At 39.2% G+C, this 72,089-nt stretch overlaps 2 protein-coding genes across 3 annotated transcripts; both read right to left on the bottom strand.

Moving 5' to 3' along the window:
- Nucleotides 1-39,178: 39,178 nt before the first annotated feature.
- On the bottom strand, nt 39,179-47,203 carry LOC147505486 (uncharacterized). Its single transcript, XM_086605564.1, has 5 exons — nt 46,993-47,203; nt 46,122-46,545; nt 42,116-42,180; nt 40,574-40,725; nt 39,179-39,968 (listed from the first exon to the last, which is right to left on the bottom strand). Exons 1-5 carry the CDS (start codon nt 47,201-47,203, stop codon nt 39,312-39,314), a joined length of 1,509 nt encoding a protein of 502 aa, XP_086461690.1. The 3' UTR covers nt 39,179-39,311.
- LOC147505485 (uncharacterized) lies at nt 46,740-65,081 on the bottom strand. Of its 2 annotated transcripts, XM_086604143.1 has the most exons (4): nt 64,378-65,081; nt 63,836-63,995; nt 46,993-47,112; nt 46,740-46,791 (listed from the first exon to the last, which is right to left on the bottom strand). In XM_086604143.1, the coding sequence occupies exons 1-2, from the start codon at nt 64,871-64,873 to the stop codon at nt 63,958-63,960; spliced, it is 534 nt and encodes a 177-aa protein (XP_086460269.1). In that variant the 5' UTR covers nt 64,874-65,081; the 3' UTR covers nt 46,740-46,791; nt 46,993-47,112; nt 63,836-63,957. The 2 variants fall into 2 exon arrangements, with proteins under 2 accessions (XP_086460269.1, XP_086460270.1); XM_086604144.1 differs by lacking the exons at nt 46,740-46,791; nt 46,993-47,112 and adding an exon at nt 58,104-58,474.
- Nucleotides 65,082-72,089: the final 7,008 nt, after the last annotated feature.

Raw genomic sequence — 72,089 nt, 5'->3', positions numbered from 1 at the left:
ACTCGAAATTCTTGCCGTGAAAACGTAAGAATCGAGATACGACAATCTATACTAGGTTATTAAGTTGGATTCGAGGTGGATTCAATTCCCCTCTAATCCTTTATCTAGATTCAAACAATCGTATTTCCGTAGCTTCGTAGATTAACTTTAGTTTATATTTTATCTTGTTACTTATTATATCTCGTTAGTTAAATTAACGCGTCTTGTTAGCATAACATTTCGTAAAGCTCTCATTGACTTAAGACTGATTTCTTAGACTTAGAAGACAATCCATGCTAGGGAACTAGGAGTGGAACGAACTTCTTACTCCACTTAGTGCAATTCGCATCGAGAGTAGAAGCTTTGATAATTGAGATAGTAAAAGATTAGTTTTAGTTTACTTACGGATTGAATTCGTTCATTTCGTAGGTAAACTATTCATTTTACTATCAAATGGCGCCGCTGCCATCTTAGTTACACTTTAGCATTGTTTTCCTTGTAGAAGTAGTCATTTTTAAGTCCCATTAAACCCACCCACCCTTGTTTGTTTCATACTGTGGTTGCCCATTTCAGCGTGACAAATTCGAGAAAATACGGAGGCCACCAGCATCAAGGAGAGCGCGACCGCTAAGTTCTTGGAATTTCGTTTACAACCGAAGCGCCAGCGCCCAAAAGCGACCAGCCAAACACAAACACCGAACTTCGACTTCCTACATTGAAGCGACCCGCCCCATTTGGAGCATGACCAGCCCTAAAAACACTATAATCTGAAAATTACTCGAAGCGAAGCGCTTCTATCTGGCCGCGGCCCAAAGTTAAAATTTCCGGATTTCCACAGGTTTGATTCAACTTTGATCTTTCATATTTTTCAGTGTTCTAACCTGCTATATACACTGAACAAGCGTAAACAAGACGCTATTCATAAGCGAAGCAAGGACGCAATCAGGTATTCCTTTCTTCCATACCTCGCATTTCCAGTTAGAGGTTTTCTACTAGTATATTAGAATTGTTTGGAGTGTTGCATGTTTAGTTAAGCTCAACTTAGTCTTGCATGAGATTAAGGTCCGGTCGAACAAAACAACAAAAACGTAATTACACGGCAACAAACAAGTCTATCTAGTATACCACACACCACACACCTCTAACTACTATCACACACACCATATACGACATAATGGTGAAGAAAGAGAGACTCCTCTCGGACTTCTACAAAGCCTTGAGCGATAGCCCCAAATCTTGCATCGTTCTAGCGGACCCGGTGGGATTTCAGAATACCTCCAAATATTTTTAATTTGTTACCCGTTTTTCATGGTTTAGACCATGAAAACCTTATCGGACACGCGTAGGATTGAACAAGTCCTAACAACATTCCACCATCCTACGGTTGGTACGAACAAATTAAATTAAGGGTATTCCCTTTCACCTTAGCCGATAAAGGCGTCTTGGTTAACTGCCCCCAAGCGCTAATTACGTGGACTCGTGGGCTAAACTTGTTCAAATTTGTTTATGGAACATTTTTACCCACCCCTAAAGATGGATGAGAAGCTTTCCAAGATTTATTTCTTTCGACAAAATCCTCATGAATCATTTTCAGAGGCTTGGAATCGTTTCACCGATCTGCTTATAGAGTGTCCACACCATAACTTAGCGAAAGACACGTTAGTTCGTGCCGTTTTCAAAGGACTTCTACACCACCATAAAGAAGTCCTTGACATAATGAATGGGGGTAGTTTCTTAAGCAAAGGAGCCTCGGAGGCTTATAAATTTTTAGAGGACCAAACTAAGCGAAATAATAATTGGGGGGGTAGTGACGATTACTCCCTCCCGCTAGTTCTTCTTCAACTTAAGGCACGGTATGTTTGAAATTAAACACGATTCGAGCTTAAAACTCTAATCGAAACACTCACTAAAAAAGGTAGAGGCCATTTCTGTACAACAAAAGCCTATCCCCGTCATGAATGTAAATTCAAACCCATGTAGTTTCATGGAGTCCCGAAAGCATCCCGACTCCCATCGTCCTATAGCCTATGAACAAAGCTTGTTCCATTAATAGTGAACCTAACGCCTTGGAGACAAAATCCCAACTCCGGTTGGAGAAATAACCAACAAGTCACACCTCAAGGGTACAATAATCAATATGTTAGGCCAACGAACGGCTTTAACCAAGCTCCACTCGACAAGGGCGAGTCGGGTAATTTTTAATAATTATAACAACCAAAGTGCAACCTCGACAAGGTCAAGCACAAGGTCAAGGTAATTATAATAATTATAATGCTAATAGAGGTATCGTTCCTACAATAATAATTATCAAAATCCACCCATAAATAATTCACGTGAAATAGTTCCAAATACACCACCCGTGACTACTACACCCACACAACCGGATCGCTGACACCTTCATACAAGTGAGCCAAAAACTTTTCCAAACCATGGCTCAATCTAACCAACAGCTTCTACAATCCGTTAATAATTTAACCCAACAGTTGGCTCAAGATAAAGCCCAAACCAAAGGTGTGTTGCCAGGTCACGCAATACCTAATCCTAAAACAACAAACACAGCCTTTGAGGTAACCGATAATACTAGTAATGAATATGCAAATGTAGGTGAGATAAATGCCATCACCACTCTCGCTCGGCAGAGTGGTTGATAACAAGGTAACTATGCCTATAGTTACCCCCACCAATAGTCCCCTACACCTACTATTTTACTAGATACCGCAATAGAAACTCAAGAGCCTACCACTTAGAGGTACCCGCCATAACACAACCTACCTAAGAAACGTAAAGCCACGGTTAAAACATCCGGGTGATACCATTGCTAAATATAGACGAAAACCACCGCTTCCACAAAAATTAGCCATGTTAACTAGGGATACAAATTACGAGGAGATTAGGGACGTTTTAAAGAATCTAACTATAAACCTTCCCTTCCTCGAAGCTATTAAAAAGCTACCACATCATGCTAAGTTTCTTAAGGAATTGTGTACTACTAGGCGCAAGACAAATATACCAAAAGACGCCTTTTTAACAGAACAATTCCCAACCTTATCTGCACATAATGGAATTGTTAAGTACAAGGACCCTGGTCGCCCCATCAGATAATGCACCTTAGGAGAGATTCTATATACGACGACCGCGTTATTAGACCTGGGGGCTAGTGTTAACTTACTCCCATTTTATTTGTATAGACAAATAGGTCTAGACAAGATGCAACCCACTAAAATGACGTTGCAATTAGCTGATCGGTCTATTAAGTATCCTAAGGGTGTAGTCGAAAATGTGCCGGGTAAAAGTTCGATTTCTACTATCCGGCTGATTTTGTAGTCCTCGATACGTAAGTCGCTAACGACTCGTCCGATCATTTTAGGGCGTCCTTTCCTCGCAACCGCCAATGCGCTCATTAATTGCTTTGTGATAGTTCAATGTCCATGTCTTTTGGCCATCTTGTCATTGAAGTCAATATTTTTAAAACAAGGACACGCGCATTCCGATTAGCCTATGGATGGAGAGGTAAGCATGATCGAGAGCTTCGCTCAAGATTATTTCAACAACACGTTCCCTGATAGTCATATGCCCAAAATTCTTTCCTTTGGAAAGTCAGACTCCAACATTTTCATCCCTACAGTAGTCGATACACATATTATTGATGAGGACGGGATAGATGACTTTCTCAAAGATGTAGAGGACTACCATAGTAATGTGGATATGACCAATCTAAATGAGGAATTCGATGAGTTTTTTCGAGTAGGTGACAATTCACCCTATCAAGAACTAACTTGCACAACTGCCACCTCGATTCCCCTCCTTCCACCCTTTCAAAGGAGTCTCGAGTTTGCACTCGATCCTTTTGTTTCTCCTGTGCTTCATAATTTTTTAAATCCTCCTAGAAAATAGATACTTCAGAAGGACAAACTATTTGACACCTTCATTTTCAGAATTGAGACAGTCCCTACACACACAATGAATGAGTTCGTTGCTAAAACCACATCCTCATTGGTACAGTGCTGTCTTTCTACAACTTATCCATATCCACCATATTCTCCACAACCATTCACTTTTCCACACTTATTTACTAAAACACCCACTCATTCAAAAATTAAAAAGAAGGTGCATGATAGGTTACACAATAGGGTTATCCGACTTCGTTTTCATTCCACTAGGCTGCGTCATAGGAAATCTTGGTGCTTGATTGTGTTTGGATATGTTTTCTGTGATATTTATTTATGGAATGATCCACAACTATTTCGGTTGTTGATATATGATCAACTGCATGTTCATACATATATTTTAGATAAAGTCTCGAGTATCTGACTATAAACGACTCAAATTCTGTGTTTGGTGCACTTCCTTTCACTTTAATATATTGGTGAGTGCACCATTAAGGTAACCGGGCCCTCCCTATGGAGTGTGTGGCTGTAAGTACCGGATCCTAAGTCCACGGTTCACATAGTTCACGTTTTCCACTCTTGCATGTTTTTCTCGGATTTTTGAGTCATGTTTTTCTATGGTGTGAATTATGTCTTTATTGCTTATTGTTTTTCCTTCTTAAAAAAAAATAAATAAATAAATAAATAAAAAATAAAAATAAACATAGTAATCTAGAAAGTCTCGGGAATCTGACTGTAAAAGACCCACTGCTAAAAACAAAATTTCTAAGCTTCGTTGTAAAAAATTTGTTTGGGGGTGGGGTGTTCGTGTTTCCGTACTAAAATGTTTTATATCCCATTAGAGTTGCTTAGGCCGTTTAATTGTATTACGATTCGGATTGACATAATCTATTAATTTAGAGTTCATTCGTTTGCATAACTTACGTCATGCACGCACTTCGAGGCGTTTTCCACTATCTCGTATGTCACCTGAAGTCGGAATAGAGTGTTTTATGGATCATTGGATAGGAAATTCTCTCCTGATCATTTCCATATCTCATTCGCAAAAATCGGACCGGTAACGAAGCGGGAATTTTGAATTGAAGTTCGCGAAAAAAATCGAAAAAAAAAAATAAAATAAAAAATTTCGATTTTGGGCTTGGGCCCAACCCGCGCCCACGACCAGCGCGCTCGCGCCCTTACCTTCTCACGAACAGTTCATCGTTTTTCCTCCATTCCGCCATTAACAAAGCTCCAAACCTAAACAAAATAAAAATTAAAAAGAAAATACAATAAACCCACGCCCAAAATCAAATCCTAACCCCAAATCTTCTCTAAAACCAAACCACCACAACCCCCAGCGATTTAAATCACTAAAAACCACCGAAATTTACAAATTTTGGTGCTGCGCCGCCACCACTCCACCACCACCACTGCTCTTTCAGTCGGTCAATTTAAACCACCACCACCACATCATATTTAAACCCTCACCCATTCCAAACACTAGATGGCTCAACAACGCCCGATTATACCGAGCAAGTTTTCACTTTGCCGACCACTTCGCCATTTTACGGTGACGAAATGGCTAGTAGAGACTGGGGTAGTTTGGTACTTTCGACCAAGCCTTCTACCATGAAGACTTGGTCCGACGGTTCTACAACACCGGGGAGTTGGAGGGGAGTAGGATTTTGTGATGGTAAGGAAGAAGAGGAGGGAGTTGACTCATTCGTTGGTGAGATTCTAGGCATTCCGCCTAGAATCCATCTGAATGCCACTCTACAGAGCCCCAGTTTGACGGGTAGAGCCTCGATGGGCGGATCGTCATCAATGGGAGCTACAATACAAACTCCCATTGTGTTCGCCAGCATCCCTCGGACCAACCACCGGCTACTGACCCGGTGGATTGGTCGGAATGTCCTAGGGAAGGACAAGGTCACGACATCGGTCCGACCTGCCTCCACGCCTTATGGGTACTCCAGGGAGCGTAAGTACGATTTCTGTATCTTGGACTTTTTGCTGAGCATGATTAGGGGGTCGGAAAGTCTTTGGCACCTCTTCCCCGTGTTAATCACCAAGATCATGTCAAGATGAAAGCGACTCCGGCGTCCCGATAGGATTTACATTACCCCCGCACCGTAACACGCGTATCTATAGGGAGTGTGTCCAAAACAAGTTTGGAGGAGGGCTGAGGATAGAGAAGAAGAAGAAGAGGATGGTGGAGCTGAGAATGAAGAGGAGGTCGGGACATCGGGATGCCTCCGGGGATGAGGAAGACTTGACTGCTTTGATCTGAGATGCCTTCCGAGGTGTTGATTCGATGCGAGCACGCATGGCTATGCTTCATAGGGGCATCGCTCACTAAACACTATCTGTGCAGACCTCCGGACTCGGCGAGGCGATTCATCACAACTTCGATCCGCACCCGCAGAGAGGATGAGAGATGGGAACGTGGCGGGGTGAGATGGAAGCCCAGCCCGGTTTAGCGGGATATGCTTGACGCGTTTCCACCTCATACGGACTCGCCTCGAGGACACAGCCATTTAGGGCATGAGCGCCTTCGACGAAGGACGACTCTTCTTTGACCTTCGAGCCCGGGGAGCCACCACTAGAGAGTGTGCCCTCCGCCACCGATGGCAAGGTGTTTAGAGAGTCCGAGGTTTTGATAGTGGTTGTTGTTTTATTTATTTTTGTTGTTTTTATTGTAATGTAACTTTTATTTTCGTAATTTGAATTTTGTAGTGAAAGGTACTCAGAATGAAAATTTTAATATAAGGGGTTATTTTCAGTATGTGTGGTTGTTTCATATTGATCCCACCTTCCCAACTTGTTTGGGGGTGGTTTTATTAATTCAAGCTTTATTTTTATATATAACCCTAGTGTTAGAATTTATTATGAGTAAGGTGAAAATATGGCCGTTTAGGCATATCTATGAGTGAGAATCATTGTAGGATGAAATCTAGATTAAATAGGTACATTCAATCATATAATCAACCTAAAAGATACTGGGTTTGAATTAGAATCAAGAAAATGAGTTGTTTCCGTTTTGGCAACTTTCCGACCCATTTTAGCAACTTAAAACCTATATAAACTTGATACAATCTATCCTCACAACTCACACTACACCTAAACTCCATCACTCACCTTTCACACCCGCGATTCCCACGCTTTAGTCTCCCATTTTTGCAAATCGCAGCTTCGGGCCTTCCTGCGAGGGAGCGCTTCTACACTTCACTTCCGACAAAAAATTTTACTCGAAGCGCCACCGCGCTTAAGGCAGCCGACTTCGGCTAAAACACCGGAATTCCAAAATACAAAGAGCGACTTCAAGCCTAGTTAGTTGGCCTTTCATCGCCCGACTTCCGTGGACCAAATTTTCCAGTTTTTCGCCAGTAGTACCGGTTGTTTTTTGCAGCTGTTCCAGAGCGTAGTTTTGAGATGACATCTCCTATAATAATACCGAATAGTCTTTCAAAGATTTGTTCCAAAGCACTACTTACGGTGCTTGGTTTCATGAGGTGATCACATACGTTGGCCGGAACCTCTTATGGTAAGACCGGTGAACTTTATTCTCCAAAGACTTGCATCTTATTTTTATAATAACTGCATTTTCTTTGAGAGACCGGACGGAGAACAAGTGTTCTCCATCAACATTGACGATGAACCAATGGAAATTACCGTGTTCTTGCTAGCATTTGTTCTTGGACTTGCTATGCCCACCGAGATACAAGACCCATGGTGCTATTGGGTCGATAATATGCATGTCTACACTTATGAGTCTTTGCACGAGGCTTATGGGGCAGGCCTTTTCCGTATTGAGGACCAAGGGACTATAACGTTGCCTTTGGTAGCCCGTCCATGAACATAGGAACTGTTATGTTTTGGATTATGCTAAACATTTTAGGGAATGGCGTTTTTCTTACGTGAATGACGCCACTTGCGCCGCTTTCCTTGCTTTAGCCACGGGATGCCGGTTCTATGACCTTCCCGAACTTTGATGTCTAGTTTAGCACGAGCCCATACCATGAGGCATAAGTACCTTCTTATGCCTCGCTCTAATTTCAATGATTATGCTATGTTTCTTTCCCCGTTTTTGTACACGCTTTTACGGATTGGATTAGGGTAGACACGGTGTGACCCACCAATAGTATTATTCGATCTTTCCGCAATGACTTGGCAAGGGTGGCGGATACAACCTCACCAGTTGCACCCTACACCCCATCGGACCAAGTGGCACTTAATAGGTTAGCAACCATAGATGATAAATGGCGTGAAGCCCGCAAATTATCATAGCATGGCAGATCGCGAAGGAGCCTCACTTCTTTATAGAAGTAGAGGATGACGAAGATGACGAATAATAACAGCGGGGAGTGGAGGTAAGTTTTAGTTTATGTTTGTGTCCGCTATGTCCTAAGCAATTTAATTCTTTAACCCCATAATGGGTAGAACTCTTATAGAGTTAAGTCGGTTTTATTTCCTATATTAGTACGTTCTACCCTTGTTTTGCAGATGTTTCTGAATTTCACGCGCTTCAATGGTATTTTTCCTACCCTCTTTATTTAAATGCTTTGAGGACAAAGCATGCTTCTTATTAGGGGGGCATAGAAACACGGTAATTAAGACATCCGCTAGGATATAAATATGTATAATATGCATTTGTTTTCTAGTTAAAATTTCAAAAATTCAAAAATATAAATAAATAAGTTATGCTATACACTTAGGAATATTGATATTGTTTCTTTCTCCATGCTCTTAACAATCTAGAAGTCTCACGTAGTACATTTAGGTCGAGAATAATTGTTAGAAACTTAGGTTAATATATAGGTAATAATCTTTACATCTATCTATAAATATATTACATGAGTATCTATGATTGTTAGCAATAAGTTTCAAATCTAGGCTAGAGTACTTATTCTACAAATCCTGTGAGAATATAGCCTAAAGTCTTATATGAGCTAAAACATTTGAGAAATGACACAAGGGAGAAGTAAAATCCGATAGAGAAATCACACGTCCACTTGCTTGATCACTAAACCATATCCTAAGCGAAATTTAGGCCCTCTTTGGATCGATATAGCCGAAATTCAAACCTATGAATTATTTTCCGCTAGTCGCCTAATCGAGCCTTTCATTAGCCCTTCCATAAACCACAATTCCTTTACCCTTTACCCTTTAAACAAAAAAAAAAAAAAAAAAAAAAAAAAAAAAAAAACCTACCCAATTTAGAATAAGTCCGAGAATAGAATGATGAAGAAAAGAAGAAGAAAAACCCGTGTAAACAAAAATTAGTTAGTGCTTGTAAAATAAAGAAAATAAGTTTCCATCCAAAGAAAAGAAAAATAAAAATAGAAATAAAATAAAAACTCCAAAAATAGAATAAAAGGGAGTCAAAAGCCAAAGAAAAAAAAAAAAAATATGGCTAAGGATGGAAACAAAGTGTAGAAGCAAAAAAGTAAATAACAAGGTTTTTTCTAGTTACATAATATGAAGACTCTATTATCTCAGACTTGTCCTTTTGAATATCCATTTCCTTCCTTCTTAAACCATCTCCTAATCCCCCGTAACACCTAATAAAGACCTCTAGCTCAATTAGGAATAATAGGTTAGTGTGATAGTAAGTGGCAGATGTGTTTGATCGACCTCGCTTCCCTGTGTGTCATTGAGATTGTAAGGTAAAGTGTGCCCACTTGTATTAATCGGAGTAGCTAAACTTGAGTGGAAAAATCAGAGTGTTGTTCTTGACTATTATTGTGAGAACCTACTTAAGGACGCTTATTCGAAGTTCTCGAAAACAAACCTCGCTAAACATTTTATAGTACTACTCATTGGTATATGTTTTATTGTAGATGATAGATTATTATGCATATATTAGCTTAGGTTTCTGACTTGGTTATTCTTATTCAATTGCTAGAGAGATGTATAGATAGTTGAGCATGAATAAGGAAACAATAGTTTTATTTTCTTAGTCGTTGTAGTATAGATGAAGTTTGTGAGTACCTTCACTGGAAAACTCTCACGAGGCTATAACTCGTCCACTAGGGAATTCCTAGTGGTTTAAGGCCTTGTTGCATATGGTCAATGCAATCGCACTCAACGAAAATGAGAGTAGTTAGAACTCAATTTTTGGTCACTTATTCTAATTTCTCATCTTTGCTTGAGGACAAGCAAAATGCTGTTTGGGGGTGGTTTGATAAGAGCCCAAAACTGTAGTTTTAACCCCTTAATAATCATACTGTTAGACCAATTATGTGAATAATAAGTAAGAGTTAATACTGATTACGTGTTTTATGCATTTCAGGGCTTCAAAGTCCATTATGTGCGAAATGTGCCACTTTTAGCGAGATAAAGGAGCAAAAGTCGTGAAACTTCGAATGCCATATCTTTGGACTCAGACCTCGGATTGAGGCCTACCTTATGTCAAAACGACGGGATCGGAAAGAGCTTTGCAATGGTCCAAGCCTTGACCCAATCAGAGGAGCACAAGTGGACGAAAAATCTGTGGAAGCCAACTGCAGCTGGAGAGGCCTTTTTGGACTGAAAGAATTGGGTTTTGGGCCTGATTCTCTGGCCCAAAACATGGCTCCAAGCCCATGCACGATTTTTGGATCTGGATGTATAAAAACAAAAGCTTCACTCTTTATTAATGGTAGCTAGTTAGACCTAAATTAATATATAGAATTCTAGATCTGTTTTAATTAATTAATTAAGTTTTAGTTCCATTACAATTCTTGTTTTAGATTAAATTCTTGAATGATTGTTCTTGATTGATTAGATAAATAAAATAGTTATTATTCAATTTCGTTCTTGTCATTTCCATTCTAGATCTAATTTAAATTCTTGTTCTTATTCCATTCCAGCCATTAAATTAGATTCATTATTGTTTAATTAAGTAAATCTCAATTTCTTACATTATGTTTAGTTTAGATTCAATGGAAAATGTTAGTTTGATGACTCAAGGCTAAACCTCCATTAGAGGGGTTGATGAAGCCTTGATGAAAACTTAGTGGTTAGTATAGAATTGGTTGTAGAATCTATTCAACTCTAGAAGGTCGTGTTTCACCATGAGAATGGGTGGACGACCTCACATGCTAGTTAGTATCCGGTAGGAATGCCATGAACACTAGGGATTAGACTCGAAATTCTTGCCGTGAAAACGTAAGAATCGAGATATGACAATCTATACTAGGTTATTAAGTTGGATTCGAGGTGGATTTAATTCCCCTCTATTTCTTTATATAGAGTCAAACAATCGTATTCCCGTAGCTTTCATAGATTAACTTTAGTTTATATTATATCTTGTTATTTAAATTAACGCCTTCTTGTTAGCATAACATTTCTCGTAAAGCTCTCATTGACTTAAGACTGATTTCTTAGACTTAGAAGACAATCCATGCTAGGGAACTAGGAGTGGAACGAACTTCCTACTCCACTTAGTGCAATTCTCGCGACGAGTAGAAGCTTTGATAATTGAGATAGTAAAAGGCTAGTTTTAGTTTACTTACGGATTGAATTCATCGTTCATTTCGTAGGTAAACTATTCATTTTACAGTTATCAAATGGCGCCGCTGCCGGGGATATCCCTCTTAATCTCCAAGTTTGACAAGATATCTTCCTGACCCCTTTCGAGCATTTCAACTCTCGTCTGAAAGTTCGTTTGCTTATTTCGAATTACAATTTGTCTATGTCGGATATCTTCACAGATACGATCGCAAACCAGTTTGCAGCATTATCATTCGTTCTAAATTAGAAGTTTGACTATCGAAATTATCCTCAACCAACCATGTCATGTCTTCCCCTTTATTATCCGAATCAACTTCATCCTCTACGCATAACGGCCAAGTCTTTTTGATGCATTCCTTATAAATACTTGCATTAGAATGCAATTTGATCTTAATAGGAGCAGATTTAGCGACAAACTCTAAATGAGAGCATAATCTTAGTGATCAATACGGAAGAGGCCATGCTCTTTCCCACTCCTCTAATCACATTCAAAATTACATCGAGGATGCGAAATTACACTCATTCGTTTGCAAAATCCGAGAACGTCACGCATTAATCGAAGTCCGATGTCGCCGACTTTGTCTTTGCCGAGGGGCGTTCCTACCAATCCACCGAGCTACCGGTTGATTGATTGGTTCGTGGTCGCCCGCTTGACGAATGAGATATCGTATTGTATTCACCCTCTATGACCGTATCTTTCATCAAAGCAGAACCGCAGATATCTTGATTTCTGAATGGTCGTTATCTAGGTTGGTTACAGCGTGATTCCTAATAGCTCGACCAACAACCGCCTCTTAGTTATTTCCTCCTCGTTCTCGCTATCCTAATGAAAATCCTATTTCCTCCAATTCTCGTTTCTTATAAAACTGTTCTACCAAATCATAGTGATAGAACTCCTTTGTCGAATACCACCACCTGTTCAATCCCTCTTAATCATATTGGCGTCAGAAAATGGTGCGAAATGGTTGGTCCTCAAAACGCCGCCAAGGCCTTTCCAAAAACCCAATCGCGAGTTCATCTTCTCCAACCGCTTGTCACAAATTTAAATTCAAACCCTAGCAACCAAAATAAAAAAATATTAATTTTATTTTATTTTATTTTATTTTATTTTATTTTATTTTTAAGCAAAAACATTAAGCAAATAAAGACATAATTCACACCATAGAGAAACATGACTCAAAAATCCGAGAAAACATGCAAGAGTGGAAAACGTGAAATATGTGAATTGTGGACTTAGGATCCGGTACTTACAGCCACACACTCCATAGGGAGGGCCCGGTTACCTTAATGGTGTACTTACCATTAAATGGAAGTGAAAGGAAGTAACACCCAAGGACAAGCCACCTGACACTTTTTCATTTTTTCCTTCTAACACTTATCCACATTCCAAGTATTTTCCAAAACCATTCATTTACTCACGATCATTCACTTGGACTCCTTCTTATTCAACGAAGTATAGTCGTAGAAAGTTTTGGAGCTTGATTCTGTTTGGTGGTGCATTCCATGTTAACTATTTATAGAAAGATCCACAATTGTTTAGATTATTGATATATGGGAAACTGCATGTAAATACATATATATCACTTTAAGTCTAGGGAATCGACTTTAAAAAGACCCGTTTTTAAAACAAATTTTTACAAACCTGTTTTCAAAAATTTGTTTGGGGGGGTGTTTGTTTTTTTCCATTCTTGATCACTCAAATTCCTATTCTTACCCCCACCTCACCGCCTTGAAGAGTAGCTAGATTTCTTCTTGTTTGTTGTTTTGATGTTGTTTTTATTATTTTTAGTAGATAGGATGTTACGTTGTTAAATTTCGTAGTTAACTTTGAATTTGGTAGTTAAATGTTGTTTGAATTTCAATTTTAATATAATGTTGTTCTTTTCAAATTGTGCATGGTTTTTATTGTTAATCCCACTTTCCCGAATTGTTTGGGGGTGGTATTATTTATTCTATCATGATTTGTAGAAGATCCTCCATTTTAGAGTTTGTTTTGGAGTGAAGGTTGAGAATATTGTCATAATTGGCATACCTATGATTAGATGTGGTGGTATGATGAAATCTAAGAGAGTTTAGAAGTTACTAGTCTAAATCTAGTATAAAGATATTAGGGTTGTTATAGAATCAAGAATATGAGTTGTTTCGTTTTGGTTCGAAATTTTATTGTTTCCGAAATTGCCTTAAAAGCTTTTGGCAACTTACCGATTCGTTTTAACAATTCAAAACCTATAAAAACTTCATTCATTCTACACTCACAACCCACACTACACCTAACTTCCATTTCTCACCTTTCACTCCCACGCTTCCCCGCGCTTTAATTAGCATTTTTCACGAATCAACACCTCGGAGCCGCTTCATACACTTTTGTCGAAATTTTGATCGAGCGCCAGCGCGCCAAGGTCAGCGACTTCGTGCTCAAACACTGGAATTCCAAATACACAGAGCGCGACTTGCGCCCTAGTTGAGCGCGCTCGCGCCCTGACTTCCGTCGACTAGAAAAATTCCAGTTTTCCGCGGGTTGTTCCCGATTCATTCGCAAAATGTTCAGGCGTGGTTCGAGATGACATCTCCTATAATAATACTGGAACAATCTTTCAAAGATTTGTTTCAAAGCACTACTTATGGTGCTTGGTTTTGCGAAGTGATCACACACGTAGGCTGGGAACCGCTTATGGTTCTTGCTAGCATTTGTTCTTAGACTTGCTATGCCCACTGAAATACAAGACCCATGGTGCTATTGGGTAGATAATATGTATGTCTACACTTATGAGTCTTTGCATGAGTCGTATGGGGCAGGCATTTTCCGTATCGTCGACCAAGAGGAATATAACGTCGCCCTTGGTAGCCTGTCCATGAACATGGGAACTGTTATGTTTTGGATCATGCTAAACATTTTAGGGGAATGGCATTTTTCTTCTGTGAATGATGCCACTTGCAGCGTCTTCCTTGCTTTAGCCACGGGACGTATGTGCCATGACCTTCCCAGAACTTTGATGTCTAGTTTAGCTCGAGCCCATAGCATGGGCATAAGACCCTTCTTATGCCTGTTCTAATTTCCCGTATTATGCTATGTTTCTTTCCTATTTTTTGTGCCCGTTTCACGGATTGGGTTGGGGTCGACATTGTGAGACCCACCAATTATATTATCAGATCTTTCCGTGCAATGACTTGGCAAGGGTGGAGGATACAACCTCATCAGGTTGCACCTTACACCCCATCCGACCAAGTGGCGCTTAATAGGTTAGCAATCATAGATGATAAATGGCGTGAAGCATGGCAAATTATCATGGCATGGCAGGACGCGAAGGAACCTCACTTCTTTATAGAAAAGGAGGATGACGAGTTAAACGCTGAAGTAGAGGTATGTTTTTAGTTTCAGTTAGTGTCTGCTTATGTCCCAAGCAATTTATTTCTTGTTAACCCCATAATGGATGGAACTCTTATAGAGTTGCGTTAGTTTTTTTTATTACTATATTTGTATGTTTTAACCTTGTTTTGCAGATGTTCCTGAATTTCATGCGCTTCAATGGTATTTTTCCTACCCTCTTTATTTAAATGCTTTGAGGACAAAGCATGCTTCTTGTTTGGGGGCATAGAAACACGTGTAATTAAGGCATCTGTTAGGATATAGATATGTATAATATGCATATTGCTTTCAAGTTAAAAATTTCAAAAATATAAATAAATAAGTTTATGCTATACACTTAGGAATATTGGTATTGTTTTCTTTCTCTATGCTCTTAACAATCTAGAAGTCTCAATGTAGCTTTTGCATCGTAATAATTGGTAGAAACTTAGGTTAATATGTAGGTAATAATCTTTGCATCTATCTATAAATATATTACTTGAGTATCTATGATTGCTAGCGATAAAGTTTAAAAATCTAGGCTAGAGTACTTATTCTACAAATCGTGAGAATATAGCCTAAAACCTTATATGAGCGAAACATTTGAGAAATGACACAAGGGAGAAGTAAAATCCGGATAGAGAAATCACACGCCCACTTGCTTGATCACTATGCCGGATCCTAAGCGAGAATTTAGGCCCTCTTTTCGATCGATATAGCCGAAATTCAAACCTATGAATTATTTTCCGCTAGTCGCCCCTCTCGAGCCTTCCTTTAGCCTTCCATAAACCACAATTCCTTTTACCCCTTACAAACAAAACAAAACAAAATAAAAAAAAAAAAAAAAAGAGAATAAATCAACCTACCCATTTTAGAATAAGTCTGAGAATAGAATGAGGAAGAAAGAAAAAGAGAAAAACCTGTGTAAACAAAAATTAGTTAGTTGCTTCAGGAAATAAAGAAAAGAAGTTTCCATCCAAAGAAAAAGAAAAAAAAATAGAAATAAATCAAAACTCCAAAAATAGAATAAAGGGAGTCAAAAGCCAAAGAAAAGAAAAAGAAAAATATGGCTAAGGATGGAAACAAAGTGTAGAAGCAAAAGTAAATAACAAGGTTTCTCTAGTTACATAATATGAAGACTCTATTATCTCAGACTTGTCCTTTTGTATATCCATTTCCTTCCTTCTTAAACCATCTCCTAATCCCCGCAACACCTAATAAAGACCTCTAGCTCAATTAGGAATAGGTTAGTGTGATCGTAAGTGGCAGATGTGTTTGATCGACTCCGGCTTCCTTGTTGTCATTGAGATTGTAAGGTAAAGTGTGCCCACTACACACTGGAGCAGCGAAACTTGAGTGGAAAAATTAGAGTGGTTTTTGTCTTGACATTTATGTGAGGACCTACTTAAGGACGCTTATTCCGAAGCTTTTTAAAAATGGACTCGCTATTACATTTCATAGTATTACTCATTGTTATATGTTTATTTTAGATGATTGATTATTATGCATATATTAGCTTAGGGTTCCTCATTTGGTTATTCTTATGTATTTGCTAGTGAGATGTATAGATAGTTGAGACATGAAGGAGAAAACAATAGTTTTATTTCTTAGTCGTTGTTGTAGTATAGATGAAGTTTGTGAGTACCTTCACTTGAAAAACTCTCACGAGGTTATAACTCGGCCCACTAGGGAATTCCTAGTGGTTTAAGGCCTTGTTGCATACGGTCAATGCAATCGCACTCGATGAAACGAGAGTAGTTAGAACTCCATTTTTGTCACTTATTCTAATTTCTCATCTTTGCTTGAGGACAAGCAAAATCTTTGTTTTGGGGTGGTTTGATAAGAGCCCAAAACTGTAGTTTTAACCCCTTAATAATCATCCTGTTAGACCAATTATGTGAATAATAAGTAAGAGTTAATACTGATTACGTGTTTTATGCATTTCGGGCTTCAAAGTCCATTATGTGCGAAAATGTGCCACTTTAGCGAGATAAAGGAGCAAAAGTCGCCAGAACTTCCTAATGCCATATCTTTGGACTCGGACCTCGAATTGGGCCTACCTTATGTCAAAACGACCGCTCGAAAGAGATTTCCAATGGTCCAAGCCTTGACCCAATCAGAGGAGGACAAGTGGGACGAAAAATCTGTGGAAGCCAACTGCAGCTGGAGAGGCCTTTTGGATCGAAGAATTGGGTTTTGGGCCCGATTCTCGGCCCAAAACATGGCTCCAAGCCCATGCACGATTTTTGGATCCGGATGTATAAAACAAAAGCTTCACTCTTTATTAATGGTAGCTAGTTAGACCTAAATTAATATATAGAATTCTAGATCTGTTTTTAATTAATTAATTAAGTTTTAGTTCCATTACAATTCTTGTTTTAGATTAAATTCTTGAATGATTGTTCTTGATTGATTAGATAAATAAAATAGTTATTATTCAATTTCGTTCTTGTCATTTCCATTCTAGATCTAATTTAAATTCTTGTTCTTATTCCATTCCACCATTAAATTAGATTCATTATTGTTTAATTAAGTAAATCTCAATTTCTTACATTATGTTTAGTTTAGATTCAATGGAAAATGTTAGTTTGATGACTCAAGGCTAAACCTCCATTAGAGGGGTTGATGAAGCCTTGATGAAAACTTAGTGGTTAGTATAGAATTGGTTGTAGAATCTATTCCACTCTAGAAGGTCGTGTTTAAGCCATGAGAATGGGTGGGCGACCTCACATGCTAGTTAGTATCCGGTAGGAATGCCATGAACACTAGGGATTAGACTCGAAATTCTTGCCGGGAAAACGAAGAATCGAGATACGACAATCTATACTAGGTTATTAAGTTGGATTCGAGGTGGATTTAATTCCCCTCTATTTCTTTATCTAGAGTCAAACAATCGTATTCCCGTAGCTTTCATAGATTAACTTTAGTTTATATTATATCTTGTTATTTAAATTAACGCGTCTTGTTAGCATAACATTTCGTAAAGCTCTCATTGACTTAAGACTGATTTCTTAGACTTAGAAGACAATCCATGCTAGGGAACTAGGAGTGGAACGAACTTCCTACTCCACTTAGTGCAATTCGCATCGAGAGTAGAAGTTTTGATAATTGAGATAGTAAAAGGCTAGTTTTAGTTTACTTACGGATTGAATTCATCGTTCATTTCGTAGGTACAGAAATGAAACTGTAAAATGAATCATACTGTATGAACTGTAGTTTTAACCCCAATCGGGCTTGGAGCCATGTTTTGGGCCAGAGAATCAGGCCCAAAACCCAATTCTTTCGGTCCAAAAAGGCCTCTTCAGCTGCAGTTCGCTTCAACAGACTTTTCGTCCACTTCTGCTCCTCTGATTGGGTCAAGGCTTGGACCATTGGAAAGCTCTTTCCGAGCCGGTCGTTTTGACATAAGGTAGGCCCAATTCTGAGGTCTGAGTCTAATGATATGGTCTTCGGAAGTTCTGTTGACTTTGTGCACTGTTTCTGCCTGCGTGGACTTTGACTTTTCATCTTTTGACCAGGCTTTACAAAGGCTTCGTTTTCTTGAATCTTGGCCTTTAATCACCGAACTCCTTAGTAACCAACCATTGCTCCTTTATCTCATCAAAGTGGCACATTCCTGCACATAATTGACCTTGAAGCCTGAAATACATAAAAACACGTAATCAGTATTAACTCTTATTTATTACTCACATAATTGGTCTAAAAGTATGATTATTAAGGGGTTAAAACTACAGTTTTGGGCTCTTATCAAGCGCCTAATTCTGTGGACTCGTGGGCCAAACTTGTTCAGCTGTTTATGGAACATTTTTACCCACCCCTAAAGACGGATGAAATGCTTTCCAAGATTCACTTCTTTCGACAGAATCCTCATGAATCATTTTCAGAGGCTTGGAATCGTTTCACTGATCTCCTTATAGAGTGTCCACACCATCACCTAGCAAAAGACACGTTAGTTCATGCCTTTTTCAAAGGACTTCTACACCACCATAAAGAAGTCCTAGACATAATGAATGGGGGTAGTTTCCTAAGTAAAGGAGCCTCAGAGGCATATAAATTTTTGGAAGATCAGACTAAGCGTAATAATAATTTTTTGGGGTAGTGGCGATTACTCCCGGCTCGCTAGTTCTTCTTCAACAGTTAAGGCTACCAGTATGTTTGAGGTTAAATCAGATCCTGAGCTTAAAACTTTAATTGAATCCCTCACAAAAAAGGTAGATATCATTTCTGTACAACAAAAGCCTATCCCCGTCATGAATGTAAATTCAAATCCATGTAGTTTCTGTTGGAGTCCTGAGCATCCCGACTCCCACTGTCCTATAGCCTATGAACATTCTTGTTCCATTAATAGTGAACCTAATGCCCCTTGGAGACAAAATCCCAACTTCGGTTGGAGAAATAACCAACAAGTCACACCTACAGGGTACAATAATCAATATGTTAGGCCAACGACGCTTATAACCAAGCTCCACCACAACAAGGGATCGATCGGGTAATTATAATAATTATAACAACCAAGTGCAACCTCGACAAAGTCAAGCACAAGGTCAATGTAGTTATAATAATTATAATGCTAATAGAGGTATCGTTCTGGTAAATAATAACTATCATAATCCGCCCATAAATAATCAACGCGAGATAGTTCCAGTCACACCACCCGTGACTACTACACCCACACAACCAGATCGTCTTGACACCTTCATACAAGTGAGCCAACAACTTTTCCAAACCATAGCTCAATCTAACCAACACATTCTACAATCCGTTAATAATTTAAACCAACAGTTAGCCCAAGAGAAAGCCCAACCAAAAGGCGTGTTTCCAGGCCAAGCGATACCCAACCCTAGAACAGCAAACACAGCCTTTGAGGTAGACGGTAATACTAGTACGGAAACTACAATCGTAGGTGAGCTAAATGCCATCACCACTCTCCGTTCTGGAAGAGTGGTTGATAACAAAGTAACTATGCCTATAGTTACCCCATCAAGATACTCCTACACCGGATATCGAACTAGATACCGAAATAGAAACCAAGAACCTACTACCGTAGAGGTACCGGTTAAACCACAACCTAAGAAACGAAAAGCCAAGGTTACACATCAAGTCGAGCCATACGCTAAATATAGAGCGAAACCACCATTCCCTCATAAATTAGCCATGCTAACCGGGGGATACTAACTTTGAGGAGATTAGGAACGTTTTCAAAAATCTAACGATAAACCTTCCTTTTCTCGAAGCTATAAAAAGCTACCTAACCACGCTAAGTTTCTTAAGGAGTTGTGCACTACTAGGCGTAAGACCAAGACAACATACCTAAAAGACGCTTTCTTCTTGAGCGGTTCCCAACTTTATCCTAAAAATAATAGAATTGTTAAGTACAAGGACCACGGTCGATCCATCTTGTAATGCACCTTTAGGAGATTCTCCCATGACGACGGCTACTAGACACGGGGACTAGTGTTAACTTACTCCCGTTTTATTTGTATAAACAAATAGGTCTAGAGGAGATGCAACCTACTAAAATGACATTGCAATTAGCCGATCGGTCTATTAAGTATCCTAAGGGTGTGGTTGAAAACGTGCTAGTTAAAGTCCAAAATTTTTACTACCCAAATTTACTTTGTTATCCTCGACCACGAAGTCACTAACGACTCTGTACCTATCATTTTAGGGCGTCCCTTCTTGGCTACGCGCCAACGCTTCATAAACTGCTGCGATGGTTCGATGTCCTTGTCCTTTGGCCATCTTTACGTTGAGGTAAATGTTTTCAAAATGAGGACACGATCCCGATTCATCTACAAATGGTGAGGTTAGCATGATCGAGAGCTTAGCTCAAGATTACTTCAAAAACATGTTTCCGGAGAAACAAATTAACAAATTCCTTTTCTTCGGAAATTCCGACTTTAACAATGACTCCCTGGTAGTAGACGAAATCGAAGAAGAATTCCTGCAACTCTTTTGCACCGCTTCTTTACCACTTCGCGAGTCCCCCCTTGCCAACAACCATTCATCCTTTGATGCTATGACGGAAGATGAATTTTTCAATCTCTATCCTAGTGATCCTTTTGACCCACCTATTGAGGAATGTCTTGCATATATCAAGATTTCCGATGATATGGACTTGAGAGCTCTAGCTGAGAATCATTCACCTTCCATCACCAATATTCCCCACCCTCCACCTTTTCAAAGGAACCTCGAGTTTGCACTCGATCCTTTAGTTTCTCCCCAGTGCTTCTTCATGATTTTTAAATCCACCTAATAAACAAATACTTCCCAAGGATAAACCACTTGACACCTTCATTTTCAGACTTGAGACAGGTCCCTAACTACACCATGAATGAGTTTTGTGCTAAACCCACATCCTCATTTTTTCCATGCTTTCCCTAAAAACTTATCCCAATCCACCATATTTTCCACAACCATTCACTTTTCCACACTTATTCACTAGGACACCCTCTCATTCAAAGATGAAACATAAGGTGCATGCTCGGTTATGTTATAGGTCTATCCGACTTAGCTTTTTCATTCTACTAGGCGTCGGTAGGGAAATCTTGGTGCTTGATTGTGTTTGGATATGTTTTCTATGATATTTATTTATGGAACGATCCATAACTATTTCGGTTGTTGATATATGATAAACTGCATATTCATACATATGTTTAGATAAGTCTAGGGAATCTAACTTTAAAAGACCCAAGTTTTCGTACAATACCAACATTCTGGAGTATATGCCAAACAAAATTTTCAAACTTAAAAAGAGTTTTCCAATTTTGTTTGGGGGTGGCGTATTTTGGTATTCATTTCAAATCATGTTGCCACCCTAAGCCTGTCATGTTTACTCCAGTAGAGTTTGTGTTAGTTAGTACATACCAGTTTAATTATGCTTCATATTATCATATCATCTTTACAATATTTACATTCACAGTGCACCCAATTTTGCCACGTTTCTATGGTAAATTCTTTCCTTATCTCTTTACACTTTGAGGACAAAGTGTTTGATTGTTTGGGGGGTGGGATAGAAACATTTGCAAAAATTAGACACTTTTAGGATGTAAATTACGCACTTTTATTTATAAAATGTTAAAAATTATAAAAATTAGTTAGTTACATAATTTAATTGTGTTATTGAATTGTTTCATTTCTCCCAAATTGTTTGGGGGTGGTATAGAAACACGATGTAAATGTTAAGCACATATTAGGTTGTATATTACGTATTATTTTCCTTAAAAATAATAAAAATAAAAATAAAAAAAATAAAAAGTTTATGCTATACACTTAGGAATATTGGTATTGTTTTCTTTCTCTATGCTCTTAATAATCTAGAAATCTCACGTAGCTTTTACATCAGAATAATTTTTAGAAACTTAGGTTAATATGTAGGTAATAATCTTTGTATCTATCTATAAATATATTACATGAGTATCGATGATTGTTAGCAGTAAGTTTCTGAAATCTAGGCTAGAGTACTTATTCTACAAATCCTGTGAGAATATAGCCTAAAGCCTTACATGAGCGAAACATTTGAGAAATGACACAAGGGAGAAGTAAAATCCGGATAAAGAAATCACACGTCCACTTGTTTGATCACTATGCCATATCCTAAGTGAGAATTTAGGCCCTCTTTGGATCGATATAGCCAGAATTTCAAACCTATGAATTATTTTCCGCTAGTCGCCCCTCTGAGCCTTTCTTTAGCCTTTCATAAACCACAAATCCTTTACCCTGTTACAAAACAAAACAAAATAAAATAAAAATAAAAATCAACCTACCCAATTTAGATAAGTCTGAGAATAGAATGAGGAAGAAAGAAGAAGAGAAAACCTCGTGGTAAACAAAAAGTTAGTTAATTGCTTCAAAAATAAAGAAAAGAAGTTTCCATCCAAAGAAAAGAAAAATAGAAATAAAATAAAATAAAAACTCCAAAAATAGAAAAAAGAAAAAGGAAAAAAAAGGAAAAAAAATATATGGCTAAGGATGGAAACAAAGTATAGAAACAAAAGAAAATAACAAGGTTTTCTAAGTTACATAATATGAAGACTCTCTATTATCTCGGACTTGTCCTTTTGAATATCCATTTCCTTCCTTCTTAAACCATCTCCTAATCCCCGCAACACCTAATAAAGACATCTAGCTCAATTAGGAATAGGTTAGTGTGATAGTAAGTGGCAGATGTGTTTGATCGACTCCGGCTTCCTTGTGTGTCATTGAGATTGTAAGGTAAAGTGTGCCCACTGCGTACTAGAGTAGCGAAACTTGAGTGGAAAAATCAGAGTGTTGTATCTTGACTATTATTGTAAGAACCTACTTAAGGACTCTATTCCGAGTTTCAGAAACGGACCTGCTATTGCATTTCATAGTATTACTCATTGTATATATGTTTATTGTAGATGATTGATCATTATGCATATATTAGCTTAAGTTTTGACATGATTATTCTGTATTCATTGCTAGTGAGATGTATAGATAATTGAGACATAAATAAGGAAACAATAGTTTTATTTCTTAGTCGTTGTAGTATAGATGAAGTTTGTGAGTACCTTCACTGGAAAACTCTCACGAGACTATAACTCGTCCACTAGGGAATTCCTAGTGGTTTAAGGCCTTGTTGCGATATGGTCAATGCAATCGCACTCAAAACGAAAACGAGTAGTTAGAACTCCATTTTGGTCACTTATTCTAATTTCTCATCTTTGCTTGAGGACAAGCAAAATGCTGTTTGGGGTGGTTTGATAAGAGCCCAAAACTGTAGTTTTAACCCCTCAGAATCATACTTTAGACCAATTATGTGAGTAATAATTAAGAGTTAACACTGATTCGTGTTTTATGCATTTCGGGCTTCAAAGTCCATTATGTGCAGAAATGTGCCACTTTAGCGAGATAAAGGAGCAAAGGTCGGTTACTAAGGAGTTCCGTGACTAAAGGCCAAGATTCAAGAAGACAAAGCCTTTCTAATGCCCGATCAAAAGCTGAAAAGTCGACGCAAAGTGTAAACAAACACAATCGTCACAGAAATTCGAAGGCATATCTTTGGACTCAGACCTCGGAATGGGGCCTACCTTATGTCAAAACGACCGGCTCGGAAAGAGCTTTCCAATGGTCTAAGTCTTAACCCAATCAGATAAGCAGAAGTGGACGAAAATTCTATTGACGCTAACTGCAGCTGAAGAGGCCTTTTTGGACTGAAAGAATTGGGTTTTGGGCCTGATTCTCTTGCCCAAAACATGGCTCCAAGCCCATGCACGATTTTTGGATCTGAATGTATAAAAATCAAAGCTTCACTCTTTATTAATGGTAGATAGGGTAGATAGTTAGACCTAGATTAGAAATTAGATTAGTAGCCTCCATTAATTAGTTTTAGATCTCAGTTTTAGAATTTCATTCCCTGTTTTAGATTAAAACTTTAAATCATTGTTCTTTATTGATTAGATAAATAAAATAGTTATTCTTGTCAATTTCGATTTTTGTCATTTACAATTTATTAGATCTAATTTCAATTCTTGTTATCATTCAATTCTTAGTTATTAATTAGATTTCGATTATTGTTTAGTTAAATTTCATAAAGTTAGAATCTTTGTAATATGTTGTATTCAATTTCAATGGGAAATGATGGTTTGATGAATCAAGGCTAAAACCTCCATTAGAGGGGGTTGATGAAACCCTTGATGAAAACTTAGTTGTATAGTGTAGAAGCGTTGTAGAGTCTATTCCATTCTACAAGGTCGTGTTTCGCCATGAGAATGGGTGGACGACCTCACATGCTAGTTATAATTGGTAGAAATGCCATGTTAATTAGGGATTAGAACGAGCAATTATTACCGTAAGAACGTAAGAATTAGATTACAACAGTCTATTCTAGGTGATTAAGTTGGATTCGAGGTGGATTCAATTCCCCTCTAATTCTTTATCTAGATTCAAGAACATTAGTATTTCCATATATTTCGTAGTGACATTCAACATATTGCTTTTCATATTGCATCGTAGTATAATTCCCCTTCGTAAAGCTCTCATTAGACTTAAGACCGATTAGTTAACTTTGAAATCATTCCATGCTAGAGAACTAGGAGTGGAACGAATTTGTTACTCCACTCTATTTCGATAGAATTGAGAGTAGAAACTTTGATAAATATAGACACATAAATAGTTTTAGTTTACTTACGTTTTGAGTTTCATCGTTCATTTCGTAGGTAGATTATTCAATTTTTTATGTTTATCAGTAGGCTGAGCAACTGGAGCAGCACCCAGGTCGGAAGGTAGATTAGGTCATCTACTAGCATCTACAATAACAATTTCCATGGCTACTGTTGCAGCCCCACTTTGAACTGACCTCTTGAGGATTTTGTACTTACGTTCTAGCTCCATGTAATCATTTACTAGAACGTAGACATCCCACCCTCTACTAGATTGACCAGGTCATTATATTCAGCTTGAGCCCGTTCAGCAACGTCCTGAGCCTGTTTGCTCTCAGCAACCCAATGTTGAACCTCCACCCTTGACTCATCAAGTGATGGTTGCAATAAGGCCACCTTCCCAAACTACTCCCCGACTGAGCCCCTCAGCCCCCATTTCAGCTCATTCCACCTCTTGCACAGCCAGGAGCTTATCATATGCCTCTTTGGCAGCATCCAGTTCCTTCCTCTATAGGTCAGAGATAGTTGCCATCTCCCTTAGCTTCTTGTACATGGCTAGGACCTGACAACCAACAAAATAAGCCACAAAGCAATAAGTCAAAGCACAACACAAAAGCTCAGATCGGAAGGACACTTACAAAGTAAATGGAGCAATCCATATCTTTCAGGTTTGCCTCCAAGTCCTTCCCATTCTCCAGCTGGTGCCTATCTTAATCTAAGGCAATGCTCTCCAGCATCCCTCCAGTAACTAGTGAAGACTTGAAACTGCAGTCCCTATTCTTCAGTAACTTCCTCAACCCACTCACTGGGTCATAGTAGGTGACAAGCCTATCCAGAACATCAGACTCACTAGCCTTGTCACCTGGAGCTGCACTCCCCGACCCCTTGCACTTTTGGGCTGCAGGCTCAACCTCACTAGCCTTCTTCTTTCCCTGGGCATCAGCCACCCCTACATCAATAGCCAACTCCTTCAGATTCAGTTTCTTCAAAGGAGCCCGACCTAAAGAAGTAGGACCTTCCACCATACCAGGTCATTCCTCGGACGCAGTTCGGGTCCTCTTCGCCCCCTCAGGCTCAACCACCTCAGACCGCCTCTTTAGCTGAGGCATCTGAAAGGGAGTAGGAGCATCACCACCTCCCCCAGCACTCCCACCAACACGACCAGCCCGGTCACCATCACCCCCCTCAAGTCGTCTAGAAGTAGAACGACTATCAGCAGCTCCTCTAGCCGTTCTCACTCCAGAAACAGGTGCTCTCCTCTGATTCTATCTCTCTCCATCCCAGTATCTGAGCTAGAATCAGAGATATCAAACACAAGCTTGCGAGCCCTTTTCTTTTGCTCCACCTTTATCCGGCTGATCTTCTCTCCTCCACGCTTCTTGAAGTAATGCACAACCTCCCCCAAGACAGCTCGTTTCTCTTCCCAACTCCAACAAGCAAACTTTTTAATAGTGTCAGTACTTGTACGACCACGAATAGCAACCTTTACAAAAACAGAACAAAAATGTTAGAATGTTCAAAATATCAAATACATACACTACAACCTATAACATAAACGACCTTCCATCCCACTTTACAATACGATTATCCAACTCCCAATCAGAAGGGTTGTAACTACCCATAACCAATAACGACCTATGCCCCCACTCATCCTTACTCACCCCCACAATCACAGCAGATTTCCCCTTCACGACCAACAAACTAAAGTTCATTGCAGATGACTTCTTCATAGAGAAATGCTCTAGCACATCTGATAAACAGATGTTATAACCCCTCTTATTCAATAAATCCAACACATGGAAAACCCTCCAATTATTCCCTACAAACTAATAAGGGGCTTTCCCACCAAATTTCAAAACCTCCACAGTAAGACGGGACAACGACAACCTAATCCCAGCCTTTAATTGGCCATAACAAACAACAACACCCCCATCCCGAGGAACGTAATCACTATTAAACACATTCCTCTCTCCACTCAAGTCGTACACAGTCAGGTCAGATTCTACCCAACCAAACTCCCCCCTCAAAGCAGCAGTACAATCTACCGACCTAGATACCACCTCCTCAGCCATCGTCTCCATTGAGGAAGACGATGAAGCCTCTCTTCCACTACGAGCCCTATCACCAATATCTTCATCACTCACAGTTCTCTCTCTCCACTGATCCAACTCAACTTCCCCACTCAAACTATCATTGGTAATAGACATTACGAAAGCAAAAAGAAACAAAAGATCAAACTTTTTTAGAATCAAAGAATGCACCTGAAGACAAAAAGACGAGAACATTTTATTTTTTCTTTTTCTCTTTCTTTCTTCATTTATGTTGATAGAATGAGCAATGAGAAGACGTCCCATGCGAAAACCCTTCACTTGCACAAATCTCGAAACAAGACAAAACGTTTCGTCTTCCCACAAAAGCCATCATAACCTCACCCAACAACCACGATTTGGGCCCATTGATCAAGTCCAACTGTTCCAGCACATTTTCCAAAACCATTCAAACTAACCAGCTGTCGAACACGTGTTAAAAGCTTTGTTTTATCTTTTATTTCCATACCACAGTTGTCCAAACAATAAATAAAACAAAGGGGGCTGTGTAAGTACCCTCCATTCTACATTCATATCACTACAGCACACGTGTCCACAACGCAGTTTCTATCTCCACCAGCTCATACCACACAACCAGTACGTCACAACGACCCAGACTCAGGTCGTCCCAAGTATCAAGCACAACCATATATGGAAGCAAATAATCCTCTGCGATCCTGAAGCTCAGTCAACGCAACAATCAAGGAGCCATTTACTTTGTAACATCAAAAGTAATGGCGAATCATCAAGATAACACAAAATGTGAATCTATATTTGATAACAGCTTGGAGCAAATAAGGAAAGTCAGCTCAAACATCTATAAGTAGAGAGAGATGAACTATGTAAGGCTTGATTCAAGTTTACCCAAGAAACTTGATACATAGGCAACTCTTGTCCCAAAAAAGAGTGCAGCCTTCTCCTATCAAACACAACATCAGGTCGTAGACCCAAAATACCAAACCTCTACAGTGGACCTGGTGGCATTGTTCTAAGTACAAGGGAATTTGAACGACAGAGGTTTGAACAGGAAGAACAAGAGAAGATGCAGCGCTTCTTGTCTGACCAAATGATTAAGCCTATGGAGTCTGATTGGCTTGAGAAGTTCGGGATTAAACAATTTGAATTTATTTGTCATGAGCAGTTTGACTCCTTTGTTGAACATGTCAATTGTCTACATAAAAAACTAATAGAGTTTGAGGAAAATGTCAGTTTAACTCCTTTGTTGAACAACATGTCAATTGTCTAGATAAAAAACTAATAGAGTTCGAGGAAAATGTCAAACACCTCAAAGAAATATCTACCAAACACACACCACAGCAGCACACACACACTCACACTACTCACGATATATTATGATATCTATTGAGAAATCAGCAAACGATAAATAAATATCATGATATACTATTTGATGTATTCCACTTTAAATAGCGGTGATATTTGTTGAGATACTACAATATGTCGACGATATTAGAGATATATGCCAGTATATTAATGATATCAACCAATTTTGGTTGACGGTAATAATTTCACTTACTATTCGACATTATTACATTTATAATAAATATAAGTGAAATATCAGGATATATGATATATCATGCCAGGCCATTAGATTAGATGATATTTCTCGATATTTATTTATCTATCCACGATATTTGCAGATGCTCCAATGTTAAATATCACTAAAGAGAGTGATATATCCACGTTACATATCAAAAAATCAGGGGTCGATGTATCCCCTTATTTGTGATATTTTGAACTATGACCTTGAAGGCTCAAATTTACAGCCTCTCTCAAATCTCAACCATCCAGATCAAATGAAATCAATAGACACGTCTACATTCTAAATAACAAAGAAAATGGATGAGGGTAGTCAAGTAATTTTCATATTCTTTTCTCAAATTGAACCCAAAAATCACACGATTCCTTTCTCCTCTCATTCTCTCCCCTAACCATATTTATTTTCCACATCTCTTCCTTTATCTCTCTCCTTACTAACTCAACTGAATAAATAATAATAATAATAATAATAATAATAATAATAATAACATTCTCCGTCTCATTCTCTTTCTCCCCTCTTGAAAAAGATAGTTTTTACCTTTTCCTTATTATCTTCGTCTTGATATTTATACGAATGTGTTCACCTTATCCTCCCTCTTAAACAAAAACAACGAAAACTATGTAAAAGCTATCTAAGGAGATCTCTAAATTTCCTTCTCCCTTTCAAAGACGAAGGTCTAATTCTTCGGGGTTCAGATTTGGGGATGCTTGTGAAGATTCAATTCTGCTCTCAACACGCCATATAGGAATCCATATTACAAAAACCACACATGTTTCTTCCATTGAACAACCTTCTCATTTAAAGCCATGCATGCTTCATCAATAATATTCTCCAAATAACTATTGCAAAATAAATATCGCAGATGTAATTTCAGCTTATGAGATAGGTGTAGCAAAGATAAGACTTGGAATTAATAGTTTAATCGTTGTAAAACCAGTGGTGATTTAATAAAATAATTTTATAAATTAAATTTATCAATTCCAAATCCCTAGTCCAAAGAACTCATAAAACACCCCCCCCCCCCAACAAAATAAATAAACTACAACTGAAATTCGATTAAACCAAGTGGAAAAGAAAACTTCTTCTTCACCAATTAAGGACTTCAAGAGCTTATCGTCATTCAATTCAGTGAGGTTGAGACTTGAGACTGCATATATAAAAAAATCTATTTAGAGAGCTTTGATATCCTTTTTGAAGCTTCTTTTGTTTTGATCTCCTTGTTCATTATTTGTTAAAGGCCTTTCTTGAAGCTTCAAAAGGTCTTTAAGCCTTCATTAAATGAGGTTAATAAAAGAATTAATGAAAAAAAGCGGGATCAAACTTATAATACACCTGGATAGGTAGGCCCACCAAAAACTAAGCGAGGTGTTAAGATACGGGATTTATACGATCATTACATTATAGCTGAGATAATTGGTTTGCACAGTACTTGTTGTTATAAAATTATGTATTTTTCTTGTGGACCGAATCGTAACGAAGTCTTGAGTAATTTCTGTGCATGGATAACAAGGTAATTTGTGTTATGTAAAAGACACTTTTTAACTTGTTTTATTTTAAACTTGTGAATTGCAATAGTACACATTTCAATTATAGTCTAATGTAACCTAACTAGCTTGGCGTGATAAAATTATCTCGCTATGCAGGAAAAAAGACGTGTATAAGATCTATCTAAATAAGTATCTCGTGTTAGTTACTTTATTCTTTTTTCCCACCAAATAAAATAAAAGAACATAATTTTCAATCCTAAATTAAAACAATATAGGGACACAATTCGATAAAGCCACTTAACCGTATTAATATTCTTCAGGACAACATGGGTTGTCAATAGCTCCCTCATAGCAACACTTCGTAAGTTGTTGGTTGAACATGGGAGCGAAAACTACAACCAAGATAATGAGCATGACTCTGATGGTACTCATAATGATTTCCATTGTCTTTGTTATAATATGGAATAATACGCTTCTAGGTGTTTTAATCGTAGTGAATATCCCAAAAAAAGTCTTCAATGGCATTTATTTGTGTGATGACTGATTCACTCTTATAATCATATCTTCTAACATTATACATATAATCATATCATTTTGGAACGTTTCTGAATTTATTCTTAGTTTCAAACAACCACATTTTTTATTTTATTTTTCAATATTGAAACTTGTGTTAGAACTAAATGGTAACTATAACTGTCTAATAATATAGCAAATTATTTTTTTTTAAATGTACTTTAAACTTTCGATAAATTTTGCAAATCAATTAAAGTTTCTAATGTTATTATTTCAAGAATCCAAGGAATTTATACCGTCATTTCAAATGTATTAATTAAAACTTTCCTAAATTCAATCAAAATTTCTAACGATATTTCAGGAATTAAATGCTAAGTAAAACATTTCTAAAATTGAGCAAATCGATTATGATTCTACGAGTCTCTCATAAACAAGCTTACTAAATTTGCATTGCCATTATAAAAATTAATTTAATAACTAGTTTACCAATATATACAACTTACTCACAGACGGACAATACATATACGGACTTGATTAACAATAGGGACAAGCTAATTTGACCATAGTAAAAAATATCTATCTAGAAATCAGCCAACAATAAATAAATATCACGATATGCTATTTGATGTATTCCACTATAAATAGAGGTGATATTTGTTGATATATCACAATATATCGGTGATGCTGACCATATTTGGGATATATGGCGATATATAGATGATATCAACCAATTTTGATTGACGATAATAATTTCATTTACTATTTACTATTACATTTATAGTAAATATAAAGTGATATATCGTGACTTATCACAAAATGTCGTCAATTAGATGTCAACAATACTTGCATATGGTTCAATGTAAAATATCAACAAAGAGAGTGATATATCCATGAGAAAGCAGGGTTGATATATCCGATATTTAGTATTATGATGCAAGTATGGAACCTATCTTTTTTTGGCTAAAATCCCTCTTATTAGTACATGCAACAGTTTAGAAGACGTTAAAATGGATCTTTTGTAAAATAATTGCGTTCAAGGAGGATTACTATTAGGAAAAAAAATTATATTACTTCCTTATCAGTTTTACTCATGATCTACCGCACATCATTATCTCTCTAGCAGTCTCCCTCTGTTACTTCAAATATTTTTATGATTTTATCTTCTTTGGTTTAATATGTGTGCAATGGGTATAGGTAAGATCATTAGACAATCACCTTACCTTCTTATTGTTAGAGTTATCCCTCACATTAGAATGAGGAAGAGGAGAGAAACTAGTACTATTTGTGTGAATAAGTTAGAGCGCGCATGCGCTCAATTTAGCCTGGCCCAAGGCGCTCCCGCGCCCTTGCCGTGAAAAAAAAGGTAGTTTTTTTTCAGCCTCTCACGAAACAAAGTTACTGGACTTTTGAGGGCGTGCACGCTCGAATTGGCATTGCCGAGAGCGCACCCGCGCTCATGTCTAAATTTGCAGACTTCTATAACCGCGAAATTGTGGGTTACTATAAAAACCAGAAGTAAGGTGTTGGAAAACCTAAGTCTTGAATAGAAACCCAATTTTGAGAGCAATCAAAATTGAGAGAGAACCCTTGCAAAGAGAAAAGCTTGTAAGGAGAGAAGAGTAATCTAGTAAGGTGGAGAGACTTGAGAGGGATGATTGTAATCTTCCTTCTCACACTTATAAAAAGATTAGCTCTTGTGGAAGTAGGCATTATTGGCTGAACCACGATACATCTTTGTGTTGTGGTATGTTTTATTTTCTTTGCATTATTATTACTTGTTTGTGATAGTTGTTGATTGCTTGGAAGGTTGGGTTTGTTATTGGTTGTAGTTAAAGTTTAGATTTTGTTTAGAGTAGAAGATTGTCCAAAGTACAAGCTATCTTAGTGGGGATCGATTGGTATCGTTGTCCCCAACAAGTGGTATCAAGATCCAAGTTAGATTAATCTAGGTTGTTATCCAAATTTTTCTCGGAAGGTGTTGGACAAAATTCCTGAAAGAAGGTTTGAGTTGAAATAGCTTATAGAGATGAACCATTCTGTAAACACTCACATAACTGGTCTGAATAAAGTTAACTACACTATTTGGAAAGCCAAGATGGAAGACTTGCTCTATTGCAAGGACTTGACAAAACCCATTGAGAATGGAGGAGTAAAACCGAAAGCGACTGCTGTGGCTGAGTGGAGCAAGCTTGATGATATACATAAAATTGAATAGTTTTACTCACGAATAAATGACGAGACTCAATCGCAAGTAAAACTAAAACTATTTCGTGTGAAGGGGTTATCAAAGATTTCTACTCTCGATTCTATCGAAATAGAGTTAAAGTAAAAGATTTGTTTCGCTCCTAGTTCTTTAGAATTCGCATTTCCTAAGATTATCAATCTATCCAAAGTTAATGAGAGTTTTACTAATTTATACTACGATGCAAATTATACTAACAAGATACGAATTTATACGACTACGGAATACTAAATTGATACTAGATAAAGAATTAGGGGGGATTGATTCCACCTTAACTCAACTTAATCAACTAGCGAAGATTCGTCGTAATCCGAATTATAATGCTTTCACATAGCAATTGGGTGTTCCTAATCCCTAATTGGTCATGGTATTCTCTACCAACTAACAACTAGCATGTAAAGAAATCAAACCCATTCTCATGGTGAACTAATTACTTTCTAGATTGGAATGGAAAATTACGACTATTTTACGCTAACAATAATCAAGCTTTCATCAAGGCTTCCTCGAACCCCTCTACTAGAGGTTTAGCCAAGAGTCATTAAACTATCATTTCCAATTGAATTTAAACAAGACATCATATAAAGATTATAACTTTACTTATTTCAACTAGAATGGAAATCTAAATTTGCTAGATTTAATTGAAACTAATAATGATAAATAACTAAATCTATGAATTGAAACTATAATGATTTATTGAAAATAAAACTAGATTGTCAAGAACTAATTAACTTTATTGATATAATGAAGAAATAGCAATTGATTCAATAACTAAATTAAAACAAGATAATAAAAGCTAATTAATTCATGTAAAAACTAGATCTAGATTTAAAACTATAAGCTAATGGCTACTTTCTACCCTAAGCTAATCTCCTTAAGAGCTCAGTCTTGTGTCTTGAAATGGAGGAGACCAAATCTACATTTTCATGCATGGGTTGAGGAGCCATGTTTCGGGCCGAAAAATCGAGCCCAAAACCCAGTTTCTTCAATCCATATAGGCTTTTTCAGTTGGATTTGACTTCCATAGATTTTTCATCCACTTATGATCCTCTGATTGGGTCAAGGCTTGGACCATTGGAAAGCGGATTCCAAGCCAGTCGTTTTGCCATAATGTAGGCCCAATTCTGAGGTCTGAGCCCAAATATACGGTCTTCAAAAGTTCTGCTGACTTTTGTGTGTTGTTTCTGCCCGCGTTGACTTTGACTTTTCAGCCTTGACTGGGCTTTACAAAGGCTTTTTCTCCTTGAATCTTGGCCTTTAATCATAGGCTCCTTTATCTCACCAAAGTGACACATTTCTACACATAATTGACTTCAATGCCTGAAATACATAAAATCACGTAATCAGCATTAACTCTGATTTAGTACTCGCATAATTGGTCTAAAAGTATTATTGTTAAGGTGTTAAAACTACAGTTTTGGGCTCTTATCACTTGACAAAAAAGCAATTGGGTATATTCGGTAGTGGATTGACGACAGTGTTTTCCACCATGTGGAAAAAACTCGAAGACCTCTATGAGAGGAAGTCGGACAGAAACAAAGTGCTACTCATTAAGAAGTTTGCTAACACGAAGTACAAAGAAGGTTCTTTAATGTCTAAGCATCTTAATGAAGTACAGAATACCATCAATTAGTTGCACTTGATGAAGATTAATATGGGTGACGAAGTTGAGGCTTTGTTCCTATTAAACTCTCTACCTGACAATTGGGAGACGTTAACAATTTCTCTTAATGAAGCCGCTAAGGATGGAATCATTTCCATGGAGATGGTTACTGGGGAATTGTTGAATGAGGAGACAAGAAGGGGTTCACAAAGTAACTCCTCTCACTCAAAGATTCTTGTCACAGAGAAACGGGGGAGAGGTAAGAGTAAAAAACCATTTTATTCTAGAGGTGATGACAGAAGCAAATCTAGGGGTGAAGACATAACTCCTAAGGCAGAGAGACAATGTTACTATTATGCCACCAAGGGTCACTTCAAGTATGAGTGCAAAACATTGAAGAGGGATGAGAAGAATAACTGTATACATGAAGACATGGTAAAGAGGAATGAAAACATAGGCTGAGATACTACCGCACTAGTCGACAATGATATAGTAGGAATTATGTCAGATCGTGGTGAGTGCTGTGTTAGTACTTCATGCCAGAATATAGAGTGGGTGATAGATATAGGAGCATCTTATCACGTCACAACGCACAGGGGATTCTTCACTACCTACAGCTGTGGTGAATTTGGTGAGGTAAAGATGGGTAATAGTAGAGTCTGAAAGATTGTAGGCATTGCGGATGTTCATGTAGAAACCAATATCGGCTACACCTTGACACTCAAGGATGTAAGACATGTCCCTGACATTCGGCTAAGCCTAATTTGCGCTGGGAAGTTAGATGATGATGGTTTTCAAAACTTGTTTGGTAATAGGGTATTGAAACTGAGCAGAGGTTCCATTGTAGTAGCCAAAGGAAAGAAAACTTATTCGCTTTACAAGACACAGGCTAGTTTGTGTAAAGCAGAGTTGAATGCGGCACAAGAAGAAGCTTCCTCGGAACTATAGCATAAGAGACTGTGTTATATGGGAGAAAAAGGTATGGAAGTTCTTGCCAAGCAAAAGGCCTTGCAAAATATCAAAGGTACGCATTTAAATAGATGTACTCACAGTTTGGTGGAAAAGTAACACAGGGTGTCTTTCTAAAGATTCCCCTCTCACAGAAAGGACATTGTCCTTGACCTAATGCACACAGACTTATGTGGTCCTATGAAAGTAAAGTCCCACAGGAGAGCTTTGTACTTCTTGACTTTCATTGATGATGCGTCAAGAAAGATATGGGCATATAGTCTGAAGACCAAGAATAAAGTACTTGGCATGTTCAAGACTTTCCATAGCATGATGGAAAGAGAGATAGGGAAGCCTTTGAAGTGTATTCGCTCAGATAATAGGGGTGAGTACATTAGGCCGTTTGAAGAGTATTGCAAGAGTCATGAGATTCGTCATAAGTAGACCGTTCCTAAGACTCGGCAACACAATGGTATAGCCGAGAGGATGAACCAAACCATTGTAAAGAAGATGAGATGCATGTAGAAGCAATACGCACAGCCGTACATGTGATAAACCTATCACCTTCGAAGCCTCTGAATAGTGATTATCTAGAGAGAGTATGGTCAGGCAGAGATGTTGATTATGAATACTTAAGGGTATTTGGGTGCAGGACATTTGTTCATATTCCTAAGGATGAGAGATCCAAGCTTGATGACAAAGCTAAGCAGTGCATTTTTCTGGGTTATAGGGATGAGAAGTTTGGATACAAACTTTATGATCCGATTAACAAAAAGGTTATCCAAAGTTGAGATGTTATGTTCTTGAAAGACCAAACCATAGCAGACTTTGAGGATGGTGAGAAGCTAGAAGCTTTCACTAATGATTTTGTTGATTCAGAACCAAAAGTTCCTACTGTGGAACGTGCAGAAGGCATTGAGAATGCAGAGAGCCATGAGTTTGAAGCTCATGATGATGATCTTATTGCTCATGATGGGATAGAACATATTGATATAGAAGATGTAGATGAAGTGAGCAATCAGAAATGCATCCTCCTGAGCAACAAGAAGATGGGGTAAGGAGGTCCGACAGAAAGATAATAGCTTCAACCAGGTATCCACCACATATGTATGTTTTACTATCTGATGGTGGAGAATCTATGTACTATTAAGAGGCTCTTGAACGTACAGACAAAGAGAACTAGTTGAAGGTCATGCATGATGAGATGGATTCTTTGTATAAGAATCACACTTATGACTTAGTTGAGAAACCGAAAGGAAGAAAAATTCTCAAGAATAAGTGGATCTACAAAGTCAAGTATGTGGAAAATAATCCACACCCAAGGCACAAAGCTCGCCTTGTTGTGAGGGATTCGGTCAAAGGAAAGGTATTGACTTTGATGAAAGTTTCTCTCCTGTAGTTAAGATGACTTCTATCAGGGTAGTATTGGGTCTGACTGTAAGTATGAACTTAGAGATTGAGTAACTAGATGTCAAGACAGCTTTTCTTCATGGAAACCTTGAAGAAGATGTCTATATGGACCAGCTAGAGGGGTTTGAGGTCAAAGGCAAGGAGCACGTAGTATGCAAGCTGATAAAGAGTTTGTATGGGTTGAATTGAAGCAGGCACCGAGACAGTGGTACATAAAGTTTGATTCCTTTATGGTGAAGCATGGCTACATGAAGTCCGCTTTCGATCATTGTATGTTTGTTCAGAAATTTCCAGATGGGGATTTCATAGTGTTCTTGTTGTATGTGGATGATATATTGATTGTTGGGCAAAGCATCAACAAGATATCCGGCCAAGCTGAAGAAAGACTTAAGTAAGTCCTTTGAGATGAAGGATTTGGGCCAAGAAAAGCAGATACTTGGTATGCGGATCACTCGTGACAGAAAGAGTGGGAGGTTGTGGCTTTCTATAGAAAGCTACATTGAGAAGGTGTTGAAGAGATTCAAGATAGATCAAGCCAAGCCAGTCAATTGCCCGCTTGGTGGACAGTTCCGCATGACCAAAGATATGTGTCCAAAAGGTGAGCATGAGCAAAGTCAAATGGAGAAGATTCCTTATACATCCACAGTGAGCAGCTTGATGTATGCAATGGTGCGTACAAGACCGGATATTGCTTTCGTCGTTGGTGTTATAAGCTGATTTCTGTCAAATCCGGGTAAGGAACATTGGGAAGGTGTTAAGTGGATATTGAGATATCTCAAGGGCACTTCCAAAATGTGTTTGTGTTTTGGTGGGAGTAGAACCTTGCTTGAAGGCAACTCTGATGTAGACATGGCAAGTGATGTTGACTCTATGAAGTCCACCTCCGATTATCTGTTTATTTTTACAGGGGGAGCAGTTTCTTGGCAATCTAAGTTGCAAAAGTGTGTTGCCCTCTCCACTACAGAAGTCAAGTATATTGCAGCCATTGAGTGTTGCAAAGAGATGTTATGGATGAAGAGGTTCTTCGATGAACTAGGGCCAAAGCAGAAACAGTTTATAGTTCTATGTGACAGTCAGAGCGCCATCCATTTGAGCAAGAATCCGAGTTTTCTTTCTAGATCCAAGCACATACATGTGCGTTATCATTGGATTAGAGAAGTTTTCGAAGACAAACATTTGAGCATTGAGAAGATCCATACCGACAAGAATGGGTCGGATATGATGACCAAAGTCTTACCGAAAGGTAAGTTTGATGTTTGTTGTGCTATCACCGGAATGGTAACACACTCTTCCTATTGATTTGGGAATGCATGGAGGTACCCACCCTCACTGTTCGGGAGGGAGAGATTATTGGAGTTATCCCTCACATGAGAATGAGGAAGAGGAGAGAAACTGGTACTGTTTGTGCGAATAAGTTGGAGCGCGCACGAGCTCAATTTAGCCTAGTCCAAGGCGTGCCCGTGCCTTTGCTGTGAAAAAGAAGATAGTTTTTTTTCAACCTTTCACGAAACAAAGTTACTGGACTTTTTAGGGCGCGCGCGCTCGAATTGGCCTTGCTGAGAGCGCGCTTGCGCTCATGTCTAAATTTGTAGACTTCTATTTCTACAGTATCCGCGAAATTGTGGGTTACTATAAAAACCAAAAGTAAGGTTTTGAAAAACCTAAGTCTTAAATAGAAACCCAATTTTGAGAGTAATCAAAATTGAGAGAGAACCCTTACAAAGAGAAAATCTTGTAAGAAGAGAGAAGTGATCTAGTGAGGTGGAGAGACTTGAGAGGAGTGATCTAGTAAGGTGGGTTACAATAAAAACCAGATGTAAGGTTTTGGAAAACCTAAGTCTTAAATAGAAACCCAATTTTGAGAGCAATCAAAATTGAGAGAGAACCCTTGCAAAGAGAAAATCTTGTAAGGAGAGAGGAGTGATCTAGTAAGGTGGAGAGACTTCAGAGGAGTGATTATAATCTTCCTTCCCACACTTCTAAAAGGATTAGCTCTTGTGAAAGTATAGTATGTATCATTGGCCGAACCACGGTACATCTTTGTGTTGTGGTATGCTTTACTTTCTTTGCATTATTATTACTTGTTTGTGATAGTCGTTGATTGCTTGGAAGGTTGGGTTTGTTGTTGGTTGTAGTTAAAGTTTAGATTTTGTTTGGAGTAGAAAATTGTCCAAAGTACAAGCTATCTTAGTGGGGATTGATTGGTATTGTTGTCCCAAACACTTATACTAGTGTTATATTTTTCTTGTTTAAATTCAACATAACCTTCAGAACCATAATCATCTGTTGATGTTTCAGATTCGATCAACTTCACCAGCAGTTTTTTTTTTCTTTGTTAATTATTGACAAGTTTGCTAGGGTCAAGGAAGAACCCAACCTGTAACTAGGCAGATTAAACTATACACGCTTCCCAAAGGAATTGTCCTGCAACTATATATCCTAGCTACATCTTTATTTCATTCCAAATGTAATTATATTCAAATAGGTAACATGACTAAATGTATTTTAACAACTGAGTTATGTTCCAATTTATCTTAATTCAAATTATATTTATTACAACATAAAATAATCAAGGCCAAATAATTACTGAAAATGAATACTATCAATGAATTATCATACACAGACTAATGTGTATAACCTAATAAGTCGTAGTACTACTTTTTGCCACCAAAGTAAGACCTAATATTTGTGATAAGTTTTCGATTTGGGAGTGAGTGCTTCATTGTTCTCGACAAGTCTCGTAGAGTATACCAACCAACACGAACATATAGAGGAAGCTGGAGCACAAGGAAAATGGTGACTGGAAAACAAGCAGTCAAGAAAATGGGAATAGCAGCCCAGTGTAACTTTTCTTGAACTGTAAGCACAAGAGTAGCAGAAAAGGCCACCATCATTGATGCAACGGCAAAAAGGAGAGTAGTGAGGCCAAGAACCAGCAATAAAGGAAGTGAACGGTGGAAGTCCTGCTCATGAAATCGTGCTGTCATAATGGACAAAAATACTACTAATGATGTTAAGGCAAAGGAGAGCCATATGGCGTCTGCAATGGTGAAGACAATAAATGGACGTCTCTTGAGATATACGGGTTCTCCAGTCTTTTTTTTAGTACCACCAGGAACAGTGTAGGCTGAGGTAAAAGCGACAGTCGCAATGAGGGCTGCAACTACTGAACATGACTCAGAGGTTCGCATTAACCACTCTCGGCCTTTCTTAACCAATTCTTTGTGAGTTTTCGTGAAAAACTCCTGTGATGTCAGACTCTCTCCATTAAGATGGTTTAAGAAATGATGAGGCAGAACTCTCTTAACTTTCTGCAATATAAGAAACTAAATGAGGTAAGCATTCAGAACAAGATTGCAATTTTGATTGAAACTGGTCGGAAGCCTTTTTGTGTACAACATGCATGTACGTATTGTGCATTGAAATGTTTAGTTTGTTCCAGTTCTCATGGGATATGATGAAGACATTTTGGCTTGTGTTTTATTAATGAGTCAGGGGAGGTACTTAAAGACTAATATCTGTTGAAGGTAGGATAAAACAAAAAAAATTAGGCTTAAGTAGTATTACCCTCTAGATGAGCCAATTAGGATTTCCCCAACTAGATGGGAAATTAGGGTCTCCCCCAACATACGGTCAACTTGGTTTGACTATTAACTTTTAAGTCAAATAGCTGAAAATGACACAATTGCCCCCACCTAATTAAAATTGAACATTTGTATTTTGAAAATAATGAGGGCATTTGTGTAATTTTCAGTTGCTTGACTTAAAATTTAACGGTCAATCCAAGTTGACCGTGTGTTTAGAGGGGAGACCTTAATTGGCCATCTAGTGGGGGAAAATCCTAATTGGCTCATCTAGTGGGGGTAATACTAGTTAACCCAAAAAATTAACATAAAATGAGAGTTTATTAAAGCACCTTGAACCATTGGATTTCCCATTGCATATGAAGAGCTTCCCCTGGCCTCTCTTTGGCTTGATAGTCTCCGACAACTGCCACTTGATGTAAGAGAGTATTCCCACCGGGTGGGTTTGTTGGAACCGCCGAAAATCCGGTGTCCGTATACCACACTCACCCGTTACGATGAAGAGAGCGCTTCAGGCCATCCCTATAAGCCTTCCTTTCATGATCGATTGAAGAGGCGGCCATCAACATCTACAGCCCAGGCCATGATTTAATGAAGAGGGCTTAATAAGCCTTCCAGGCTCGTGCTCGAATTGAGGCCCAAGCCCATTTTACTTCCCTTTGTCTATGTACACATATATAAAGAAAATAGATTAGGGTTTTGAAGTACAACTTTGAGAGATTCATTTCTAGGGGTATTGTGGGAGCTCTGTTGAGCTAGGGGTTTGAGTGAGGCCTCTTCTTATTGATTCTTGATCTCTTGTAAACTCTCCAATCTTTGTTATAAAGGAAACTTCGGCTCTTGTGTGTGGATGTAGGTAACATTTACCGAACCACCTAAATCTTTGTGTCTCTTTGCATTGTTACTTCCATTATTATTGTTGCTATGAATTGTGATGATATTGTAGTGGTTTTGCTTTGTTGAGGTTGTTGTGATAACTACCAAAGTCTTGGGTGGGTGATTTCCTTGGTGTGAGCTCCAAGTTGAAATCATTTGGGAAAGAAAGTAACTAGATTGAGGTGTGACTTTCTAGTGAAATCTCCCAACAAGTGGTATCAGAGCATAGGTGGACCGATCGAGCTTGAAGGTGTTTGAGGAAATCCTCGAGAGGGGTTCTCCACCGTAGGTTTTGATTCAAAGAGTCATGACGACCGAAAAGGAAAGCTACAAGATAGAAGTTTGACTGGAACAAACTTGGCTATTGGAAGATGCAAATTGAGGATGTTCTCTATCGGAAGGATTTGATGGAAACATTGATAAGTGAAAGCCCGAGGAGATTCCACAAGATAAATGGGATTTGCAAGATAGAAAGGCCTTGGCCACAATCCGATTGAGTCTTTCAAGTCGGTAGCCTTCAATATTAAGGCCGAGAAGGGCGAAGTCTCTCATGGAGGCACTTACTACGATGTATGAACAACCCTCGGCCAGCGAACAAAGTCTATTTGATCACCAAGCTATTTAGTATGAAAATGTTGGAGGGACCTCCTTCAGGATCACCTAAATGAATTCAACCAAACTAAGGACCAATTGGAGTCGGTTGAGATTACATTTAGTGATGAGGTGTTAGCTTTGGCGATACTTGGACAATTGCCTCCAAGTTGGAAGGCTTACTATGGCGCTATTAGTGGCTCTGTGGGAATGACCAAGTTGAAGTTTGAGCATGTTGTTAGTATGGTACTAACCGAGGAAATCCGAGACAGTTGTCCGTCATCTTCGGGATCAACTTGGGTTGGCAGCAAAGTAGGGAAAGAAAGTCAAACAGAGTCGTAGTAAGAAAAAGTGGAGGGGGAGATCGAAATCTCAAGCCTCCCAATTGCAAAGCGTTGAACACAAACCTCGACATAAGTGAAGTGGTGTGCTATATATTGTGGTAGGCACGGCCACTATAGCCCCAATTGCCCTAAGACCAAGAAACAACAACAACATTAATAAGAACAAGAAAAAGAATCAAGAAGCTAATGTTGTTGAGATGGTAGATGACGCTTTGATATGCTCGATGGAGCACAAGAAGGAGTCTTGGGTACTTGATTCCGGCGCATCTTTCCATGCTACCTCACATCGAGAGTTCCTTGAGAACTACACCGAAGGTGACCTTGGAACGGTCTTTCTCGGTGATGACCAACCTTGTGACATTGTCGGCAAGGGTGATGTGCATATCAAGATGAATGGCTCGTCATGGTTATTGAGGGACGTCAGACATGTTCCGGATTTGAGGAAGAATTTGATTTCTGTGGGGCAATTGGCAAGTGAAGGATTTGTTACAATCTTTACTGGTGATACTTGGAAGGTCTCGAAGGGTTCATTGATTGTTGCAAATGGTAAGAAAGATGGTACTCTCTACATGACTGCACATGGTTGTGAGTCGATTGCCGTGGTACATGGCAAAGAGGATCCGAATGTTTGGCACCGCAGACTTGGTCACATGAGTGAGAAAGGAATGAAAATCCTTCACTCTTACCGGTAAACTCCCAAAGTTACTGGTCCGACCGAATTGACTTAAGAACTGTGTATTTGGAAAGCGTAAGCGGGTGAGTTTTTTTAGAATGGGTCGGACTCGAAAGCTAGAAGGCTTGAGTTGATACATACAGATGTCTGGGGGCCAGCTAATGTCTCTTCACTTGGCGGAAAGTCATATTTTGTGACTTTCATTGATGACCATACTAGGAAAGTGTGGGTCTATTTCTTGAGACACAAGTCAGAAGTATTTGAAGTGTTCAAGACTTGGAAGGCCATGGTTGAGAATGAGACAAGCTTGAAAGTAAAGAAGCTGAGATCCGACAACGGTGGAGAGTATGAGGATTCAGGTTTTAAGAAGTACTGTGCTGACAATGGCATCAAGATGGAAAAGACTTTGCCAGGGACACCTCAGCAGAATGGGGTTGCAGAGCGGATGAATAGAACACTGACAGAGAGAGCTAGGTGTATCATTACATAGCAGCTTGCCTTGCCCGCCTCACGGCAGAAAGTGTTAGCACAACGCGGATCAATAGAGGACCATGCCTTTGGATTTTAAGATTCCGAGGAAGTGTGGAAGCGGGAAGGATGTGAACCTTTCCCATTTGAAGGTGTTTGGTTGTGGTCCTATGTTCACATTAGTGACCAAGCTAGAAGCAAGCTTGATGCTAAGTCACTAAAGTGCACCTTCATCACCTATGGGCGTGATGATTTTGGGTATCTTTTGGGATGATCAAAATCGGAAAATCATTCGTAGTAGAGATGTTGTGGTTTAATGAAAAGGTGATGTATAAGGACAGAGATGAAGCACAAACCAAGGAATCGGGTACAGAGAGAGGCACAGAGTATGTTGAGTTGGAAGACTTCGATGTAAGTCGGGTATAGTGGGAGCCCCGGTCGAGGATGATAATGAGTAGCGACTCGAGAGAATGATGAGGATACTACACCACCGAGTCCATCTCCACCTCGTGCCCCAAGGAAGACATCCAGCCACATGTACGAAGTTCAAGATATCCGCCCTCCCCCTATGTGAATTACTTGCTACTTACGATGGTGGCGAGAGCCTCAATGCTATGATGAAGCATTGGAGGTGAAGTGATGCAAGCAAATGGGAGCTTGCTATGCAAGATGAGATGAAGTCCCCTCATCTCTTGTGGCACGTGGGAGTTAGCCAAACTACCCATGGGCAAGAAGGCTCTACAGAACAAATGGGTGTTTAGAGTCAAAGAGGAACATGATGGTTCCCAGAGATACAAGGCAAGGCTAGTAGTCAAGGGTTTTCAGCAGAAAGCAGGCATTGACTTCACAGAGATATTCTCCCCAGTGGTGAAACTGAATACTATTCGATCAGTGTTGAGTATTGTTGCAGCGGAAGATTTATATCTTGAGCAGTTGGATGTTAAAACTGCCTTCCTCCATGGTGACCTAGTTGAGGAAATTTATATGCAGCAACCGGAGGGTTTCATCAAGAAGGGTAAAGAGAATATGGTATGCAGGCTCAGAAAGAGCTTGTATGGTTTGAAACAAGCCCCAGGCGCGTTAGTACGAAGTTTGATAACTTCATGCAAGGAAATGGCTACTATAAGTGCAACGACCCATTGTTGCTACTTCAAGAGGTTCGACTCCACTACATCATCCATTTGCTATATGTTGATGATATGTTAGTAGCGAGTTCCTCGATATGTCGAAATTGGGAGATTGAAAGAGAAGTTAGCAAGTGAGTTTTCTATGAAGGACTTGGGTGCAAATAAAACAGATTCTAGGGATGAGGATCGGAAGAGATAGACGTAAAGGTATTCGAGTTGTCTCAGCCGAAGTATATTGAGAAGGTGTTCAAGAGGTTCAAGCATGGGTAGTCGAAACCGGTTTGCACACCTTTGGCGATCCACTTCAAGTTGTCCAAGGAACACTCTCCCAAAGATCGTTGAGGAAAGAAACTTCATGGCTAAGGTACCATACCTCTGCCATTGGAAGTCTTATGTATGCCATGGTTTGCACACGTCCGGATATAGCCCAAGCGATTAGGAGCCGCCGCAGATTTATGTCTAATCCCTCGGCAAGCAACATTGGGAAGCCGTGAAGTGGATATTGAGATATCCGAGAGGTACTACGAGAAAAATGCCTATGTTATGGAAGGGGTGTTGTGAACTTGCAAGGGTATGTGGATGCCGACTTTGCGGTGAGGTAGATCGAAAAGCACTCATGGTTATGTCTTTACAAAGGTGCTCTTGCCGATGAAGTTGGATTTCTCGATTCTGAAGATTGTTGCTTTGTCTACCACGTAAGTATGTGGCCGCTTCTTGCAAAGAGATGATCCGTTACTGAGGGGATTGATGGAAGAGCTTGGGATGAAGCAAGAGAGAAGTAAGTGTTACCACAAAGGATGTCAGTGCTATACATCTTGCCAAGAATTCGCCTTTCATTCTAGGACCAAGCACATTGGTCTCCTGTATCATTTTATCCGATCTCGTTGGAGGATGAGGTCTTGCACTTGAGAAGATCCGCGGAGTGAGAATCCGGATATGTTGACCAAGGCCGTGCCTCTTGAGAAGTTGAAGTTGTGTTCAACCCGGTGGTCTTCTTGCTTGAAGACCATGATGAATGAGCCGAGTGTTTCTTTAGTTTTTTGGATTTGGATTGAGTTGTTACAATTGAGATGTGATGTGCATGAAGCATCTCGAAGGTTCCAAGTGGGAGATTGTTGGGTTTGTTGGAACCGTCGAGCTTTGCTCCGGTGTCCGTATACCACACACACTCACCCCCGGGTTCGATGAAGAGAGCTTCAAGGCCATCTATAAAGCGCTTCATGATCGATTGAAGAAGAAGGCTCATCTACAGCCTTCAGCTCATGATTTAATGAAGAGGGCGCCAAGGCCACCCCATAGGCCTTCAGCTCTGCTCAATTGAGGCCCAAGCCCATTTTACTTCCCCTTTGTCTATGTACACATATATAAAGAAAATAGATTAGGGTTTTGAAGTACAACTTTGAGAGATTCATTTCTAGGGTATTGTGGGAGCTCTGTTGAGCTAGGGTTTTGAGTGGAGGCCTCTTCTTATTGATTCTTGATCTCTTGTAAACTCTCCAATCTTTGTTATAAAGGAAACTCGGCTCTTGTGTGTGGATGTAGGTAACATTTACCGAACCACCTAAATCTTTGTGTCTCTTTGCATTGTTACTTCCATTATTATTGTTGCTATGAATTGTGATGATATTGTAGTGGTTTTGCTTTGTTGAGGTTGTTGTGATAACTACCAAAGTCTTGGGTGGGTGATTTCCTTGGTGTGAGCTCCAAGTTGAAATCATTTGGGAAAGAAAGTAACTAGATTGAGGTGTGACTTTCTAGTGAAATCTCCCAACACCCACTGCTATCCATCCTCATCATACACCTTGGCAGACGTTCTGTGAAAGGCAGTAAAATATCAAAAACTTTGGTTCTGCGGTGTCTTACCGCTACATGCACTACATTGGCACCATTGTCATTTACATATTCAATTGCTTGTGGATACTCTCCCAGAATCACTTCAACAATCTCTGTGATTCCATGTCTCGCGGCTGAAAGTAGTGGAATCTCTTTCTTTTGTGTTAGATGTTCACATTCTTCTTGCTTGGAGTGATTATTTCGACTTTCTGCACCAGTTAGGCTTGGTTGCACAAATTCATCTGGAACGATTGAAATGTCTCCAAGGTACATACCATGGTGGTGAGAGGGGACCATCCATGATTTGTCTGCTTTCACTAAAGTTTTTACTAGTTCCAATGCTGATTCACGCTTTTGCCTCAAGTCCTTCACAACTCGAATGACTGGCCAGCCTACCAAAGAAAACATAGACTTTTTAAATCAAATAATTTTCGGAAAAAAAAAGAACATTAAAAACGAGTCTTAACTATATAATCATCCTATTCAAAGCAAATTTCAATATCATTCATAAAACATCCAATTTTCAATTATAATAGGCAGATAACAAGTGAGCCTAATGCCGGGGGGTAGAAACAGGGAAGAGTCTCACCTTGGTGAGAGAAAACGCCAAAGTTGATGGATGTTAATCTTTAAAATGACTGCCATATCAAGTAATTCACAGCTCACAGTTAGAGAATTTTTTTATTTGATGGACATGCAAAAGGAGAGGATATATCAATTTATCATTACATTTCTAACTATGCTAGTTGTTGGCTTTATAAGCACTACGTACTTGTAGTTGATAAGAATAATTAATAGCAATAATAAGCACTGGTTATAATTTTCAGACAGTTACTGACCCTGTCTCAGTTGAGAGCGCACGTAACATGTTGTTGAGGCTGGTATAATTATTCCAGTCTCCTCGTCTCTGGCCACATAGTTGTTATGTGGAGCTTCATCCCTTTCAAAATCAGGAAGACCTGTACAAAGATGAACAATTACGACATTTTTCTCTGTGGATTTCTCTGTTAGAAGTTGAGGACCAGGTGTGCTATCTGATAGCATTGGCATTGCCTTTTATGTGTGCAGATTACAGTCATGTACTGTATGTTTGTGGTCTATCTTGGCCGCCAAATCCACCTCTAAGATTCTTTTTTACACTTAAAGTTGGATTGTGGCCAACCTTTTCAGCCAGGATTACTACACAAAGGCAGATCTAAACGCCGACCCGTTCACGCCCTCATGTCCGAGCGCGCTTTTCACATAATTAAAAGTTGCGTTAGAGCATTTTTACGGATCGAGTTGGCTAAATATAATATTTGAAAAAAAAAATCATTGAAGTATCTGAATACCAGCAGCAACATGATACCAGTACAATGGTTTAAAACGCAAGAAATGTTCCCCAATCAATGCAAGACATGAAATTCTTTGTCTCTATTAAGAGTTTCCCAGTGGAAGAAAATTTATCCTCTTTGATTTTGTGGTGGGTTTCTATTGGAGTGCAAACATAGTGTACTTTTAATCTGAACGAAGCTCTGGCTAAAGTAACTAACAAAGCGCCAACCTTGTAAAAGGGGTAAAAGGAAATCGATTATATTAAGACACTGATTATCCTATACTACAATATGTTGGAGTTATCCCTCAGGAGAGAAAGAAGTTCTGTTTGCGTAAAAAAGTCTGAGCGTGCGCGTGCTCAGATTGGTCTTGCCCAAGGCGCGCCCGTGCCAACAACTTACAAGATAAGTTGAGGGCGCCACAACCGACATTGGCTTTGCCGAGCTTCATGCGCCATGCCTATTTTAGGCAGAATTCTATTTTTGTGAAACCGCGAGTTTGCAATATAAGTTGGGGTTTTTGGCAAAACCAAACGCACGAACCAAGGCAACACAAGAGAGAGAAAATCCAATCTAAAGCAATCAAGATTGAGAGATAACCTTTACAGAAAGACAAGCCTGTAAAGAGAGAGGAGTGATCTAGTAAGGTGAGAGACTATTAAAAGAGTGATTGTAATTTTTCTTCCCACTTTATAAAAGGATTAGCTCTTGTACGTGGAAGTAGGCACCATTGGCCGAACCACGGTATATCTTTGTGTTGTGGTATGCTTTGACTTTTTTGCATTATTATCTGTTGTTAATAGTTGTTTAGAGAGTTGGGCATGCTAGGTTGGTTGTAGGGAATATTTAGAATTGTCTGGAGATTGTTGTTGGTTCAAATACAAGTTATCTGTATAGTGGGGATCGATTGGTATCGGTATTAACCCCAACAAGTGGTATCAGAGCCTTGGTTAGATTAGTTTAGGGTGTTATCCAATTTTTGCTCGGAAAGTGTTTGACGAAATTCCTGAGAGAAGATTTAAGTTTTAAATAACTTATAGAGATGGACCATTCTATGAACACTCACATGATTAGTTTGAATTAGGGGTGGGCAATGGGCCGGGTCGGGCTAACCCGGCCCTAAACATTTAAAGCCTTTTAGTTATTAGGGCCGGGCCCCATAGGGCCGGGTCATAAGTCTAAATTTCAAGCCCTGACCCTACCCTAAGCCCTCTTTAACAGTTTAGGGCTGGGTCGGTCTGGGCCTATATATTTTCTTCTTTTTACTGCATCAGTTTTAAAACTCATTTATATTACAAAAAAAATTCAAAGATTTGCAAACTCAAAGTCCCACCACTTTGAAATTTGAATAACAACCAATCTAGTAATAATTCTTGATAAGTCCAACAATTTAAAATGCATATCCACAATCTAATAAACTGAAGTACATAGAGACTCATATTTATATTTCAAAATTACAGTTCAAATGCACAAGACACATTTTGGAATGAGCTTTCACTAACATAAATCCATTATTTCTTGTACTCAAATCTTACCAAAATTACATTTAACATTGAAGAACACAAAGACAAATAAGAGTATGGAATGAGTTTTTACTGACGTCAACCTATTTTTCATTAGGCTAGTGCCCAGTGCTCATTATTGTTCTTGACGACTAGGTTAGACGGGGAGTTGTGGTGTACGTGAGTTGTGAGATAGAAACAATTAGGTTTACAAGTTTTTATGATATAAGACAAGTTATTAGAAGTACCCATACGGTAAGTGATAAATTACAAAGGACAATGTTATTTTAATTGAAAATATGTAACAAGGAGTTGGATAGTTTTAGTTGTGTATTTTATAGTGAAATTGTAACTAAGGCTTGGTTAGGGCTTGGTTAGGGTCGGGCCTATGTTTTAGAACTTTATCCCTGACCCTGCCTTAGAAGGCATTAGGGCCGGGTCAGCCCTGCCCTAAACTCTGTGAGGGCTTTAGTTGTGAGTGCTTTATAGGGATTAGGGTCGGGTCGGTCAGGGCTGGGTTAGGGTCGTTAGGGCCAAATTCCCACCCCTAGTTTGAATAGAGCAAACTACACCATTTGGAAAGCCAAGATGGAAGACTTGCTATACTACAAGGACTTGGCACAACCCATTGAGAATGAGGGAGAAAAACCGAAAGCGGTTTTTTTGGCTGAGTGGAGCAAGCTTTACAAAAAAACAATAAGGGTACATTAGACAGTGGATTGACGATAGTGTCTTTCACCATGTATCCCAAGAGACTACTGCTTTTGGCTTGTGGAAAAAGCTTGAAGACCTCTATGAGAGGAAGTCGGCCGAAAACAAAGTGCTGCTCATTAAGAAGTTTGCCAACACGAAGTACAAAGAAGGTTCTTCAATGTCTGAGCATCTTAATGAACTGTAGAATACCATCAATCAGTTGCATTTGATGTAAATTAATATGGGTGACGAAGTTGAGGCTTTGTTCTTATTAACCTCTCTACCCGAAAGTTGGGAGACGTTAGCAGTTTCTCTTAACGGAGCCACAAAGGATGGAGTTATTTCCATGGAGATGGCTACTGGGGCATTGTTGAATGAGGAGATAAGAAGGGGTTCAAGAAGCAGGTCCTCTCACTCAGAGATACTTGTCACAGAGAAGCGGGGGAGAGGTAAGAGCAGAAAGCCATCTCATTCTAGAGGTGATGACAGAAGCAAATCTAGGGGTGAAGCTAGAACTCCTACGGCAGAGAGGCAATGTTACTATTGTGCCACCAAAGGTCACTTCAGATATGAGTGCAGAACACTGAAGAGGGATGAGAAGAATAACTGTGTACATGAAGACAAGGTAAAGAGGAACGAAAACATAAGCAGAGATACTACCGCACTAGTCGACGATCTAGTGGGAATTATGTTAGATTTTGGTGTGTGCTGTCTTAGTACCTCATGCCAGGATACAAAGTGAGTGATAGATACAGGAGCATCATATCACGTTACACCGCACAAGGGATTCTTCACTATCTACAGCTGTGGTGAGTTTAGTGAGGTAAAAATGGGTAACAGTGGCGTCTCGAAGATTGTAAGCATTGGTGATGTTCATGTAGAAGCCAATGTCGGCTACACCTTGACACTCAAGGTAGTAAGACATGTCCCTGACATTCGACTAAGTCTAATTTATGCTGGGAAGTTAGATGATGATGGCTTTCTAAACTCGTTTGGTAACGGGGTATGGAAACTGAGAAGAAGTTCCATTGTAGCAGCCAAAGGGAAGAAAACTTGTTCTCTTTACAAGACACAGGCTAGTTTGTATAAAGCAGAAGTAAATGCGGTAGAAGAAAAGGCTTCCTCCGAACTATGGCACAAGAGATTGTGTCATATGGGCAAAAAAGACATGGAAGTTCTTGCCAAGCAAAAGGCCTTGCCAGACATGAAAGATACACATTTAAATAGATGTACTCATTGTTTGTTAGGAAAGTAACACATGGTGTCTTTCCAAAGATTCTCGTCTCATAAAAAGAACAATGTCCTTGAGCTAGTTCACATTGACTTATGTGGTCCTATGAAAGTAAAGTGCCACGGGGGAGCTTTGTACTTCTTGACCCTTATTGATGATGCGTCAAGAAAGATATGGGCATTGATAAGAGCCCAAAACTGTAGTTTTAACCCCTTAATAATCATACTGTTAGACCAATTATGTGAATAATAAGTAAGAGTTAATACTGATTACGTGTTTTATGCATTTCAGGCTTCAAAGTCCATTACGCGAGAAATGTGCCACTTTAGCGAGATAAAGGAGCAAAAGTCAGTCGTGAGAACTTCGAAAGGCGTATCTTTGGACTCAGACCTCGGAATTGGGCCTACCTTATGTCAAAACGACCGGCTCGGAAAGAGCTTTCCAATGGTCTAAGCCTTGACCCAATCAGAGGAGCACAAGTAGACGAAAAGTCTGTTGAAGTCAACTGCAGCTGAAGAGGCCATTTTGGACTAAAGAAATTGGGTTTTGGGCCCGATTTTCCGGCCCAAAACATGACTCCATGCCCATGCACGATTTTTGGATCTGGAAGTATAAAAACAAAAGCTTGACTCTTTGTTAATGGCAGTTAGGTTAGGTAGCAAAGGCAGTTAGGTTAGGAAGCTAATGTTAATGGAGTTTAGGGTTAGAAAAAGATAGATCTAGATTAGTTTTTAGATCTAGATCTAGTTTTGAATCTCCATTTTTATTAGTTTTCATTTCCCTTGTTTTAATTTAAAGTATTAAAATATTGTTATTGCTTCATTAGATAAATCAAGTAGTTTATTATTGATCAAATTCGATTTTGTCATTTATCTATTGCTTAGATCTAATTTCATTTCTTGGTTGTTAGTCATTTTCAGTAGTTATTGATGTTAGATTTTAATTATTGTTTGTTAAATTTCATAAAGTTAGAATCTTTAGATTTAGTTGTCTTAAATTTATAATTAGTTTTAGTTTAAACACCAAACACATCACTCTCACCATTGTTCCTTGTGTTGGATCAATTGAATTTGTTTAAGTCTTGAGAATTAAGAGTGGAACGAATTCTTACTCGTTAGACATTGCATGAATATGTTTTGAGAGTAAGAAGAATTGATTTAAACGTAAGAACGGTAGGATTACGTATTAGTGTTCTTGTAGCATTAATATTAGTCTTTTATCATTTTTACGGGTATCAAATGGCGCCGCTGCCATCTTAATCTCGTTCAAGACAAGAATTCAATTGCTTGAATCCAAGGGGCAATCCCCCATTCTCTACCCACCCACCCTTTTAATTTTTCATTCTTATTTCTTGAATTTTCGAACTGCGTTTCAATGTTTTCAGCTTTAGGGGCTGCGGATTCACAGAGAAAAACACTGCGGTGAAGGTATTTCTAAATTTTTGAAAATTCTGAAAATATTCATACATAATATCTAATGTGTTGTTGATTTACTCGAATATTTTCAGATTTTTCAAAGTTGGTTTACCTTGTGAAAAAAATACGATCTTTACAGTGCTGCATTTCAGTTTTCACAATCGTATGTTCTTGAAAAACAACGAATAAGGTTACTTAGGGAGTTCTAAAAATCTATAATTTTTACAGGAGTATCTATCCTAATCCAGGAGTTTGTAGTAAAAATTTGATGAGTTTTTATTTGTTTTGACCTCCTAAATAGTAGAGTGTTTCCAGTGTGTTTCTGCAGTGTTGCAAACACTTAATATCTGGAACACCATCCAATAAGGAGAGGTTGTAGACATCCAATTGCTCTAAAATTTTTTACAGGAACAACTAGAATCTGTCAGGAGTCTCCAGTAAAAATTTGGAAATTTTGGATTTGTTTTGATGGGTTAACCATTCGGTTGTTTGTATTGTGTCCGAAAACGGTTTCGCAAACTTTGGAGGGCTGTAGAGGGACTTTCACTGCTCCGATCGATCTGAAATTTTACAGGCTACTTGATAAACGTCTTAGCAAATTACTGTAAAAAATTCAGATTTTTGGAGTACGATAAAAGGCCTAAAACTTGAAAACCCTGGAGCGCGACCCGCCCCAAACACTGTAATTTCAACTTACCTTGAGCGCTTCCGCCCAACCCACCCCCCTACCCGCCCAACAAGGAAAATTCATCCGAACAGCCCAATTTTCATAGGTAAATGCATATTTTTATTCCTTAAAGTTATTAAGTGTTTCTAACTTGTTAAATACACTTAAATCAGCGTATACAAGACGCTTATTCAAACGCTGTAGAAAGGAGGCATTCAGTACTCCTTCTTCCACTCCTCGCCTCTTACGTCGAGGAGGAGTTTTAATTCTAGTATAATCGGGCTTGTTTTTCATAGAAATAAATACAACACGCCTATCTAGAATTTCACACACTACACTTGCATCAATGACTAAAGAACAAGAGACTCCTCTCTCGATTTTTATAAAGCCCTAAACGATGGCCCTAAGTCGCGTGCATCGTTCTTGCAAACCTAGTGGGGGATTTTGAATCCCCTAATATATTTAACTTGTTACCGGTTTTTCATGGTTTAGACCATGAGAAGCCTTACCAGCACATCGTAGGATAGACCAAGTTCTCACTACATTCCATCATCCTAGCGTAAGTCCGAACAAGTTAAACTTAGGGTGTTTCCTTTCACCCTAACCGACAAAGGCGTCTTGGTTAACTTAACCCAAACGCCAAACTCTGTGGACTCATGGGCTCAACTTGTTCAATTGTTCATGGAACAATTTTACCCACCACTAAAGACAGATGAAATGCTTCACAAGATTCATTTCTTCACCCGAAATCCTCATGAATCCTTTTCGAGAGGTCCGGAATCGTTTCATCGATCTTCTCATTGAATGCCCAAGATCATAATCTTGCGAAAGACACGCTTTGTTCGTTCTTTCTTCAAGGGGGCTTTTACATTATCATAAGGAGGTTCTAGATATCGTATGCGGGGGTAGTTTTCTTAGTAAAGGAGCCTTGGAGGCTTATACATTCTTAGAAGATCAATCTAAGAGGAACAACAATTGGGGAGGTAACGATTCCTCCCTCCTCTCCTTTCTTCTCGTGAGGTTAAACATGATCCCGAAGCTTAAAACTCTCATCGATGCCCTCACTAAAAAGGTAGATGCCATCTCGTTCAACAACAATCCACTCGGTCATGAACATTAACTCTACTTCGTTGTAATGTGCATTTGTAGTCTTGAGCATTCCGACTTCTATTGTCCTCTTGTCTATGCACAAACACCACCACAACCACCACACTTCAACCGCTTAACTCAACATCAAGGACAAGGGAACTTAGAGGTTCGAATAGAGGTTTAGTACCCATAACCCCGGAACTATCAACATCAAGACATGAACGCCAACAAGCTTTAATTCCAATACAACCATCTACGGACAAAGTAGTAGTGACCTTGTTGGAGAAACAAAATCAAATTATGCAACAAAACTCCAACTTGATGAAAGATCGGCATGATCAAAACTCTAATATGATGAAACAAACGATGCAAATGATGCGATCTTTGTGCCAAAAGGTTATTGACATGTCTTCTAACCAAAATAATAACCAAATCAAGGTGTTTCCAAGTCAAGCGATTACTTTAATCCTAAGTCAACAAACACCGCCTTTGAAATAAAAAAAGATTTCTGGTAATGGTAATATAAACCAAAGGGGACCTCAGTGATCACTACCCTTCGCTCGTATGTAGTAGTTGATAACCAAGTGACTATGCCTAAAGATTACCCACAAACTAAAAATGATACCATACCACATACTATAATAGAAACTCAAGACCCTACAACTTGTAGAAGTACCCGGTTAAACCACAACCAAAAAGGAAAACATTACAAGATCCAATAATAGAAAGTGAAGACCCTACACCTGTAGAGGTTCCAATATGGACACCTAGTTGGAAAACGGGCTAGAGATAAAGCAAAGACTAATAAAACTTTTATCCCTTCTGCTAAAAATAGCAATAAAGCACCATATCCCCAAAGACTAGTTGTGTTTAAAAAGGACGAGAATTTTGATGAGATTAGGGAAGTGTTTAAAAATTTGACTATAAACCTACCTTTTTTAGAAGCTATAAAAAGTCTACCCGACACGCTAAGTTTCTAAAAGAGTTGTGCACCAAGAAGAGGAAAACCAACATACCCCACGAAGCATTCTTAACTGAACAATATCCCTCTTTATCTGAACATAACGGAATTGTTAAGTACAAGGACCCTGGTCGTCCTACTGTACAATGCACCTTAGGTGATACCTTCATAACAACTGCTTTATTAGACCTGGGGGCGAGTGTTAACTTACTCCCTTTTTATTTATATAAACAACTGGGTCTAACAATACTTCAACCAACCAAAATGACTTTGCAGTTAGCCGATCGTTCTATTAAGTATCCCAAGGGTGTAGTTGAAAATATTCTTGTTAAAGTTCAGGATTTTTACTATCCCCGCCGACTTTGTTATTCTCGACACAGAAGTTGCTCATGATTCCATTCCCATCATCTTAGGGCGTCCTTTCTTGGCAACCGCCAATGCCCAAATCAATTGTCGGGATGGCTCAATGACTCTTTCTTTTGGAAATCTTTCTGTAGAAGTTAACATGTTTAGACAAAAACAGGGACAACTAGGTTTGCCTATAGAAGGAGAAGTGAAGTCCATTGAGAGTTTTGTACCTCACATTAGTGCGGCTGACACTTTAGTCCCCACACTAGTAGATACCCCTCTTATGGAAGAAGACAAGGATCACAATTTCTACTCCCTAGACGTAGATAACATTAAGGAGGATTTCCTTCTACTCTTTTGCAACCCTTCTTTGCCGCCTCGCGATTCTCTCCTATTGACATCCATTCATCTCTTGATGCCATGACGGAAGATGAATTTTTTCGGCCCCCATCCCAGTGATTCTTCTTACCCACCTATTGAGGAATGTCTTGCATATCTCAAGGCCTCTAATGATATAGAACTAAGAACACTAGTTGAACACCATTCACCTACCTCACATCCTCATGTCACTCATTCACCTTCCATCACGAATGTTCCTCGCCCTCTACCTTTTCAAAGAACCATTGAGTTTGTACTTGACCTTGGCGTTTCTCCTATGCTTCATAACTATCTAAAACCAACAAGTGAAGAAGTAACACCCAAGGATAAGCCACCTGACACTTTTTCATTCTTCCCACCCTTTTCTTCTAACACTTATCCACATTCCAAGTATTTTCCAAAACCATTCATTTACTCACGATCATTCACTTGGACACCTTCTTATTCAACTAAGTTGCATCGTAGAAAGTTTTGGAGCTTGATTCTGTTTGGTGGTGCATTCCATGTTAACTATTTATGGAAAGATCCACAATTGTTTAGATTATTGATATATGGAAAACTGCATGTAAATACATATATATCACTTTAAGTCTAGGGAATCTGACTTTAAAAGACCCGCGTTTTAAAACAAATTTTTACAAACCTGATTTCAAAAATTTGTTTGGGGGTGGGGTGTTTGGTTTTTCCATGCTTGATCACTAAACTTCCTATTCTTACCCCCACCTCGCTCCTTGATAAAAAAAAAAAACGTTTTCCACTCCAAGTTTTACTTTCTTTTTCATCTAAACTCCGGTTTCAAACTTCTTGAGCGCCCAGCGCCTTCTTCACATTTTTGGAAAATTTAGTTAGAAGCGCCCAGCGCCTTCAAGCCGAAATTCGCGACCACCCTCATCTATCGGACCTAGAGCGCCAGCGCCAAGCCGAAGCCACCAGCCCTCATCATCTATCGACCTAGGCCGCCATAGCTTTCAGCAGAGCGTGACCAGCACTCAAACACTGGAATTCTAAAATTTCAGAGACGACTCAGCCCTATCTGGCCAGCGCCAGCGCGACTTCCGTGGACCAAAAAATTCCGGTTTTCTCACGGGTAGTTTCGGATCATTCCGCGGCTATTCCAGGCGTAATTTTGAGATGACATCTCCTACATTGATACCGAACAATCTTTCAAAGATTTGTTTTAAAGCACTACTTATGGTGCTTGGTTTCATGAGGTGATCACACACGAAGGCTGGGATCGCTTATGGTTCTTGCAAGCATTTGTTCTTGGACTTGCCATGCCCGCTGAAATACAAGACCCATGATGCTATTGGGTAGATAATATTCATGTCTACACTTATGACTTTTTGCATGAGGCTTATGGGTCCGACAATTTCCGTGTAGAGGACCAAGGGACATATAATGTAGCCCTTGGTAACTTGTCCCTTAATGTGATACGGTAATGTTCTTTATCATGCTAAACATATTAGGGGAGTGACATTTTTCTTCTGCGAATAATGCCACTTGCGATGTTTTCCTTGCTTTAGCTAAGGAACGCCTGCTATATGACCTTCCTAAGACCTTAATGTCTAGTTTAGCACGAGCCCATAGCATGAGGCATAAGTATCTTCTTATGCCTATATTAGTTTGTCGTATTATACTATGTTTCTTCCCTATTTTTTGTGCCCCTTTCACGGACTGGGTTGGGGTCGACATTGTGAGACCCACCAATTCTATTATTCGATCTTTCCGTGCAATGACTTGGCAAGGGTGGAGGATACAACCTCATCAGGTTGCACCTTACACCCCATCCGACCAAGTGGCGCTTAACAGGTTGGCATCCGTAGATGATAAATGGCGGCAAGCTTGGCAAATTATAATGGCATGGCAGGACGCGAAGGAACCTCACTTCTTTATAGAAGAGGAGGATGACGAGTAAACGGAGTGAGTGGAGGTAAGTTTTTAGTTTTAGTTAGTGTCCGCGCTTATGTCCCAAGCAATTTAATTACATTAACCCCATAATGGGTGGAACTCTTTATAGAGTTAAGGTCAAGATTTTTATTACTATATTTGTATGTTTTAACTTTGTTTTGCAGATGTTCCCGAATTTCCACGCACGCTTCAATGGTATTTTTCCTACCCTCTTTATTTAAATGCTTTGAGGACAAAGCATGCTTCTTGTTTGGGGGGCATAGAAATACGTGTAATTAAGGCATCTGTTAGGAAATAGATATGTATAATATGCATTTGTTTTCAAGTTAAAAATTTCAAAAATATAAATAAATAAGTTTATGCTATACACTTAGGAATATTGGTATTGTTTTCTTTCTATGCTCTTAACAATCTAGAAGTCTCAAGTTAGCTTTTGCATCAGAATAATTGTTAGAAACTTAGGTTAATATGTAGGTAATAATCTTTGCATCTATCTATAAATATATTACATGAGTATCTATGATTGTTAGCAGTAAGTTTCTGAAATCTAGGCTAGAGTACTTATTCTACAAATCCTGTGAGAATATAGCCTAAAGCCTTATATGAGCGAAATATTTGAGAAATGACACAAGGGAGAAGTAAAATCCGGATAGAGAAATCACACGTCCACTTGCTTGATCACTATGCCATATCCTAAGCGAGAATTTAGGCCCTCTTTGGATCGATATAGCCAGAAATTCAAACCTATGAATTATTTTCCGCTAGTCGCCCCTCTGAGCCTTTCTTTAGCCTTCCATAAACCACAATTCCTTTACCCTGTTACAAAAACAAAACAAAATAAAAAATCAACCTACCCAATTTAGAATAAGTCTGAGAATAGAATGAGGAAGAAAGAAGAAGAGAAAAACCTGTGTAAACAAAAATTAGTTAGTTGCTTCAGAAAATAAAGAAAAGAAGTTTCCATCCAAAGAGAAAAGAAAAAAAAAAAAAAAAAAAAAAAAAAAAAAAAAAAAAAATAGAAAAAATAAAAACTCCAAAAAAATAGAATAAAAGGGAGTCAAAGGCCAAAGAAAAGAAAAATATGGCTAAGGATGGAAACAAAGTGTAGAAGCAAAAAGTAAATAATAAGGTTTTCTCTAGTTACATAATATGAAGACTCTATTATCTCGGACTTGTCCTCTAGAATATCCATTTCCTTCCTTCTTAAACCATCTCCTAATCCCATGAACACCTAATAAAGACCTCTAGCTCAATTAGGAATAGGTTAGTGTGATAGTAAGTGGCGATGTGTGTTTGATCGACCCGGCTTCCTTGTTGTCATTGAGATTGTAAGGTAAAGTGTGCCCAATGCCTGACACCGGAGTAGCTTAAACTTGAGTGGAAAAATCAGAGTGGTTTTGTCTTGACATTTATGTGAGGACCTACTTAAGGACGCTTATTCGAAGTTTTCAAAATCGGACCTGCTATTACATTTCATAGTATTACTCATTGTTATATGTTTATTTTAGATGATTGATTATTATGCATATATTAGCTTAGGGTTATTTGGGTTATTCTTATGTAATTGCTAGAGAGATGTATAGATAGTTGAGCATGAATAAGGAAACAATAGTTTTATTTTCTTAGTCGTTGTAGTATAGATGAAGTTTGTGAGTACCTTCACTGGAAAACTCTCCGCGAGGCTATAACTTCGTCCCACTAGGGAATTCCTAGTGGTTTAAGGCCTTGTTGCATATGGTCAATGCAATCGCTCTCAAAAAACGAGAGTAGTTAGAACTCCATTTTTGGTCACTTATTCTAATTTCTCATATTTGCTTGAGGACAAGCAAAATGTTGTTTTGGGGTGGTTTGATAAGAGCCCAAAACTGTAGTTTTAACCCCTTAATAATCATACTTGTTAGACCAATTATGTGAATAATAAGTAAGAGTTAATACTGATTACGTGTTTTATGCATTTCAGGCTTCAAAGTCCATTACGATGCGAAAATGTGCCACTTTTAGCGAGATAAAGGAGCAAAAGTCATTGTGAAACTTCGAAGGCCGTATCTTTGGACTCAGACCTCGGAATTGGGCCTACCTTATGTCAAAACGACCGGCTCGGAAAGAGCTTTCCAATGGTCTAAGCCTTGACCCAATCAGAGGAGCACAAGTAGACGAAAAGTCTGTTGAAGTCAACTGCAGCTGAAGAGGCCATTTTGGACTAAAGAAATTGGGTTTTGGGCCCGATTTTCCGGCCCAAAACATGACTCCATGCCCATGCACGATTTTTGGATCTGGAAGTATAAAAACAAAAGCTTGACTCTTTGTTAATGGCAGTTAGGTTAGGTAGCAAAGGCAGTTAGGTTAGGAAGCTAATGTTAATGGAGTTTAGGGTTAGAAAAAGTTAGATCTAGATTAGTTAATTACTTAGTTTTCATTCCATTAATTAGTTTCATTCTTTGTTTAGCTTAGTTATTTAAATCATTGAATATCATTGTTATTTTTTATTAGATCAATAAAGTTAATTATCTTTATTCACCATCTTAGTTTTAAATTCAGTTTAATTTAATTATGTCTTATTATTATTATTGTTCTTGTGTTGAGAATGGTAGTATAGAAATTTCACACCAAACACATTACTCTCACCATTGTTTCCCTTTGGATTTGAGTAGTTGAATTCTATTTAGTCTTGATAGATTGAGAGTGGAACGAATCCTTACTCGTTGTATTGCATGAAGATGTCTTGAGAGTAAGAAGAATTGATTTAAACGTAAGAACGGTAGGATTTCGTATTAGTGTTCTTGTAGCATTAATATTTAGGATTTTACTCTTTTTATGGTTATCAGGCATATAGTCTGAAGACCAAGGATGAAGTACTTGGCATGTTCAAGACTTTCCATAGCATGGTAAAAAGAGAGATAGTGAAGCCTTTGAAGTGTATTCGCTCAGATAATAGGGGTGAGTACATAGGGCCGTTTGAAGAATATTGCAAGAGTCATGGGATTCGTCATGAGTAGACCGTTCCCAAGACACCGCAACAGAATGGAATAGCAGAGAGAATGAACTGGACCATTGTAGAGAGGATGAGATGCATGTTGTCTCACTTTTAGTTACCTAGAAGCAACTGGGTAGAAGCAATGCGTACAGCCGTACATGTGATCAACCTATCGCCGTCAAAGCCTCTGAATAGTGATTATCCAGAGAGAGTATGGTCAGGCAGAGATGTTGATTATGGATACTTGAGGGTATTTGGGTGCAGGGCATTTGTTCATATTCCCAAGGATGAGGGATCCAAGCTTGACGACAAAGCCAAGCAGTACATATTTCTGGGTTATGGGGATAAGAAGTTTGGCTACCAACTTTATGATCAGATTAACAAAAAGGCAATCCAAAGTCGAGATGTTGTGTTCTTGGAAGACCAAACCATAGCAAACTTTGAGCAGGGTGAGAAGCTACATGTTTTCACTAATGATCTTGTTGATTCAGAACCAGAAGTTCCTACTGTGGAACGTGCAGAAGGCATTGAGAATGCAGAAAACCATGGGTTTGAAGCTCATGATGATGATTTTATTGCTCATGATAGGATAGAACCTATTGATATAGAAGATGCAGATGAAGTGCATGAACCACCACCTGAGCAAGCAGAAATGCATCTTCCTAAACCACAAGTAGATGGGGTAAAGAGGTCTGACAGAGAGAGACAAACTTCAACCAGGTATCCACCACATACATATGTTTTACTATCTGATAATGGAGAACCTATCTACTATCAAAAGGCTCTTGAAGGTACAGACAAAGAGAAGTGATTGAAAGCTATACATGATGAGATTGATTCTTTGCATAAGAATCACACTTATAAGTTAGTTGAGAAACTGAAAGGAAGAAAAATTCTCAAGAATAAGTGGATCTACAAAGTCAAGGATGAGGAGAATAATCCACACCCAAGGCACAAAGCTCGCCTTATTGCGAAGGGATTCAGTCAAAGAAAAGGTATTGACCTTGATGAATTTTTATCTCCTGTAGTGAAGATGACTTCTATCTGGGTGGTATTGGGTCTGACTGCAAGTATGAACCTAGAGGTTGAGCAGCTAGATGTTAAGACAGCTTTTCTTCATGGAGACCTTGAAGAAGATGTCTACATGGACTAACCAGAGGGGTTTGAGGTCAAAGGCAAGGAGTACCTAGTATGCAAGCTGATAAAGAGCTTGTTTGGGTTGAAGCAGGCACCGAGACAGTGGTACATAAACTTTGATTCTTTTATGGCGAAGCAAGGATAAAAGAAGTATGCTTCCGATCATTGTGTGTTTATTCAGAAATTTCCAGATGGGGATTTCATAGTGCTCTTGTTGTATGTGGATGATATATTAATAGTTGGCCCGAACATCAACAAAATATCCAAGCTGAATAAAGACTTGAGTAACTCCTTTGAGATGAAGGATTTGGGTCAAGCAAAGTAGATACTTGGGATGCGGATCACTCATGACAGAAAGAGTGGGAAGTTATGGCTTTCTCAAGAAAGCTACATTGAGAAGGTGTTGAAGATATTCAACTTAGATCAAGCGAAGCCAGTCAGTTGTCTGCTTGGTGGCCAGTTCTGCATGACCAAAAAGATGTGTCCAAAGGGTGAGCATGAGAAGAGTCAGATGGAAAAGATTCCTTATACATATGCAGTGGGGAACTTGATGTATGCAATGGTGTGTACAAAACCGGATATTGATGTCGCCGTTGGTGTTGTAAGCTGATTTTTGTCAAATCCAGGTAAGGAGCATTGGGAATGTGTTAAGTGGATATTGAAATATCTCAAGGGCACCTCCAAATCGTGTTTGTGTTTTAATGGAAGTAAGCCCTTACTTGAAGGCTACACTGATGCAGACATGGCAAGTGATGTTGACTGGATGAAGTCCACCTCCGGTTATCTGGTTACTTTTGTAAGGGGAGCAGTTTCTTGGCAATCTAATTTGCAAAAGTGTGTTGCCCTCTCCACTACAAAAGTCGAGTATATTACAGCCACTGAGGGTTGCAAAGAGATGCTATGGATGAAGAGGTTCTTCGATGAACTAGGGCTAAAGCAGAAACAGTTTGTAGTTCTATGTGACAATTAGAGCATCATCCATTTGAACAAGAATCTTAGTTTTCATTCTAGATCTAAGCACATACATGTGCGTTATCATTGGATTAGAGAAGTACTCGAAAATAAGCATTTGTGTATTAAGAAGATCCATACCGACAAGAACGGGTCAGATATGATGACCAAAGTTTTACCGAAATGTAAGTTTGATGTTTGTTGTGCTACCGCCAGAATAGTAGCATACTCCTCCTGTTGATTTGGGAATGCATGGAGGTATGCACCCTCATTGTTCGGGAAGGGGAGATTGGTGGAGTTATCCCTCACATGAAGAGAGAAAGAAGTTCTGTTTGCGTTAAAAAGTCTGAGCGCGCGCGCGCTCAGATTGGTCTTGCCCAAGGCATGCCGCGCCCATGCCGTGAACAACTTACAATACGTTGAGGGCGCGCACGCTCGACATTAGCCTTTCCGAGAGAGCGCCCGCGCCCATGCCTATTTTAGGCAGAATTCTATTTTTGTGAAACCGCGAGTTTGCAATATAAGTTCGGGTTTTTGGCAAAACCTAACATACGAACCAAGGCAACACAAGAGAGAAAACCCAATCTTGAAAACAATCAAGATTGAGAGATAACCTTTACAGAGAGACAAGCCTGTAAAGAGAGAGGAGTGATCTAGCAAGGTGAGAAACAGAAAAGAGTGATTGTAATCTTCCTTCACACTTTATAAAATGTTTAGCTCTTATAGAAGTCGGCACCATTGGCTGAACCATGATATATCTTTGTGGTGTGGTATGCTTTTACTTATTTGCATTATTATCTGTTGTTAATAGTTGTTTAGAGAGTTAGGCATGCTAGGTTAGTTGTAGGGAATATTTAGAATTGTCTGGAGATTGTTGTTGGTTTAAATACAAGTTATCTGTGTAGTGGGGATCGATTGGTATCGGTATTAACCCCAACACAATATCTAATCATAAATAAGTGTGGTAACATTTCAGAAATAAAGAAAAGATAGGGAAGAACATTTTAAACCAGTTCATTGTTATATATATTATTCAGCATAATGATTTGGAAAGAACGACCATTAAGTAATGGAAAGCTAGCTATAAAATCAATAAAGAAGATGGGGGTACATACAGAAATAGATGAGCTTCTTCAATAAGCCCAAGTTGCTTCCGCTTTTAAAGGCCAGCGGCATGTTGGCTAAGAGCTGAAGACAAGTCAAGCCACTTCCATCTATCGATTCAGGTTGAACAAGGTTAATACCGTAGAACATTTTCAAGCTCTATAGCTGTTTCTGCATTTTTGAAACCATAGAACATTTTCAAAATAATGTGTTAAGAAGATATTTTCTCTACCATGGACTCTTTCTTGGCTTGATCGAGACCATCTACTTCTTACATTCTTGACTATGAAACAAACAAAAGAAATGAGACACCTCGTGATCCCTGGTGGATTACAGTTTCAAGAGTCCATAATGTGTCCATAATGGTGGGAGCAAAAAGGACATGTAGAGTAATCTAGGTGAGATGGCAGAAGGTGGATTCTGGTTTCATTCGGGGAGGACCAAACGAGAAACAGAACCATTCAATAACAGTGAAATAATTCCAATCGATCAAAACATTATTCAGTTATAAATAATAAGAATTAAGAAAAGGATTCTGCAATGAGAAACTCACCAAAGGATTCATTCAGGACAGCAATGTGAAGAATAGTAGCATCATCTCCCCTTCTCTTCTGGAGATCCTTGTATAAACTAGACCTGTAGGTCTCAGCTAGATGCTTTAACATCTTTGTCTGTTTGAAATGAACTGTGCGAAACAGAGGCGTCTCACCAATATTATTGCGCTTTGTTAGCAACTCTGGCACTGCATCCACCATCTTATCCACCACATCGGTCATATTAGTGCCAATGGCTTCATGAAGAATGGTATCGCCAATTATATTAACTTTCTTCAGTATCGGATCGTCCTTAGGGATTTCTTTCAGCAGCTTCATCACCAATTCTTCTTGTTCCAAAATGGTAGCAATGTGAAGGACATTATCTTGGTGCGGTGTTAGTGGGTACTCTCCAGGGAGTTCTAAGTTGCGCTTATAGAGCCCAATAATAACCTCATCTTTGTCACGTTTCATCAAGGCCCTGTATAGCTCTGCCATGCGATGATGCCCCTCCATACTGCACGACCTTCACAATGCCCTTGATATTAGTGCAAGAATTGAAGCTAAAAACTTATCATATGTTGGCATCTTCCTTTTATAATAATGGTTGCTTTCCATTGTTGAAAAAAGACATTCAAGATCAAGTTTTCCACAAAAAAAGTGCTTTGAAGCTGGAAGAAGCTGCTCGCATTTTACATAGGCATACTAGGTCTGGGACTACCTGTTCACTCTCCTAGTAACAAATATACATGATTAAATTCACCATCAAAGTATTCAATTCATATTGCTTTATTTCAAGATATACAACTTTAGTCTATTTTTATCAAATCAATTGTATCATTTAAAATGTTAACGTAGCAGATTTCTTTGCAACATATCATGCCCCACATAGTACTATTGATTCTCTTTTGTTGGAATCATGTTTACTAAAAGCAGTAAAGTCCTAAATTAAGTTTCAAAAGCTTTTCCTCTCTTGGCCTTTTCCTCGATCTCTTGCCCTTTTCCTTTTTAAGTAACCAAGCAAGGTAGCCAACATGGATGCATGTGCTTCATTTGTTCTCTAGCTGTAATTTATACTTTATATCCCTAAAACAAATAAGCTTGTTGGTATGAAATCATAACTTCATATATTAAATAAAAATATGAATGGTTAACCACGTTTTTACTGCTTTAAACCAAATTCTTAATTATGTAAGTGTAGTAGTCATATTCATGACCTATGAGGTTACTTGTGAAAGATGGACCAGATGCGGAATAGTAAAAAGAGAACAGGATGCAATGTAGCAGGCCCGTGGAACCCTAGAGTCAAGGGACATACCGAGGTGACACGTGGAGTGGAAAGGAACGCTAGATGGAGGGGGAATTAACGAACAGAGAGAGAGAGGAAATATAAAGAGAAGAAGGGGAGGAAAAAGAGGAGAAGAAAAACAGGAGAGAGAGGACTGTAAGAAAGAGAGAAAACAAGTGAGTTTAGAGGGTGTAAAATCAGATAATACATTTGGCAATGTCTGTGGGGACACTTTTAACAATAGAAAATGACCACTGTAGCGAAACGAGGAGTGGGAAGACCTAGGAAGGTAACAATTCAAGAAGTTGTGGAGGAATCAGCGAGTGCCGAAATGGAAGGGCTAGAGGAGGAAGAGGTATCAGATGTGGCGGCGGACGCCACCAGACTTCTCCAAGCGAGATAATTAGGCTGAGGAATGAGAATGATGAGTTAAGGAAGGAAAGAGAGACTACACAAGGGGAAGCTGAAACGGGAGGTCCTCAAGGAAGTGAAGTGAAGTTGTTGTATTTGGTGGTGGATACTTGAAAAGAGTTTGTTTAAAAGTGAGGTTCATCCTAAATTGTTTAGTGTTTGAGTGTGGGAGTTGTGAAGAAGAAAGGTAAACTTTTGGTATAGATTAGATTGGTTCTAAGCTAATGAAAACATGAAAACTTTAGTTGTTGATATTAAAATGACTTGAAAACATTGAAGGAAAGATTGGTTGAAGATTGTAATAAGAACAAGTAAACAAAATTGAATATTGAAATAAGAACAAGTAAATAAGATTGAAGATTGAAATAATAACAAGTAAATAAGATTGATTGAAATGAAATAAAACAAACAATAAAGTAAAACTTGAATTGAAAAACTAGACAAGAAATTAAACAAACCAATTGGCTTGGATCCTAAGACAATAAATGCTTTCTCTCTCCTTTACTTTTTGATTATATACCCCTACTTTTGCTTTTTACAAATTTGTCATTCTCCATTATAAATGAGACACCTCACACCTCACACTTCACTTTTGCTTTTGCTCTTGTTTTTTGGTTTCTTCCTGATCAAGATAGGTTTTGGGAGAATGTCATATTTTGAGATAAAGGCTTCCATCTCTAGTCTTCTAATTTGAGAGCTTTGACCTTTGACCTTGACCTTTGACTTTGACCATTGATTTTGACTTTTTCAGCACTTTTCTATAGCAGCTTCTGGTCTTCATAGTAAGCGTGCTTAATGCTCCTTTTGGTGTTAAGATATAGTTTTTATGATAAGTGGTCTGAAATACTCCATAACCTGAAAACGACAATAAAAACTATAAGTTGTGTTTTCGTGAAGCGTCAGAAATGCTATAATGCAGCAATATAAGTATAATAAAACACACATTTGGAAACTAATCATGAAGCGGAAGGGGAGAACGAGGAATACCATCTCGGTCTGGGTGCGAAACAAACGGGACGCATCATGCTTGAGGTAGTCCAGGCGATGATTGAAAAAGACAGGGAAGTACCAAAGCGCATCGAAGAAAGTGGTGGCGAATCTCAATCAGAACCTGCTGGCAGATTCAATATGGAACTCGGTGGTACCTAAGAGATTCACCCAACCAAGATTTAAGATATATAACGGGAAAGGAGACCCGACATGTCATTCGCACCACTTCATGTAGCAGATGTCGTTGTGGCAAGAAAGCAGGTATGATGGGCTCCGCTACATGATGTTCCCTGCAAGCCTTAAGGGGGGAGCTTTGGACTGGTATTATAGGTTGACATCGCGGAGCATCCATAAATTTAAGTAGCTGGAGCAGGCCTTTGTCGACCACTTCATACACTAGAAATGGAGGGTGGTCGATATAGCAGTCCTCTTCAATGTCAAGCAGACATCAGCGGAGACGCTCAGGGAGTTTTTATGTATATTCAAGGAAGAGACCTTGAGATTGGAAAATCTTGATGAACACACTGCGGTCATAGCCTTCCAACACGGGTTAAGCCAGGAACTAGAGTCCACGAATCGGTATTGAAAATCAAAATCACTACGTTGCACGCTTTATACCCGAAGGTGGAAAAATACATACGATACGAGGACATCATGTAGAGGAATGCAAAGGAACAGAAGAAAACCGGAAAGGCGGTGCCTGCTGTAAAGAGAGGGGATTGAAAAGACAGAGATAGGGTGGTGAAAAGAGAAAGGAGATCATATAGGGGAGAGACATGGGGAGCAGAGAGAACCAGGGATAGAGTCAGGAGAGACATACGAGAGAGGAAGCCATACCGTGAAATAGAGCAAACTCCCCTTAACAGGCCGTTAGAGAAAATCTTGCCGCTAATTAAGGGACAACAATATTATGAGGGTCCACGGAGTACACCAGGGGGGTTGGAGGGGAAACCATTTTGCGCGTATCATCAAATCAGGAATCATACAACTAATGAATGTTACGCCTTGAAGTGGCTGGTGGAGTGAATGATAGAAAAGGGAATGTTTAGGGAGTTTGTCACTGAGGTTCGCCAAGCCAAAAGCGTGTCGGCCCCTGCTAGAATCCTAGGCACTATCAATGTCATTTTTAGTGGAGAAACTCTGGGAAGAAATGTGCACAGGGACAAGATAAGGAGAACAACAAGTTTACAACAGATCAATGAGGTGTTGAGTATTCCGCAACCCGTAGTGGGAGCTGCAATGGGAGAGGAAAAGATAATGTTCACCCCAAAGGATCTGGAATCAGTAATTTCACCTCATGAGGATGCATTAGTGATCACTATAACAATGGTTAATTACATGGTAAAAAGGGTGTTGGTAGACTGCGGAAGTTCAGTGGATTTGCTATTTAGAGGGGCAATGGAGGAAATGAACATCGAAAGAGAGCAGATGAAATCCCCACAAACAAATCTATTCGGATTCAATGGCAGCATGACAGAGCCCATTGGTGAGCTCGTGTTGCCAGTAACCGCGGGTATGGTGACTGTATTCATTCGATTTATGGTGGTGGACACCAATTCCCAGTATAATGCAATCCTAGGGAAGAGATGGATCCCTGAGATGAAGGCAATCCTATCAACGTATTACCAGGTAATCCGCTTTCCAACAAATAGGGGAATGTATGAAGTAAAAGGAGACCAAGTCACCACGTAGAATATTCATCAGGTGACCGTGAAAAGTATGGTTTGAGGAACACAAGGAGAGGGTTCTGACAGCGGACAAGTGTCAGCATAGCAATTATAGGATGCTGCCACGACGGAAGTATATGAGCCGCCGCCAGGGCCGAAAACTTTGGATGAGATCGAAGTAGTGAACCTGGGATTGGGGGAGGAGGAGAAGTTTACATCGGTGGGGTCTGACTTGCCAGATGAATGGAAGAGCAAGTTGGTACAATTTTTATCAAAAAATAAGGACATATTTGCATGGGTAGTTGAGGATATCACGGGGTTAGATCCAAAGTTTGCCTGTCATGACTTGCACATGAATGCTGATGGAAAGCCAGTAAGGCAGCAAATGAGAAGCATAAGGCCGAAGTACGCTAAAGGGATTCGCAAAAAGGTTATACGACTGAAAGGGGTCGGGATAATAAGGGATGTAGAGTTCACCGAATGGCTTTCCAACGTGGTCGTGGTTCCAAAGAAAAATGGCACAGTCAGGATGTGTGTCGACTTTACGGATGTAAACAAAGAGTTTCCTAAAGATTGTTACCCTATGTCGCGAGTGGACGAGTTAGTAGACAGAACAACAGGCTTCAAAGTATTTCCTTTCATGGATGTGTCCGTGGGGTACAATTAGGTTGTGATGTACGGTCCAGATCAAGAGAAGACTACCTTCGTAGTGGAAGGTGGTACCTACTGTTACATGAGGATGCCTTTTGGTTTAAAAAAAACTGGGGCCACATTCCAGCGGTTGGGAGAAAAGATGTTCGAAGACAAGATTTGGAAAGGGATTGAAATACATATCGATGACATGGTGGAGAAAAGCATGTCGAAAGAGCAACACTTAGAAGGACTCAAGGAGACTTTTAGCATATTACGGAGGCATAAGCTGAAACTTAATCCCGAGAAGTGCACTTTCGGGGTAACTTCAGGGAAGTTCTTGGGTTACATAGTCACTCACCGTGGAATAGAGGTGAATCCCGAACAGATTCAATCACTAGTAGAAATGTTGTCCCCACAAAATGTGAAGGAAGTACAGTGCTTAACTGGGAGGGTCACAACACTCAACAGATTCATTTCCAAGTCGTCAAACAAATGTTGACCACTGTATCGGTTGCTGAGGAGTACACCTGATTTTCGATGGATTGCAGAGTGTGAATGTGCATTTCAAGATTTAAAAAGTTACTTAGGAAAGGCACCTTTATTGTCACGCCCGAAACAGGGGGAGAAGTTGTATTTGTATCTTGGAGTCACAAGGTACGCGGTAAGTTCATTCCTCATCTGAATTGTCGATAAAGTGGAAAACCCAGTCTACTTTCAGAGTAAAACCCTGCTGGATGCGGAGACCCAGTACAGTAGGATTGAGAAGTACACTTTGGCTTTAATCTTTTCAGCACTAAAATAATTGAAGCCTTACTTCGAGTCACATTCGGTGGTTGTATTAACGAATTTGCCCCTCAAGCAAGCATTAAAGACAGAGAAATCAGGAAGAATGCCAAAGTGGGTTGTGATGCTCAATTCTTATGAAATTCAATACCAAATCAGAATAGCAGAGAAGGCGCAGGCTATGGCGGAGTTTCTTGCAGAATTTCTGACTAAGGGGAGGAGATGGTCATGGAACAAGAAGGTGAGGTTAGCCGTGACCTTTTGGATCCTTGGGACGTGCAGAACGGGTGGAGAGTTTTTGCAGATGGGTCTGCGACAGATATGGGGAACGGAATTGGCGTCGTACTGGTGACTCTTGAGAACACTCGTCTAGAGTTATCAATGAAACTGGGATTTACAGCTTCTAATAATGAATCTGAATATGAAGCAGTGATAGCATGATTGGATTTGGCTAGAGATCTGGGGGTGAGTGAATTGTCAGTTTACTCAGATTCAAACTTGGTGATCTGTCAGGTGAATGAAGGGTTTGCGGCTCGCTGCTCAAGGATGGTGAGATACTTGGAGGTCCTACAAAAAAAGGCGAGCAAGTTCAGTAAGATCAAGTTCGCCTATTTAGGCAGCGGAGAGAATAGACATGCTGACGCGTTGGCTTATGTAGCTGCAGTACTTCTGGGAACAGAGGGTCGATCTATTGAAGTAAGAGTGTTGAGCAAGCCAAGTACATCAGAGGAAGAGGGTGTTTGGCTGACCACTGAGAGGGACCTAGGTTGGATGGAACCAATAAAGAATTTTCTTTTAGGAGTAGAGATACAAAGCAAGAAAGATAGGTGAAAGATGGAACAGGTGGATCAAAGGTATACCTTACTAGAAGGGGACCTATATAGGAGAAATTTCAGCAGACCAATGTTAAAATGCTTAGAGCTGCAATAGTCTTAAGAGGTGTTGGCCGAGATACATGAAGGGGATTGTGGAAGTCATTCGGTCGGGCGAACAACGGCCCATCGGTTGATATCACAGGGGTATTTTTGGCCCCATATGAAGAGAGATGCCACGGAGTATGCATGCCAAGAAATGTGAGAAATGCCAGAGATTCGCATTGCTCATACATTCACCAGCTGAGCCGTTACATAATGTGTTTAGCCCGTGGCCCTTCGCCATGTGGACACTGGATATCGTCGGGCCTCTACCCATGGTGAGCTTCAAAAGGAGATTTGTGTTGGCCACTACCAATTATTTTACAACGTGGGTAGAAGGCATGGCATTACAACAAGTTAAGGAAGAACAAGTGAGGAAATTTATGTGGGAGAATATTATATGTAGGGTTGGGCTGCCACATGCCATCATCGCAAATAATGGAACCCAGTTTATAGGGGGGAAAGGTGCGAGCGTTCCTTCAAGCGTTTAGGGTGAAGCAGGGGTTCTCACCCCCTTACAATCCTGAAGGAAATGGGCAGGCAGAGTCATCAAACAAAATCCTAATAGATAATCTAAAGAGAAAGTTGGAGGAGCGGAAAGGAGCCTAGGCTGACGAGCTGAATCACATGCTTTGGGCGTATCGCACGAGTCCACAAACATCCACTAACGAATCACTATTCGCGATGGCATATGGAGTAGAGGCGATCATACCAGTGGAGATGATAGTGTCGACGACCAGAACAAGGTTTGTGGAAGGGTAAATGAGGTAATATTAGCCAGGAAATTGAACCTCATCGAGGAAAAGAGAGACATAGCGCGCATAAGGCTGGATGAATACCATCGGAGGATGCAGAGACAGTATGATAAGCGGGTAAAGCCGCAGACGTTCAAGGTTAGTGATTTTGTGCTGCGGCGAGTAACCCCGCCCACCAAGAATGAGAATGAAGCAAAATTGGGTCCCAACTGGGAGGGATCTTATGTCGTGATGGAGAAGGGTACTACAGGAACTTATCGGTTGCAGACTTTATCAGGGGAAAAGATTGAG

Source organism: Coptis chinensis, chromosome 4, assembly GCF_015680905.1.
Source record: "Coptis chinensis isolate HL-2020 chromosome 4, ASM1568090v1, whole genome shotgun sequence".
NCBI lineage: Eukaryota > Viridiplantae > Streptophyta > Magnoliopsida > Ranunculales > Ranunculaceae > Coptis > Coptis chinensis.
The sequence above is the reverse complement of the archived record's forward strand: the minus strand, read 5'-3'. Positions and strand labels throughout refer to the sequence as shown.

Excerpts from the sequence above, each read along its gene's own strand:
- LOC147505486 (XM_086605564.1), bottom strand. The coding sequence starts at position 47,203 with ATGCCAATGCTATCAGATAGCACACCTGGTCCTCAACTTCTAACAGAG. Across the intron at positions 42,181-46,121 it reads TTCACAGAACGTCTGCCAAG|GGCAATTGGGGCTATAGTGG; the intron begins GTGTATGATGAG and ends TCTTGGTCTTAG. Across the intron at positions 40,726-42,115 it reads ACCACTTCACTTATGTCGAG|TGTGGTATACGGACACCGGA; the intron begins GTTTGTGTTCAA and ends GTAACGGGTGAG.
- LOC147505485 (XM_086604143.1), bottom strand. The coding sequence starts at position 64,873 with ATGGAGGGGCATCATCGCATGGCAGAGCTATACAGGGCCTTGATGAAA. Across the intron at positions 63,996-64,377 it reads TGTCCTGAATGAATCCTTTG|AAACAGCTATAGAGCTTGAA; the intron begins GTGAGTTTCTCA and ends TCAAAAATGCAG.